Source organism: Pygocentrus nattereri, chromosome 18 (assembly GCF_015220715.1).
Source record: "Pygocentrus nattereri isolate fPygNat1 chromosome 18, fPygNat1.pri, whole genome shotgun sequence".
Classification (NCBI taxonomy): domain Eukaryota; kingdom Metazoa; phylum Chordata; class Actinopteri; order Characiformes; family Serrasalmidae; genus Pygocentrus; species Pygocentrus nattereri.
Window position 1 is genome coordinate 17,486,079 of NC_051228.1, and position 64,383 is coordinate 17,550,461.

At 38.5% G+C, this 64,383-nt stretch overlaps 2 protein-coding genes across 3 annotated transcripts; both read left to right on the forward strand.

Annotated features, from left to right (window-relative positions):
• Window positions 1–3,695: 3,695 nt before the first annotated feature.
• pcna (proliferating cell nuclear antigen) lies at window positions 3,696–7,861 on the forward strand. Its single transcript, XM_017718897.2, has 6 exons — window positions 3,696–4,125; window positions 5,817–5,914; window positions 6,060–6,127; window positions 6,225–6,419; window positions 7,003–7,126; window positions 7,372–7,861. The coding sequence occupies exons 1-6, from the start codon at window positions 3,905–3,907 to the stop codon at window positions 7,446–7,448; spliced, it is 783 nt and encodes a 260-aa protein (XP_017574386.1). The 5' UTR covers window positions 3,696–3,904; the 3' UTR covers window positions 7,449–7,861.
• A 15,308-nt stretch (window positions 7,862–23,169) lies between these two features.
• On the forward strand, window positions 23,170–59,988 carry kcnip3b (Kv channel interacting protein 3b, calsenilin). Of its 2 annotated transcripts, XM_017718876.2 has the most exons (10): window positions 23,170–23,266; window positions 34,287–34,455; window positions 46,647–46,649; window positions 54,193–54,317; window positions 56,114–56,183; window positions 57,025–57,095; window positions 57,175–57,282; window positions 57,552–57,656; window positions 58,625–58,687; window positions 59,609–59,988. In XM_017718876.2, exons 1-10 carry the CDS (start codon window positions 23,261–23,263, stop codon window positions 59,654–59,656), a joined length of 768 nt encoding a protein of 255 aa, XP_017574365.1. In that variant the 5' UTR covers window positions 23,170–23,260; the 3' UTR covers window positions 59,657–59,988. The 2 variants fall into 2 exon arrangements, with proteins under 2 accessions (XP_017574365.1, XP_017574366.1); XM_017718877.2 differs by lacking the exon at window positions 46,647–46,649 and having other exon boundaries at window positions 59,609–59,683.
• Window positions 59,989–64,383: the final 4,395 nt, after the last annotated feature.

Here is a 64,383-nt window from a genome sequence, read left to right on the forward strand (position 1 = left end):
CTCCTAGCAAACGTATTCATGTATGTGTACATTGTTATGGGTATATTTTTTATATGCATATGATGTTGTGTACTACCAAAGAAAATACATCTCATGCAGTCTCATGCAGCACCATCGCCCCCTTTTGTCATATCAGTTATACTGTGATAACAATAAAAAGAATTTGAATAAAACTGTTTTGAACATTAAGGTAATCATGAAACATGTTCTGGACTACAGTTCTGGAGCCGTATTACAGAAACCTCCTGTCTTTTTTTAAATCTTAAAATCTAACAAGTGAAGATAAGATTTTTCATAAATTCATATTACAGAAGCAAGTCTGATCTTTATTTAGGAATCTTATCTCACAGCATCTTATCTCCAGTAAGGAAATTAACCTACTTGATCAAAGTAGACAATCAGCTGTCGTGTCTGTTGCATAGCAACTGACCATACGCACACATCTGAAATGTAAATATGTCCAAATATATCAAAAATAATGTTATAAATGGAGCATTTCACACCAAATCATTCTGAATGACTCACATACAAACCATTTAACTATGTAAAACTTTTGAAATATTGGTGGAGTTCCCCTTTAACTCTTCATCATAGGGCACTGAACAGAGTTATTAAACAATTAAGGAGGCCAATAAAGGAGTAAAGCTTATTTGGATGATGGTCTGCCAGAAACAGCAGCTGGGTGTGTGCTGTAGTCTTTGAGGCAGAGCGTGAAGACAATAATACTCATTCTGATAGAAAGCGATGATTAAATGGGTTATTACAGGAGAAGCGCTTCCTCTGCACCAGACCAACACTGCGGATCAGCAGGCCATAAATACGGCTAAAACTATTTTATATTTTACACACAAGGGTCAGCAGAGGAAACATCATAAACTGGGGGAACATTGAAAAATGGATATGATAACAAACAAATATACAATTAAAAATATTAAGAATACTTTTAAAATGCTTAAATAGAACTACAATTAAAAATAAGTTACTTCAGTTAGGAAAGAAAGTTCATTTGAGGCATTGACATTGATACTGTGGTCCTCTATAATAGCTGATATAAATAATGTGAAAGGGCCCATGTCCAGTAAATTAAACTATAGGCTATATATGATATAGACCTGTCCAGGGTGTATCCTGCCTTCCACCCAATGACCGCTGCGACAGGCTCCCGCACCCTGTCCAACCCCGTGACTCTGAGGGAAAAGCAGCTTAGAAAGTGTGTGTGTGTGTGTGTGTGTGTGTGTGTGTGTGTGTGTGTGTGTGTGTGTGTGTGTGTGTGTGTGTGTGTGTATGATATATGTCCTGTTTGCTTGCAGGCTAAAACACTCCATATAACTTCAGTGTGAGTGGGTGGGGCTACACTGCTGCAGACTGAGGATTTGCATAAACATCACAGAAACAGTACGTTTTGAAACTTTAGTAGTATTTACACATTACATCAAACATTTTGCAACAGTAATGGGCCCTTTAATCTGAAATGTCTCCATTTATGTGTAAAATAATTTCATTTATGCACATAACATTTCTCTCTCATTCCTAGATCATAAAACAATAGATTAGAAATAAGCACATTTTTTTCTACTTCACAGTATTGCACCTTTAAAAAAAAAAAAAAAAAAAAAAGATTCTTTGAGGGTTCTTTAGTAAAGGGAATGGTTCTATTTAGAACCATGAGTTCTATAAAAGTTTTCAGATTGATGAAAATGTGTTGGATTTGGAATCTATGCAGCACTTAAAGGGATCTGCGAATATGGTGTTATGATGCCAAGCCTGTAACAGCAGAACCCATTTTAGTGCAATACAGAAACAGCTCATGCTTGAGTGGTTCTCTGCATGATAAAAAGGTTCTTTAGATTGATGGAGAATGTTCCAAAATGGTTCTAGTGTTTTTCTATACTGTGGGGCAAAAAAGTATTTAGTCAGCCACTGATTGTGCAAGTTCTCCTACTTAAAAAGATGAGAGAGATCTGTAATGTATCATAGATTATTGTAGAGGTCTGTAATTTATCATAATTTATCATCTGTAATTTAACATATGAGAGACAAAATGAGAAAAAAAAAAAAAAAAAAAAAAAAAAAAAAAAATCCAGGAAATCACATTGTAGGATTTTTAAAGAATTTTTGTAAATTATGGTGGAAAATAAGTATTTGGTTAATGACAAAAGTTCAACTCAATACTTTGTAACATAACCTTTGTTGGCAATGACAGTCAAACATTTCCTGTAAGTCTTCACCAGGTTTGCACACTGTAGCTGGTATTTTGGCCCATTCCTCCTGCAGATCTTCTCTAGAGCAGTGATGTTTTGGGGCTGTCGCTGGGCAACACGGACTTTCAACTCCCTCCACAAAACCATTTTGGAACGTCTACAGGGTTGAGGTCTGGAGACTTCAAGGTCCTGGAGTGGCCTAGCCAATGCTTTTTACGGAGCCACTCCTTCGTTGCCCGAGCGGTGTATTTGGGATCATTATCATGTTGGAAGACCCAGCCACGTTCCATCTTCAATGCTCTCACTGATGGAAGGTTTTGGCTTAAAATCTCACGATACTTGGCCCCGTTCATTCTTCCCTTAAAAGGGAAGAGTCGTCCTGTCCCCTTTGCAGAAAAACAGCCCCAAAGCAAGATGTTTCCACCTCCATGCTTCACAGTAGGTTTGGTGTTCTTGGGATGCAACTCAGCATTCTTCTTCAAACTTCAGACAGGCCTGGACACGCCTGGCACTGCAGTCCTTCTCGGCGTAGTGTATTACTGATGGTAGCCTTTGTTACTTTGGTCCCAGCTCTCTGCAGGTCATTCATCAGGTCCGTCCAAGTAGTTCCGGGATTTTTGCTCACCTCATGATCATTTTGACCCCACGGGATGAGATCTTGCGTGGACCCCAGATCGAGGGAGATTATCAATGGTCTTGTATGTCTTCCATTTTCTTACAATTCCTCCCACAGTTGATTTATTCATACCAACCTGCTTGCCTATTGTAGAGTCACTCTTCCCAGCCTGGTACAGGTCTACAATTTCCTTCCTGGTGTCCTTCGACAGCTCTTTGGTCTTGGACATAGTTGAGTTTGGAGTCTGACTGTTTGAGGCTGTGGGCAGGTGTCTTTTATACAGATAACGAGGTCAAACAGGTGCCATTAATACAGGTAACGAGTGAAGGACAGAAGAGCTTCTTAAAGAAGAAGTTACAGGTCTGTGAGAGCCAGAAATCTTGCTTGTGGGTGACCAAATAATTATTTCCCACCATAATTTACAAATAAATTCTTTAAAAATCCTGCAATGTGATTTCCTGGATTTTTTTTTCTCATATTGTCTCTCATAGTTGAAGTATAGCTATGATGAAAATTACAGACCTCTCTCATCTTTCTAAGTAGGAGAACTTGCACAATCAGTGGCTGACTAAATACTTTTTTGCCCCACTGTAGTTACAATATCAAGCTTTTACACAATAGTAGAACACTTTTTTGTGCTATGTAGAACCATAAAAAATAGATTCTCCATCAGACTGAAGAACCATTTCGCGACGCAAAGAACCATGTGAACGGTTCTATATAGAACCATCATTTTAAACGCATACATTTAAGCTCAGCTCTTATTTTCCATCTAATTCGCAGTACTGTAATATCGATGAGAAACAGCGAGATCGCGTGGTCGCGTGGCTGAACTGCAGGCCGCTGTGTCTTAGGCGGAGTTGGAGCGCTGGGGGAGGAAGTTGCGTAGGCCGGCCTGCATCAAAAGTGGACTGAAAGCGCGCGCAGAAAACACATTTGGAGCCTCGTGTACCGGGAGGGTCTGTTAGATCAGTCCTCTTGTAGATATATCAGAGTTGGTGCGCTTTCCCCGCTGTCTCTGAGCACAGAAGCTGCCAGGATCCCACTTGGTTTTCTTGTCTTCTTTCCCCCTTAAATAAACGACAGAATGTTCGAGGCACGGCTCGTCCAGGGATCCATCCTGAAGAAGGTGCTGGAGGCTCTGAAGGACCTGATCACCGAGGCCTGTTGGGACGTCAGCTCGTCCGGGATCTCCCTGCAGAGCATGGACTCCTCTCACGTCTCCCTGGTGCAGCTCACACTGCGCAGCGACGGCTTCGACTCCTACCGCTGCGACAGAAACCTCGCCATGGGGGTCAACCTGAGCAGGTACTCACCAAACACTTCAATAAACAGTGCTTAAACTTAAGCTTGGCTTCTATTTTGAACTGTCCGTTCCATCTTAAATGACGCAGCAGTTGCATTCTGGCATCAGGCGCCAGAATCCAACTGTTGCGCCATTTAAGGTGGCACGGAAAATGAGCCAGCTGCAGCATCGCCCCTTTGTTACTGTAGGTCAGTGATGCATGTCCATCATATGAGGTAAATATAGTTAGGTTGCTAGCTGCTGCTGTTTTCTAGACTTTTGGAAAAAGTAACGTGTATGTTTGTACATCCCCGCGGACACTGCACCTTTATATGAACATCGGCCACAAATGCAGCTTAACGTTACGCTTTCTGAGGCGCATTTTACCATTTAACTGTTTTTCATTACCAATCTTTTTATTTGATATGGTTAAGATGCTTTTATTTTGTAGTTTAGTGCCCGGGATGTGTTTGGACATGTCTTCATTTACGCGCGTTCTCGCGTCGTCATGTCGATCGATGAACGTCGACTAAAGACGAATTGTTTGACGGTTATGATAAACATCTACTAAAAAAATAAACTATATCTTAATATTTACCCGCGATGGCTTTAAGAAGCACATATATAAAAAATATAGGAGTATATTTTTTAAAAAGTTTTGTTTTTTTTATTACTTTGCGTGTGACGTAATGACGTCGCTTTGGCGCGCAGGTTGTCGTTTGGCGGGAAAAAAAGAACCGAGACCGGCTAGTTGAGTTAGCCAAGTTAAGCTAACCTTAGTCCTGATTTTTCTTCAGTGAAGAATTAAAACGTATTAAAGTGATTTAAAATCGCGTGGAAAAGTGTAGAACGTTTTTTTGGGGGTAAAAAATGTGATTGTGCTGAAGTGAAATTGCAAAGAAACAATAAAACTAAGGTGTAAGATGTTGAATAGTCTGAATAATAGCTCCAAGTAAGTCTGTAGCTAATAATTATTAATGCGTTAATGTTTAGCTTAACATGTATTATAGATTGTATTGTATGCATGTTGCTTTTAATTACATTTTTTAAAATTGAAAAGTAAAAAAAATAATAAATAAAGTGAAGCTACAAAAGCAGTCTATGAAGTTTTTTGTGTGGGCCATTTTGATGAGGGAGAGCTGTAACATACAGATCCTGTCACTTATTGTCTACAGACAAATATGCTGCCTTCAAAACCACGTACAAATAACCAACACGCCACCATTCAGAGTCTATTCATTAATTAGGTTCATTAGTACAGTAGTATGCGTATTTGTATGCAGCCATAGTTAAAACTGTAAGCTCATTTAAGGTTTTTTCCTTCTTTTGTTGAAAAAACCTGCCCAGTTTTGGCTTCATAGCAATGACTTAGTCTTTCAGCATAGCCACCACAGTGACTAATAAAGGAGGCCTAAGTGTTATCAAAACTGTGGTTTTGATATGGGTCACTTTTTGGTGGTGTCTAACCTGTAACTTCTAAAGTATGATGTTTCAGCCCACTTCTCAGGTGTCACAAACTACACCATCCATTACTGTAGCATCCGGCTAACTGACAACTAAATGAGGATGTTTGTGACTAAAGACAGAATAAAGCTCTTGCGTAAATTGTGCACTTCATTTAATTTATTTGCATTTATTTTATTTGAATGTACAGTGTTTTGTTACCTTTCATGGTAAATTAAATTCGTCTAATTGAGATGTTTTGTGTTTCTAGTATGTCGAAGATCCTGAAGTGTGCTGGGAATGAGGACATAATCACTTTGCGGGCGGAGGACAACGCAGACTCGCTGGCTCTGGTGTTCGAGACCCTCAGTGAGTTAATTTATATATTTCTTTAGGCTATTCAGTATTTTTGTTTAATGAAGGTGTTGGATGTTAATTCAAGTTATTGGAGATGTTAATTTGAAAGTCACTGTGAAAAGTATTGTTCCACTAACGTGGTCGCTAATCTGTACAGATCAGGAGAAGGTCTCTGACTACGAAATGAAGCTGATGGACCTGGATGTGGAGCAGCTTGGAATTCCAGTAAGTTATTAACATGCAGTTGTTGGGGTGCTTTGCAGATGCTGTGTTTTTTCAGTATGCAGAGTTGTTTACACTTCATTTCTCATCATGTCTCCAGGAGCAGGAGTACAGCTGTGTGGTGAAAATGCCTTCAGGCGAATTTGCCCGGATCTGCCGAGACCTGTCACAGATCGGAGATGCGGTCATGATTTCCTGCGCCAAAGATGGAGTAAAGTTCTCTGCCAGTGGCGAGCTGGGCACGGGCAACATCAAACTGTCCCAGACCAGCAATGTGGACAAGGAGGATGAGGCTGTAAGAGACTTGATGTTTGATCAAAAATGCTAGTTTTTTTTTTCTCCCGTAGTTTGACAGTTATTGACAGTGTTAATACCTGAAATCAGCAACATTCACACACCTAGAACACATACTTGTTAAGAAACATCATATAATCCATCAGTAGCCTTGATTTTTAGTAATTTATTAGATTTAATTGCTGTACGTGCATAAACAATTTTAAAGCCTTGTGTACAGTCAAGTGTTTTGTACTGTAGCACCCCAGTTTTCAGTGTACATGGTAAAGTTTAAATTAGAGAAGAAAATTAAACATTTTGAAGAATTCATATGGTCAAGAAAGTTAACTAATTGTTCATGTATTGTAATGCCTGATTTTGGTCGCCAGATGGCACCAAACAGCCAACTGTTGTACATGTGGACAAAGTGGATTTTAAAGATGTTAATATGAATACGCTAGTGTTATATTTGAACATGTGTTTTGCCAAAACTTATTAGGCAAGTGTTCATGCTTTCTCCTGCATATTAAGCTAATGTTTCACATTGAGTTTATTTATAATGGAGGTGGTGAAGAGTCCGTAACCAAATGTTTTGTTGTTCTCAGGTGACAATTGAGATGAATGAACCAGTGCAGCTGATTTTTGCTCTGAACTACCTGAACTTCTTCACCAAGGCCACACCCTTGTCTAAAACAGTCACACTCAGCATGTCCGCAGACATTCCTCTTGGTACGACACTCGCTCATGTCACAGATTCTCTCAAATCTGGAGCCTTTCCTTATTCACAAACATTATAAACTGATTAAGTAATAGCAGGGCTAGGCAATGACTATTGCTATTGTATTCATTTCAGTAAGTTTGGATTAGAGCTGAATGAAAAATAAGCACATGCTTTTATTATGGATGATAACTGCTATATGGAAGTGCAGAAATTGACAAGACTGTGTCTCATGCCATTTCTTCTCTTTTTGTAGTGGTGGAGTACAAGATTGCAGATATGGGTCACATCAAGTACTACCTAGCCCCTAAGATCGATGAGGAGTCGTCCTAAATCCATCCGAAGGGAAACTGAAGGCGCTCCAGCTCTGTGCGTGGAAACCCGCTTGCATGGCTGCTGGGCTACTTTTACAGAAGTTTTACTCTGCGCTGGTTCACACATCGACGGAGCCAACATGACTGACTGTTCAACCCATGAAGGGAGTCTTGGGAAAGATAACCGAGCCTGTCTGATTATTAGTTTCAGGTTCTGGTTACTTTACCAGATGCAGTAATGTGGTGACTGAGGTGTGCTCGGATGCAGTCTGTTCTCAGTCTTTCAGTTTCACCCTCATTCCCTTTTCATTTTTCCCTTTTGCCTCTAAGCACTCGGTTTATTCCACTCATTCCAATATGTAGATAAATGTTTCTGTAAATATGCTAATTGGACTCATTGTTGCCCTCTAATAAAATCTTTTTGTAATGGTGGCTGTTTTGTGGTGACATTTTTCAATGTGTGCACAGCAGTAGGTACTGGAAGTGGTAACTGGCTTTAAGTGGTCATTTTTCATCTAGGTTTCTTGGAGGACCTTTTTTAAACATTTTAAAACTATAGTCCATTTAATTAATGTAGCACCTTTTCAGAATCCTTTGCAGTGTTACCAAGACATTCTTTGTATGAGACCTGTTTGACATGTAATGACAAAACGGGCTGGGGAAAAAAGTAGTTGGCTAAGGGAAAATTAAAACAAAAATACAGTAAATGAAAGTCAGAGGAGCAAGAGGGCTGTGTGAATGTACATATAAAGGTCTGATGACAAAGCTATTATATACCAAATAGATTGAAAGAAATATTTCTAAAAATTGAACACAAAAGACTTGAACAAGTATGCTGGACTATAAAGCCATAAGCGGAAAACAAACAGCAAAGCTCCTTTATAGTAATGCCTCATAAAGGTCTTGCTGTAGTGTGGTACCTGATTTTGAATCAAAAAGCTGATCATATATGAGCTTTCAAAGTCCCAAAGGAAATCTATAGGCTTAATGTACCACATCTTAAATTACTGTATTCATACTCTGTTATTCTAAAATTGCTTGTGTAGCTTTAATTTATGTAAATATGCTTTTCAAGTGTCCATACACTTAATTTTTCTTATATTAGGCCCTTAAGTCTGCCTAAGACTTATGTGGGATTTTTTTTCCTGACCATTTTCAACCTCTATCATTTAGAATGAGATGTACTTGATTCAAAAAGCAGTCCAGGCTGAAACACTCCTCATAATCTTAGTGTGAACAGGAGGGGCTGAACTGCTGTAGGCTGAAAAGGTAATTATACACTATATGCACAAAACTGTTCACTCACCCATTCAAACCATTGAATTCAGGTGTGTTCTAATCACTTTCATGGCCACAGGTGTATAAAACCAAGTACCTAGGCCTGCAGACTGCTTCTACAAACATTTGTGAAAGAATGGCTCATTGTCAGGAGCTCAGAGAATTCCAGCATGAAATTTCCTTGCTACTAAAGTGTCATTACTGACTACTGTCAGTGGTATTATAACAAAGTAGAAGCAATTTGGAATGACAGCAACTCGGCCACAAAGTGGTAGGCCACGTAAAATGACAGCGCAGGGTCAGCGGATGCTGTGGCACATAGTGCGCAGAGGTCGCCAACTTTCTGCAGAGTCAATTACTACAGACTTCCAAACTTCACGTGGCCTTCACAAAGATTATAATATGTGGTTGTTTTTCAGGAATTTGGCTCGGCCCCTTAGTTCCAGCGAAAGGAATTCTTAATGCTTCAACAGACCAAGAGATTTTGGACAATTTCATGCTTCCAACTTTGTGGGAACAGTTGGGGGACAACCCCTTCCTGTTCCATCATGACTGCGCACAAAGCAAGGTCCATAAAGACGTGGATGAGCAAGTGTGGTGAGGAAGAACTTGACTGGCCTGCACAGAGTCCTGACCTCAACCCGATAGAACACCTTTGGGATGAATTAGAGTGGAAACTGCGAGCCAGGCTTTCGCGTCCAACATCAGCATCTGATCTCACAAATGCGCTTCTGGAAAAATGGTCCAAAATTCACATAAACAAAAAGCCTTCCCAGAAGAGTTGAAGCTGTTATAGCTGCAAAGGGTGGGCTGACATCATATTAAACCCTATGGATTAAGATTAAGTGACCCTTATTAGTCCCACAGTGGGGAAATTTCACCTCTGCATTTAACCCATCTGGGCAGTGAAACACCACATACACACTAGGGAACAGTGAGCACACTTGCCCAGAGCGGTGCCATCCGCATATACTCTCTCCAGCACTCATACTGGGTGTTTACAGTGATGATAAACAGTTAAATGGATAAATGTTGTATATGGAACGGTTGAGAGGAGGAAGTTCTGATATGGAAAATTAAAAATAGCCAATTAATCTTTTGGCTTTATTAGCTGATAATAGCCGACAATGTTGGCTTAGTCTGTAAACCTTACTGAGAGTTTTAATTGGCCTGCAGCTGATTAGTGGGATTAAGATGATGAGTCTAGAGGGAGATGGGTGCCCTGTACATCCTGTAGACTAAAAACAGGCGCACACAGACCAAACCAAGCATGCTTATGATATTTTTTTCAGCTATACTTTATTTATACTGCATTTTAGCTTAATTTTTAGATTTAAAGGTGTTCTCAAAGGTGACTGGGGCCAGCACACTCTCGTCATTGATCATATAAATGACTAAAAACAATCAACCCTCACATCACACAGCCAATTAACATTACAAGAGTATTTAAAGAGGCCCCAGTGTCTACATCAGGGGTCTTAGACCCAAATTACTAGGTAGTCTTCAAGGTGAGATGGATGAAAAATGCAGGGAAGAAATTTGCATCTTTATCTTTTCTTGCTGGACATTTTTCAGAAACACCTACCACATAGCTCCTCTACTCCTCTCGCTTGTGTCATTCAACCATTTTAAACGTTTTATTTTTATTGTCGATTGTTTCACCCATTTTTTCCCTTTGCTTTACTTTTACTATCACAAATGTATATTTACTCTTTTCAATCCCTTCTTTTCAAAATAATGCTATAAAGTTGTTATAAAGAGGGTCACTTTCAATGTAATTTAAATTAAGGTTCATTGATTGATTCATTGGTTAACTATGCAGGTCTACAGTTGTGTAGTCCACCACCCCAAAAATATCCAGCCAAGAGCAGCTCTGTGGTCAGAGAATGACCACTGAAGAAGGGTCAGAGGATGGCTAACACAAACTGTGCATCATCAGACAGGTTATAGTGTTTAATAGTGTTATTGTTATAGTGTCTAACAAGAGAGGGGATTCTGATGAAGTTGCTGACAGCTCATCCATCACACAGCTGGTCTGCATTCAGACTGCATCGGTTAGGCCTCACAAACATACTGGCTGCCTCAGCTAAGACAAGTATGCTTCTTTCACATCAGCACGTGTTGAGTATCAGGATTATATCTGGATGAGACGTATACGGAAGTGTAAACGCATACAAGACACATTTAAAACAGATACAAATCTAATCACTCAAACCACTTCAGGTTTATATATATATATACACACATTCATCTCTCCGAGACACATTCAACAACCAAAACTCCTCCCAATACAACCAAAACTCTTCCCAGTTCAACCAAAATTCCTCCCAGTAAAGCCAAAACTCTTCCCAGTTCAACCGAAACCTTTCCCTGCACAAACACAACTCCTTCTGACACATCCAAACCGCCTCACAGTACAACTGAAACTCCTCACAGTATAACCCAAACACCTCCCCATGCAGTATGTCACTGAGTATGTGATCCAGAAGAAAGATAATCATCGAGGGATTACATCGTTCGAGACCAGATGAAACTAAATGTGTAACTGGTTGCTGCACATTGAACGGATTTGCAAATTCCGTCTTACATGGCAATCGAATTTCAGGATAAAATCCAGATACTAGACCAGGTGCAAATGAGGTCACTGTTATCTATAAACATGAACTAAGTACATTAGCATAGCTAAAGACACCCATAAGGACAAGAAAAAATATATTAATCAATGCATGTAAGACATTTTTAAGCCATTGTCATACATTTTCAAATGCATGGATTTATGAATTTATACTACTCGTTAATCACTGGTCCTTCACTACAATACCCATCATGCATTTCACAAACGCGTCAAACAACTACGGAGAATCCCTGTGGTATCAACCTGTCCTGACTGGCCTAGGGACAACTCTATGAATGTCCTTGATGGGCCCAGCCAGAGCCTTGACTTGAACACAATCAAACATCTTTGGAGAGACCTGAAAATGGCTGTCCACTGATGGTCCCCATCCAACCTGACAGAGCTTGAGAAGATCTGCAGAGAAGAATAGCAGAAATTCCTAAAATCCAGGTGTGCAAACCTTGTGGCATCATAGCCAAGAAGATTGGAGGCTGTAATAGCTGCCTGAGGTGCTTCAACTAAGTACTGAGCAAAGGGTCAAAATACATAGGTCAATACAGAATTTTAGTTTTTCATTCTCAATAAATTCAAAAAATTGTGTTTTCACTATGTCATTATGGGGTATTGAGCGCAGAGTGATGGGGATTACTGTAAACAACATTATTGTATTCAGGAGCAGCAGGCGCACAGATAATTCTGACTGGACTAAGTTTGCTCCAGTACGTGATGACACAGAAAATGTACATTCTGAGTTAAAAAAAAGTTTTCAAGACAGCCAAAATGTTCAAGATGATATTGCTCATTTCGATCATCCAGACACACTTGTAGTTAATTTGTTAACTTGCTAACTTTCTAACTTTAGCTTTCAGCTTGTTCTCCTTCTCATCTGATCATCTGATCAATCATTTCTGTCCATTGCCTCCACTGTATTGATGATTAGAAGACAGTTATTCCAATTATACAGTTGAAATCTACAGATACTCTGCTTTCCAGCAGTTACATTAACTATCTATCAGAACAAACATTTCAAACAGGCTACCCCCTGTTTTTCAGAACCTTCAACATACATCATGAGAGGGGGCTGTCCTCTTTTTTTAGACCAGAGAATCTCACAGTAGAGGCCAGTAGGCATGTTTACCACTGATGTTGTGATGCTTAAATTTTTCCTTTTTGGCTGGAGTGTGCCTTTAGGACAATACACGGTTTAAATCAATGTCTTCTTGACATTTAACTGCAGTCTGAGGTCATTCATTCTTCACCTCATCTCTGTCACATCATTGATTCAACTCCTCTGGATCGTATTCTCTCTTTTTTCTCACTTGCTCTCTCGCTCGCACGGCTTAATCTCCTGCCTTTCTGTCATCCATCTTCATGTCTTCTTCTTCTGTTTGTCAGATTCCTTATCCCTCTCTCTCTGTGTTCTCCACAAGCACACTACTGAGGAAACAGACTTAGAATAATAAAGTCTTTTCCTGATATGTGTCAGCACTTTCTGCTTCAGATTTAATGAGTTTAAAACAAATCTCTACTGGAAAGCAGCAGAAAGCAGATATTTGAAGTTCAGCACAGCTTATATTGTAAAATATAATTTACACAGTTCACACATTCTTACATTTGTTACACTGTGTGACAGACTGGTAGCTATAAACACCGGCGCTACAAGGCTCATGTAAGGGAACTAGAGCTGCCAAGAGATTCAAAAGAATGAATTACATTTAATCACATGACTTTGTGTAGTAAATCAGGAATAATCACAGTTTTTTATTCTGTTGAAATCTGAAAAGAAAGATTTTTAAGTGCAGTGAGTTTCATTTATACAGATTTACTTAACAAGTTCATGTAACTGTTAGTAGAGAAGCGAGTAGACTGATAAATCAGTGTGATCAGTTATTAATCTCAGCGCTACTGAGCTCTGCTAAAGCCTGAGTAGACTGATAAATCAATGAGATCAGTTATTAATCTCAGCATTACTGAGCTCTGCTAAAGCCTGAGTAGACTGATAAATTAATGAGATCAGTCATTAATCTCAGTGTTACTGAGCTCTGCTAAATCCTGAGTAGACTGATAAATCACCAGCCATACCCACTACAAGAAAAGATATATTGGCAAGTAGAATTGCAATAATCCTCATTTTAAGATTGTTCTAAGCTTATAAAAAGATGGTTTAACTTATTTGTCAACAAAATTAAGGTGCTAGAATACATATTCATTTCAAATGGTTCATATTTATTTTAAAAAGTATCAAACATTGAAGTGCATTAGACAGGATAAACAAATTTACATACATTTATCTTTCTATGGTACATTTCTACATTTAATATTGCAAAATATTATGAAATTCATTTTAGTGTTTAAATGTATTTCAGCACCGACTGCAATGTGTTTGACATGTATTTCAAATATATAAATACATGTCCATTTTTTTTTCCATATTGGCCATCAGAAATGTAGGTTAGTAGTTATGTTTTCTGTGTTAATTGAGCTCCTCTAGAGCGAGTCAGGGCAAAACACAAGAGAGCACAGCTGACTAAGAGTCAAACCCAACTCCACATCACTACCACACAGCTCCAGCACTAAAACTAAAGAAGCAAATTTCAGACACCAAACATGTCTCTGCTGATCAATTGCATTTGGATTAAGGAGGAAAACTGGGGGGATTTGATTTTCTTGCTGAAATATCGCTTTAATCCAGCAGAGCTATAAGACACTGATGGGCGGCAGAGAGGCTAAAAATAATCGACTCAGGAATGAGCAGACCAGTGGGCAGATAAAGAGCCGCAGGCAGGGAGACAGACGGCTGGGAGACAAAATGTCTGTCATTCATCATGCACAGGAGAGAAACCTGGGAGCTCCACTGCAGTCCATCACATTTTACAGTCATTAATCACCAACACTATCAGAAATGACTGGAAATAGGTTTCAAAAAACAAGGAATATTTAAGGTTTAGGGTTTGAATCACTGGGCTCTGTATTATGATCAGTGTACACTGTGTGCATTATTGGCTTTAGGGTGAAATAATGCTGCAATTATTGGTTATTCTTTCTTTCTTTCTTTATTTATTTATTCATTATTGGTTTTGGCTATCGGGTATAGGGAGTTCCTCCATCTTTTTTAAAATTCCCGCATAATTGAGAGTTAGTGATGTGAACAGAGTAATGCAGAGTGGTTTGATGTGAAATGGTTCAGACTTCTTTACAGTGGTGGTGATAGGAACCAGGGGTCACCATGACTACAATACAAATACAGCCATTGTGATTACTATCCAAAACCACCAGTGGGAGTTATATGGAATGTTGATGATGATGATTATGACTCCAAGTGTCTTCAGAATGGAGCATGTCACATCAAGCCTCTCTGAATGACTTAAACTGAACCGTTTAATTATGCAGAAATTATGAAAAATGGGTGGAACTGCCCTCTAACATTATATAGTTTTACTGAGGCTCTCTTTTCCTCTGCCCTCTCCTCGTCCTTTCTCGTACTGTGAGAGTTTGAAGGCTAAATTTGGGCGGGTGAATCTCCTCTTTCTGCCGCTGAAAGAGTAGACGAGGGACAGTGGGGTCCTAATGAGGAAGCTATCGATCTGTCTGTAATCCAGAATTGATTTAATGGATAGAGATAGTGTGTTGCTGCTTCTGAACAAGGCGTAGCTATCAGTGCTGCCATTAAGGTTAAATAGAGGACAGTACAGCTGTACATATATATATATATATATATATATATATATATATATATATATATATATATATATATATATGTGTGTGTGTGTGTGTGTGTGTGTGTGTGTGTGTGTGTGTGTGTGTGTGTGTGTGTGTGTGTGATTTTATATACACATATGATTTATGACTAAGTTTAATATTCAAGTTTCCTTGGTAACATTCAGGCACTTGCATGCAAGGTAGACTTTAAAAAGATGGTTCTTCAAGACAGTGGTTTATATATAGAGCCAAGAACACTCAGAGAACCATTTGCATGATGGAGAATGTGTTGTATATGGTACAAGCTTGACATTATAACCATAGAAAAAACCCTTTTTGGTGCTATATAGAACCACACACAACACATTCTCCGTCAATCTGAAGAACCCCATCACCATGCAATGAAACATTTAAGAATGAAATGATTCTATATAGAACAATTGCCTTTACTAAAGACCCATTAAGGAAACATCTTTCTTAAAGAGTGTATTATATACAAGCTTGGCATCATAATGACAGGAGAACCCTTTCAAAAAGATTCTATATAGAACCATCTATAGCACATTATCCATCAATCTGAAGAACCATTGCAACATGCAAAAAATTATTTAAGCAGGCAAAGGGTTCTTTGATTGTTCATGGTTCTATACAGACTCATTGTCTTTACTAAAGACGAACCCTTGATGAACCATCTTTCAGATGGTTAGACCAGAGTCTACAAAAGAACATGCAGTATATTTCCAAATGTATTTAGTCACCCATCCAAATCCTTGAATTCAGGTGTTCCAATCACTTCCATGGCCACAGGTGTATAAAACCAAGCCCCTAGGCCTGCAGACTGCTTCTACAAACATTTGTGAAAGAATGGGTCGCTCTCAGGAGCTCAGTGAATTCCCGTATGGTAGCGTGATAGGATGCCACCTGTGCAACAAGTCCAGTCGTGAAATTTCCTTGCTACTAAATATTCCACAGTCAACTGTCAGTGGTATTATAACAAAACAACTGGGAACAACAGCAACTCAGCCACAAAGAGGTAGGCCACGTAAAATGACAGAATGGGGTCAGCGGATGCTGAGGCGCATAGTGAGCAGAGGTTGCCAACTTTCTGCAGAGTAAATCACTACAGACCTCCAAACTTCATGTAGCCTTCAGATTAGCTCAAGAACAGCATAGGGAGCTTTATGGAATGGCATTCCGTGGCTGAACAGCTGCATCCAAGCCTTACATCACCAAGCGTAATGCAAAGCGTTGAATGCAGTGGTGTAAAGCTCTGCCACTGAACTCTAAAGCAGTGGAGACGTGTTCTCTGGAATGACGAATCACACTTCTCCATCTGGCAATCCGATGGGTGAGTCTAGGTTTGGCGGTTGCCAGGAGAACGGTACTTGTCTGACTGCATTGTGCCAAGTGTAAAGTTCGGTGGAGGGAGGATTATGGTGTGGGGTTGTTTTTCAGGAGTTGGGCTCGGCCCCTTAGTTCCAGTGAAAGGAACTCTTAATGCTTCAGCAGACCAAGGAATATGTAACAATTTAATGCTCCCAACTTTGACTTTTTTTCTCTGTGTTCCTGTGATGAAACGTGACAAGAACCCAAATAGTGATCTCAGTTTCATAATATCATCCCCTTAATATTCTCTGTTTACACAAAGTCCACTCCTAACAGTGTGCATCAACATGAAAAAAATTATTAAAAATCAATAAAGTAGAATTGTCTATATGGACAAAAGTTTTGGGAGCGTTGGAGACTTCTATGCTCTATCCTCAGCACTGTGACCCACTCTGTAACTTTACGTGGTCTGCCACTTTGTGGCTGAGCTGTTATGGGTCCTAAACACTTCCCCTTTTCAATAATACCACTCACAGTTGATTGTGGAAAGTCTAGGAGGGAAGAAATTCTGTAAACTGACTTGTTGCAATGGTGGCATCCTATTACAGTACCACAGTTGAATTCAGTGAGCTCTTTCATATGTGTAAAGACAGGCCGTATGGCTAGGTGTATTGTATACACCTGTGACAATGGGACTGAATACACCTGAATTCAATGATTAAGAGGTGTGTTCCAATACTTTTGTTCATATAGTGTATTTATTTGACCAGTAAGTGTTTTTCATCAGTACAAACACTATATAGCATTAGAAAAAACACAACCAAACAAGCACAGTAGGTAGAATGTATTGTATTAAGTACAGTTATAAATGTGTAGTTTAGAAGAACACAGGATTGGTTCCTGAACACAAAAGAACATTAAAAGAACAGCCGATAAAATGCTAAACAAATGAAAAATGTAGCTGCTTTTACTGTCACTGTGAGGAAAAGTGCAAATGGAGATTTGAAGTTTTATATTGTCCATCCTCTTTCAGGCCTGCAGGGAGTGAAACCTACTCGGCCTCTCTGATCTGCCCACGAGGGACGTCTCACCTCCTGCTGATTAATTAAGTCTGTGGAAATCCTGAGAGATAAAAACTGTTTAGCTTAATCAAATTTAGAATTGGTTCAAGCTGGAGCTGTCAGTATCCTTGACCTTTGACCTTAATAAGTTTACTGCATGAGTAAAAGTGCCCAAATTAACATCAGGAGCTAAAACCAGCAAAATAAAACCCAACATTGCACTTTTAGAATGGAATATTTTGGTGGAAATACCATGTGAAATTCCAGCATTTAGGGAATCATACACCACATCAGCTTTAGGAGAGCATGTAGTTAAATAGAATACTAACTACACACATTTCCCAGTTATCATATTTTTGTTTGGCTAAAAAAAATATTTCAGAATTTGTAGATAATTAAGTGTGAGATGTACACAGTATTATGATCAGTGTACACTGTGTGTATTATTGGCTTTAGGGTGAAATAATTCTGCAATTATTGGTTATTCTTTCTTTCTTTCTTTCTTTATTAATTATTGGTTTTGGCAGGGGAGTTCCTCCATCTTTTTTAAAATTCCCGCATAATTGAGAGTTAGTGATGTGAACAGAGTAATGCAGAGTGGTTTGGTGTGAAATGGTTCAGATCCCTTTACAGTGGTGGTGATAGGAACCAGGGGTCACCATGACTACAATATAAATATAGACATTTTACTGTCCAAAAGCACCAGTGAACCTACACATGTCTTCTGAGTTTTATATAGAATGTTGATGATGGGAAAATAGTGGATTTATATTTGCCTCACAACACTGTATGTATCCCTCCACCATGAATGGAGTTTCTCAATACTATCATAAAACAGTGTCTCAGACATCAGGCAGTGAATTCATAACCACTTCATGTAATAACTTTCTGTGAGGGAACTTTTAGAGGTGGACGTCTGGTTCCTGTCACCACCACTGTGAACTGTTCTGACTCAGTGAGTTTCTCTATAACAGAGTTTCACTCCAAAACACTCTGAACTACTCTGTTTACATCTTAACCATTTAATTATGCAAATTTTTAAAAAGTGGTGTAATTTACCTTTAATAATTTGACAGCATTAAGGACATGTGTATGATGGTTTAGGAGGTTTGCACAGTCCTAAATGCCAACTTGTTGGCTACATTAGCCTTATAGCTTCACTGCTAAGACTAAAGAAGCAAACTGAGTGGTAGGGGGTGCAATCAATTCCTTTGATACTGCTCTGCTCCACTGAAAACCTGTGTAACAGTAATGCCGTGTAGCAGAAAGTAGGATAACTAATGTATGAGTGTGTTTTTTCATGCATGGATGCTCGTGTGGTTTCTAGAGAACCATGTTATGCACATGTTCAGCGTCTATGAGGCCCAACATCACTTCCTGAGAAAACAGAGCAGCCCATGTGTAATAGAGATGCACTGCAAAGAGCTTTACAATATGTATACATTTACTTTGACCTGTATTTGAATAAAAACAAGAAAAAAAATGCTCATTCAACATGCTCCAAAAGGAGCATTTTAGATATTTCACTATCTACAGTGCACAATATCATCAACAGATTCAGGGTATCTAGAGAAATCTCTGTGTATAAAGGAAAAGGATGAAAACCACAACTGAATGCTCATGACCCACAACCCTTCAAATGCATTGCATTAAAACACTGGCATGTTTCCGTGATGGATGTCACCACTTGAGCTCATGAATACTTTGATAAACTGTTGTCAATATACACCGTCAGTCACTGCATCCACAAATGCAAGTTAAGACTGTACTCTGCACAGTGAAAGTCACATCAACAACATGCAGAAAAACACTGCCAACTTCCCTGGGCTCTAGCTCATCTGAAATAAACTGATGCTCAGTGGAAATGTGTATTGTAGTCTGATGAGTCAACTTTTCAGATTGTTTATGAAGAAGAAAAAGAACATCCAGATTGTTACCAGCATGTGTCTGTCATGGTGTGGGAGGTGGTTTCGTGGATAACCTGCACATCTATGAAAGCAGCATTAACACTGAACACATTTTGTAGCTACATATGGTGACTTTTAGACACCATCTTTTTATTTCACCAACTGTTTATTTCAACATGACAACAATAAGAAACATTCTGCATGTGTTACAGCAGCTAGAGAGTGTGGGTGCTGCTGTAACACCTGCCTGCAACCCAGAACTGTCTTGCATTGAAAACAACACATTATAAAGCACAAAATACAAGAGCGAAGGCCCCGTATTGTTGCACAGCAGAAGAATGACAAAGAAATTATACTTCAGTCTTTAAACGATTATTAGATGCTGTTAAAGGAAAGGTGATGTAACATGGTGGTAGCATGCTTCTCTAACAACTTTTTTTGAATATGGTGCAGGCATCAAATTTGAAATGAGTGAATATTTATACAAAACTATCAAGTTTAAAGGTCAAACATCAAATATTGTGTTTTTGTTCTGTTTTCAATGTAATACAGGTCAAATAGAATTTACTAGTTACTGCTTTCTGTTTTATTTGCATTTCATATACTGTCCCGAACCGGGTTTGTGGAATAGAGCTATATAAGAAAACGATGAGATCTTAAAGTTTTCTTCCTCTGTTTTCCAAAAGAAGCTGAAAGTCATTTTGTTCAAGTTAGTCTGTAAAGCATTTCACAACTCGTCTTATTTGTTGAATTGTGTTCTGTTTGTTTCAGGCTGATTCCAACTGTTTGGTTGTTTGAAAAAGCTTGTTTGGGATCAACAACAGGCTCTGAATGTGATGTAGTCCTGTGGTCACTCTTCTTCAGAATCTGACCAAATGTGCTGCAGGCAAAAGGTCATCTTATAAGTTACCTCATGCAAACTTTTTTTTGTTTTTGTACATGCTACAGGAGATCTTAGTTGCAGTTAGCTGCAGCAAAAAGCACAACTAGTGCTCAAAGGGGCGAAACACCCACACCCACACACCCACACACACCCACCCACACACACCCACCCACACACACACACACCCACACACACACCCACACACACACCCACACACCCACACACACACACCCACACACCCACACACACACCCACACACACACACACCCATACACCCACACATACACACACACATTTTCTGAGCCACTTATCCTTATGGGTCGTGGGGGGAGCTGGAGCCTATCCCAGCAGTCACTGGATGGAAAGCAGGAGTGAAATAGTTATTGTGAAAAAGATTTTGCTGTCAGAACTGTTTATTTTCTGCAAGGGAGCTTTTAGAGATGGATGGGTTCATGCCTTTAGAGCTCAGAATTTTGAATCTGTATCAATATCTGAGCTGAAGCTGAACTTTAAGGTTTGTAAGAGAGCAATTTAAAATCTGAAACTGAATTTTATGGTTGAGGATTTACAACTGCAATTACAATCTGAATCTAAAATTCACTTTCAAAAAAACCATCAGCTTTACTATTGCTTTACATTTTCAGATTCACTGTATATAACATCCAGGTGTCTTTGTCAAAAGCAGGTGAACCACAAAATATTTCTTCTTTTTTTAGTAAAGAAAATGGTTCTATATAGAGCCATAAACACTCATAGAACCATCTGCATGCTTAAATGGTTCATTGCATACTAAAATTGTCCTTCAGATTGATGAAGAACATGTATGGTTCTGCAGAGAACTTTTTTGAAAATGGTTCTATATAGCACCAGAAAGGGTTTTTCTATTGTTGCAAGCTTGACATTGTAACAATAGCAGAACTTTTTCAGTGCAATTTCACTATGCAAGCACATTTAAGCATGCAAATGGTTGTTTTAGTGTTTATGGCTCTAAATAGAGCCATTTTCTTTAATATAGAGCTATTGAAAACCATTTTATTTTAAGAGTGCACAGTGGAACATTTCACACCTGTTTATGTGTTAATCTGAATTAGACACCTTGCACTAAGCTTTCTGCTCTGTTAGCTTTTCTTTATATGACCCCAGCATGGCAATCACATTAGTAACGGTGCTCAGATACTGAAAAGTATCGTCTGGGATCTGAACCAGCACGGTTTCGGTCACCACAGAGTAACCACTGCACACATCATATCAATTATTTAAGCATCCACACACACTGCTGTTGATGCTGCGCTTTGTTTACTGTCTGCAGCCTCCAGCATCACCTGTACATCAACAGCATTTTCACTGGCTTTCAGTAAAACTGGAAGGACTTCCTCCAGCTGCTCTTCAAGCACACCTTCACAGGCATCAAACATCACTGCAGGAGACTATTTTTAGAGCCTGTGATATAATGTTTCTGCACTAAGAGATGAGTGAAGGTTTTAATCTCTTGAATTAAAGACTGTATTTTGGCTGAACTGCACATAAAATCCACATGATTTAGATATAAGCCAACATTACTTTCATTCCTCTGGCATGTTTAAAAAAACAGTAAATGTCCACAGATACTTCTCTGTCACTCACAGAAAGGGTTTAAATGGTCTAAACCAGGCTCTAACTCCTCACTGATTGATATTTTGACTCACTGATGCAACTCATTCTGATTCAAACTACCTGCTTCAGTGAATCAAGCTGTACAAGTTCTGATTCATTTTGTTCCCCACATTCAGAAATGTTATTAAAGCTGCTAGTTCTATGTCAATGTGCTCTTATGTCTTTAAAAGTTGAGGTTGTTGTCTTCTGCATCTGAAATCTCATATTCCTATACGTTAATGAGTCAATTTAACCATATATATATATATGTGTGTGTGTGTGTGTGTGTGTGTGTGTGTGTGTGTCTGTGCGTGCGTGTGTGTATGTATGTATTTATGTGTGTGTGTGTGTGTGTGTGTGTGTGTGTGTGTGTGTGTGTGTATGCTGACAGAAGAAAATCTTGTATTTCCATTTTTGCTGTTCTTCAGTTTTTGGCATAATTTGAAAATACCTGTTGCCCTTTACATTGTATGCATATTTCATGATGGACCAAAAGAAATGAAAAGTCTAGTTCCATTGATTATGTTTTCCTTTCTCCTGTAAAGTTATAATATTGGTGTATATATATGTATATATATATATATATATATATATATAGTGTGACGCTGAATACAGTTTTTTTATTAAAAATTTAAACTCATTATAAATTTGAATCATTTAACCAATTTCAATTGGAAGTTGGACTGTATATTAATATAAAAGCATTTTTTTCTTAAGTAATTTTGCAGCATTTCTACTGGTTCATTCTTCATGATGTAAAGGACAATAACTGTCTTCAAATTATGTACAAAAAAAAATCACAAGAGCTCCAGATCAGACAAAATAAAGAAAAGCAGAACGCTGCATTCAGCGACTTGCCCTGCTGCAAATAATCATACACTCTTTAAAAGATGGTTCTTCAATGGTTTTTGGTAAAGACAACCCAGACAGCAGACAGTTTTGGGCCAGTCTGGCTTTCCAATGTGAGTGTTGGTTGTCTACCAGGTAGATGTTAGGCATGTGGGCCAGAATAGGGCTGTTTTGCCTTGAGTATACATTTGTGGGACAACTCTGGGGTGAATATTGTGGAATAAAGTTTGACACTGAAACAGAAGAACCTTTTTGGGTGCTATATAGGAGCCTTTTTAAAAAGGTTCTATATAGAACCATCTACAACACGTTCTGAAGCCGCCTTTAATGAAGAAAGAACCCTATGATAATTGTTCATTCATAATAGCTGCCTTTGATTGGCTCCTGTCAGTAGGAGAGCTCGCTTTGCTTGTAAATGTATAAAACGTCCGTATGCTAGTCGCGAATCGAATCACTCGACTCAGGTAAAAAGACTCGTTTAAAAGATTCGACTTTTCGTGACTTATCCTCCTCCTCCAGCGCGTGCAGCGATCAGAGCGAGCCGAGTGAGTGGAGGAGAGGAGCCCGAGACAGTTGGACACCATGCAGGTAAGACTGACCTGTATTAATCGACGATTAGAGAAATGTTAGATTCACTGTCACTGACTGTAGCTGCTGTAATACACAAACATTATAGATCATATGTGATGTGTGCGCGCGCGTGCAGCGTTGACCACTCCGAGAGTTGCAAACCATTGCAAATGCAATGGTTCTAAGTTCTGTATAGAACCGTTTCATGCTTAAATAGCTATTTGCTTTTTCAGACTGATGGAGAATGTGTTGTATATGGTTCTACATATTGAACCTTTTTGAAAATCGTATGTCAAGCTTGTCAAGCATGTATACAACAGCAGAACCCTTTTTGGTGCTATATAGAACCATATACAGCACATTCTCCATCAATCTGAAGAACTATTTCACCATGCAAAGAACCATTTAAGCCTGAAAGGTTCTATATAGAACTCATGGTTCACCAAAAGTAGCTTTTAATGACAGCAGAACCCTTTTTGGTGCTGTATAGAACCATATAACCATTCCACCATGCAAGGAGCCATTTAAGCATGAAATGGCTGTATATGGAACTCAAGGTTCTAAATAGAACTATTGTCTTTACTGAAGAACCCTTGAAGAAACACCTTTTTAAGACTTTCTAGTAACCATCATTCATGGTGTTATACTGTTTATAGAACAGGGGTGCACAGCTCCGGTCCTGGAGGGCCGACGTCCAGCACAGTTTTGAGGTTTCCCTGCTCAAACACACCCATTTAACCTGCCAATTAACAGATGAGTGTAATCAGGTGTGGTTGAGCAGGTAAATCACTAATCTGTGCTGGACACTGGCCTACCAGGACCGGAGTTGTGCACCCCTGTTATAGAACACATGTTTTTCTGGCTATGAAGTTTAGTCTAGTCAATGTCTTACTTTATCTAAAGCTACCTGCATTTAGTTTGTATTTAATGATCATTTTAAAATGACTATTAAACAGGCTGTTTTTGTTACTGTCTTTAAAAAGGAAACCCACCAAATTTTCAAAATGTCTGTGTATTTAAAAGGTTAAGATGTAAACAGAGTCACTCTGAGCGGTTTGATGTGAATTGCTCTGTCCTAGAGAAGCTTACTGAGTCAAAATTGTTCACAGTGGTGGTGACAGGAACCAGACATCCACTTCTAAAAGCTCACTCACAGAAAGTTATCACATGAAATGGTTATGAATTCACTGCCTGATGTCTGAGACACTGTTTTATGATAGTTGAGAACTTAAAATCCATTCATGGTGGAGGAATAGTCCCAAGAGAAAACTCATTTCAGAATTTCCACTGTTTTCCTATCATCAACATTCCATATAAAACTCAGAAGACACTTGTAGGTTCACTGGTGGTTTTGAATAGTAAATAAAATGTCTATATTTGTTTTGTAACACGACTCCTATCACCACCACTGTAAAGAAATCCGAACCATTTCACACTCGTTATTCTGTTTACGTCTCACACACTGAAAAATAGATAAAATTAGAAAATTTGGATGAAGTTTCCCTTAAAGACTGGCATATGAAAATGCGCTATGTTCTGACTGGATGCCCTGTATTGTGCTTCATTCTAAAAGGACGCCTTAAACACTCCTTATAACTTCAACATGAATGGGCAGATGAATGTAAATGCCAAGGCTTTATGACATTACAAAAGCAACAATAAGGAACATGGGGTTTTCCATGATACGGCCCCTTTAAATGAAACAATGTGAGCAGTGTTGCTCAGTGAGAGAGTGAGGAAAGTTTTGTGCTTCTGCTGTGAGTTGTTTGATGGATGGTTTAGTATTTGTAAGCTGCGGTCAGGGCTTCATTATTATGTAACAGCAATTCATCTGCATTTTAAAGTTAAAACAACTCCAGCACGCCTCCAGGCTAACGCATCTCACCAGCTTCGCTCTTAGTCTGTCTGTTTGCCCGAGTTAAAAGCCGAGCGGCTTTGTGTTTCTGCTAAACATTCGCTCTTCTTTTCTTTCCTTCCTATTCCCAGTGTGCAGATTTCCGTCATAGTGTCATTATTATCTAGGAAATCCATTCTTTCGTAGCTTAAAGCGCTGATTCAGGATCTCTGTAGAACAGTTTATTGCAGTAAAGCCAAAGTGAATGCCAGTATCCTGCATTTTGGGTTTATATGCTAAAAATCGTTCTAATTAATTTCTACATGATCATTTTCCACCTTCTCTTTATCCCTTAGAATTAACCAGGCTGTTGTCCTTTTAGGACTGATGTATGTGAAAGAGCTCTGCTCTGATAGGCCGCCCTGTATTGTGCCTCATGCAAAAAGCTGAAACACTCCTTATAACTTGAGCATGAATTAATAATAGATTAATATACATATCACTTCTTGTGATCTGCTCATCTTAAATTAGAAGTGAGAAGCTGGAGCTGTTTTACTGTGTTAAAAAGTTTTTGGCCGCATAAAAGTAGAGAAGCGCTACTATATCATATAAACTGAGCCTGTTCTACAGTTTCTCATTAGGCTGAATGAATAACTGGCTCTAAAACTGTAGAGCAGACTCAGTTTATATCACAATACCTACATTTAGAGTCAGTTATTCATTCAACCCAATGAGAAACTGTAGAACAGACTCAGTTTATATCACAATACCTACATTTAGAGTCAGTTATTCATTCAACCCAATGAGAAACTGTAGAACAGACTCAGTTTATGTCACAATACCTACATTTAGAGTCAGTTATTCATTCAACCTAATGAGAAACTGTAGAACAGACTCAGTTTATATCACAATACCTACATTTAGAGTCAGTTATTCATTCAACCTAATGAGAAACTGTAGAACAGACTCAGTTTATGTCACAATACCTACATTTAGAGTCAGTTATTCATTCAACCTAATGAGAAACTGTAGAACAGACTCAGTTTATATCACAATACCTACATTTAGAGGCAGTTATTCATTCAACCTAATGAGAAACTGTAGAACAGACTCAGTTTATATCACAACACCTACATTTAGAGTCAGTTATTCATTCAGCCTAATGAGAAACTGTAGAGCACAGATTCAATTTTTTGTTTTTTGGGATAAACATTTGATTAAGCAGCTTCAGTATGTCCTCGTTATTGATCACTTCTTGTATTAATGATTTTTGAGAGCGTGAGAAAGATTTGCTAAGACTCGCCCATCCTCCTCCGGACAGCAGGATTACAGTGAACAAATAAATGAAGTAATGAAAGTAAACAGATTCAGCAGAGTCAGCGTGATGGATGTGAGAAGTGAGAGTGATTTGCAGAAACACGCCCACAGCTCTATTTACAGAAGAGACAGTAAGAGCAATGACTTACCACATTATGTAATCACAGTGTCAGATAAGAGATTGAGAGAGAGAGAGAGAGAGAGAGAGAGAGAGAGAGAGATGAGAGAGAGAGTAGAATACTGTTGACTTCTGGAGTCGTTGTAGAAGTTATTGAGAATAAACTAGACAGACTTGTGCACTTTTAAGGAGAAGGTTAAGTTTATTTCAAGGCGCTTCACACAGAGATGTTCACAGATGATTGTTTTTTGTTCTCCCACAGAGAACAGGCGCAAACAACAATTACAGAGGGTGTTATCACCATCGACTGGCCCAAACAATCCCCCGACAAGTATTAATGTTATGTACCCGTGATAGAGCGACATAGGAAAAGTACAGAACATTCTGAGATGACCTAAGAGGATCAGGCCCTTAGAGACAGTATGTCTTTTATGACAGAGTAAACATATGAAAGTTATAGAATTAACCACCAACAACCCACCTGTGATCTTCTAATGAAAGATAATCATAATGAAAAAGTGCTGAGTGTAGATTAGTCATTAAGAGTAGATTAGGTAGCTGTGAGAGAGAGAGAGAGAGAGAGAGAGAGAGTAGATTAGTTAGCTAAGAGAAAATGAGTGAGAGAGAGAGAGATAGAGAGAGAGAGAGAGTGAAGCATAAGGATGGCTCAGTGTTAGGTGGTCTGTGATGATGTTATTCTTACCTGACACTCAGTTTAAAGCAGTAAAAGCAGTTCTTCTCCTTCCTGAGTGTCTGTAATGAGGGGCTTACAGCAGGTTATAGCTGCCTAACTATGTCTGACCATGTCTTACTGTGTCTTATTGAGTTGTATTATGTGAGAAAATGATGACACAGTCAGAAACTTCAGTGACAACACATACGCACACACACACACACACACACACACACACACACATCTTCTATGCCGCTTCTCCTTCTGGGTCGTGGGGGGTGCTGGAGCCTATCCCAGCTGTCAATGGGCAAAAGGCAGGATACACCCTGAACAGGTTGCTAGTCCATCACAGCGTAAACAGACAGACATACACATTAGTGACAACAATGTGATAAAAAATAAATACCATTCCTTTGTTCCTTATCAAGGGTCCATATCATGGAAAACTGAATTTATCTCACTTATTTTTAATGAAACATTTTAATGTAGCATGTATACACTGTTATAGTTTAAAAATGTACTGTCTACATATATGGTTCATTGACATGATGTGCACATTTTGTCTCCAAAATGTAATTTTGCCAAAAAATCAGTCAACAAATACACGACATATATCAAAATGTTCAACAATTTTTAAACCATTTTCAGTGCATTTATATAAAATTCATTTAATTGTCCAACCATGTTGTTAGTTGCTGCCCAACCATGTATGTTGATTAATTAAACTTTTAAAAAAGGTCATTTTTGGCATGACTTTACATTTGAAAACTCTAGGATAAAAATCATTTTGCAATAGAGGCAACTTTTATTGTGCTCAACTCACTGTTCTTATTTTATCAAGTCAGGAACACAACTAAAAACATGGGACTTTTATTTTGACATGCTTGTACAAAAAGGTGCCAAGTTATTGGATCATGGTGCCAAGGTCAGTAGCACTGTCACAAATGTAGTAAAAGTGTGATATTTCAGTCATTGTTAGAACGGTTCTGTTTACAGTGTTATTAATATAACAATTTATATTTATTCCAAAAAATGTAAGTACAAACAGAGAACTTGTAGAAATGTAATGTCTTCTGGGTTTCTTAAAGGCTAGAGGGCGCTCCCGAGCGAGTTCAGATTAAAAGGTTAAGATGGGGCATTTGAGCAAAATAATAGTTTATAGCTGACAAAGTAATTTAACAAGTCTCAGGCTAAAATTATTCTCAATAGTCGCCATTCAGAATGTAAACGTTACCCTAAAGAAAGGATTTTTTTCTGGTTTCATGTCAACTAACTATCCTTCCACTGGATAGCTTCCTTTCTAACCTAAGCATGGTTAGCCACAGCGCTACACAAGCGAGCGTCGATTTTTATTTGAGTTTAGCCATGTCACTGTGCGCATGTCACAAACTTAAACAGTTATGCTAACTTAATGTACTTTAGTCCATGTTTACAGATAATGGTGTCATGAACACACATTGTTGTATTTTTGAAATCCATGTCAAACACATTGCAGTCTGTCCTGAAATTCAGAATATTTTACCCGTCAAAATATTCTGATCAAAATCAAAAATATTTTAAAATACATTTATTTTAAAATGTATGTGGAAACATTACACATAGAAATGTGCCAAAAAATAAATATATGTAAATGTGTTAATCAAATCTATTTGTAAACGTATGAAAACAGCCAGAATCCTGTCTGGTGCACTTCACAGTGTCATACCTTTAGAAATTAATTTGTTTTGCAGTATTTTAATTTTAAATATTACCAAATGAACCTTTAACATGACAAAAATGAGTGTTGTAGGTATTGATACCATGTTATGATTTGATATCTTGTTTATTTAAATACATTGTGTGTGAGAATCTTACTGCATACGGTTAATGTAAAGTACAATGCAGGTCACAGAAGTCAGTATCATTTAGTCATATCTGTAACCTTTAGTACATATAGCTGAATGAATATAATAACAAATGTATATAAATGCATTTTTAAAATATATTTAACACATAGATTTTGGCCATTTTCATACGTTACAATTTTTTTTTTTTCTATATCGGAAAACCACATAATTGAGTCTGTTTACTCAAATAGCTGCTGATTGGTCGGTATAAGCTTCAATTACAATCATTAGCCTCATAGCTCTAGTTCTAAAACTAAAGGTGTGAACTTTAGACACCCAACATGGCTTGACTGATTGACTACATTTAGATTAAGAGAGAGTGCAAATTGGATTTATCGCCAAACTATTGCTTTATATCTCCCAAAATAGGATTTCTGGGAGCACAGGGAGCCAGTGTTGGCAGGAAGAAAAAGCCAAGTATATTCTTTAAGCAGAAGAGAGGCGGCACTTTTATTCAATAATGTATTAAATAATCTGGAGGAGTGTAAATGAGGTTCCCCTTTAGGGATGTTATCAAATGAACCGGGGGAGCGAGGCCTGTATCAGAGCAGAGCAGCGTGGGAAATTAGAGGCAGTGAGTGTGGGGGGTTTGATAGTAAGGGTAGTGTGGGAATTTATTCCTGTGGCAGCTGATTATTTTAGCTGCTGGGCTTCAGCACTCAATGCCTCAGCCTAAATCTAATCCCGATTCTAATGTGGATGCATGTTGGGGGATATTTGTGGTTTTTGCTTCAAATAATATTGGTTTGTTGGTGTGTTTAGTATTCAGCAGTATTCTTTGGACCTTTTATTGTTTATAAACAAGTAAGGGATCCATAGTATAGTAAGGGATCCATTTTCTTGCTTCATCAATAACCTTTGTGTGTTATATGAATGACAAAACAGTCAGAAATCATTTGTATATGAACATTTTCCAGCCTCTCTTTATTACATAGAATTAAACAGGTTTTTGTTACCATGTCTACTAGTACTGTGAGCTCTATATAATACCATTTCATGCTTAAATACTTCTTTGCATGGTGAAACAGTTTTTCAGACTGAGTATGTGGTTCTGCATAGAACCTTTCTGAAAATGGTTCAGTATAGCACCAAAAAGGATTTTACTATTGTTATGTTACATTTATGTCATTTGGCTGACACTCTTATCCAGAGCGACTTACAGTTTGATCATTTTACACAGGTAGGCGAAGGTGGTGTTAGGTGTCTTGCCCAAGGACTCTTATTGGTTTAATGTAGGGTGTTTTACCCAGGTGGGGATTGAACCCCAGTCTACAGCATAGAAGGCAGAGGTGTTACCCACTACACTAACCAACCACACATGTTATTAACCTTGTAACAATAGCAGAAACTTTTTGGTGCGATATTGATCCATATATGGCACATTCTCTATCTAAAGAACCATTTCACCGTTTAAGCACGAAATGGTCCTTTATAGAACTCATTGTTCTTAATAGAACCCTTGCTTTACTAAAGAATGCTGGCTGATTTCTTTTGAGCCATATTCAGAAAATAGTCTGGGTTGAAATGTGGAACTGAGGGCTTGTTCACACCTAGTATAAACATCTCAGTGGTCTGATCATAAGTGGACATTGAGGTGTGTAGCTGTTCACACCTGGTATTTCCATGGGTCTCGATTGCATCACCAGTAATGACGTGATGGAGGCGATTGGAGAAAGGGAATTGGCCGTGTTTACTGTTTTCAGACAGTCTTGAGAGACCTGGTTCAGGAAAATGAAAGGGCTGTTATACATGTTAAGATTACATGGATTGTTAGCAGGTTGTAAACAAATAAGAGGAAAAAATAAACTACACAGCTGCTTTCATCTCTGCTGTGATGATGCAAATGATTAGAGGTTCCTTTGATGCTGCTGTAGACGTATTGTACTCTGTTCACACCTGCACAGAGCACTGTCCACTTATGATCAGACCCAGGACAGTGGTAGGCTGACTAAACTTCTGTAGACTTAATGGGCGGGGCTAAACTGCTGTAGGCTGAATGGGTGAAGCTAAACTACTGAAGCCTGAGTGGGGTGGGCTAAACTGCTGAGTGAGTCTTGCTAAACTGCTGTAGGCTGACCAGGTGGGGCTAAACTGCTGTTTGCTGAATGGGTGGAGCTAAACTGCTGTAGGCTGAATGGGTTGGGCTAAATTGCTGTAGGCTAAATGGGTGGAGCTAAACTGCTGTAGGCTGAATGGGTTGGGCTAAATTGCTGTAGGCTAAATGGGTGGAGCTAAACTGCTGTAGGCTAAATGGCCAGGGCTAAACTATTATAGTATGAATGGGTGGGCTAAACTGCTATAGGCTGGGTGGGTGGTCATATGGAGATGTGTTCATGATTGTGACATCACAACACAAACTGCTTTTTCAGTTTAGTTCATATATATGGTCTGTATGAACTGGAGAGGGAATGGTACATTTTGAAACATTAATATATATGTTAAAGTCCTTATTTTAAAAAGAAAGGATAATTTGTTTTTTTAGGGATAGAGGGCCTTTAATGTCTGACGTCTACTTAAGTGGTCTCTGATTTTAAAGATTTCATTCTGGGATTCAAGCCAGGAAGACAGACAGATGGAGAGATAGAGACAAAAAGATGTGATTAGGAGAGAAAGTCAAGGACAGATAATGAGCAGTCTTTCAAGCATGGTGAGTGAAAAAAACAACAAAAAACAAGGTTATCATCAGCAAATCGTTTTACTCATTGTTTGGATGTATCTTAAAGGTCAAAATCCCAGTGTATGGCTCTCCTGCCGACCATGTGCGTGTATGTAGCAGTTGGGCACTCTGCAGGTCTGAGAGGGATTAATTGTATCTGCTGTGTTTGCTGTGTTGACAGTGCTCACAGTGAACACAGACGAGCGCCTCAGTGCTGCTGTATTAATAATGCAGCAGGTGCGACAGCCCACAGGACACATGCATACACCTCCCACCACATACAATGACACAGCACACACACATCCATGTGCATGTGGCCTAGAGGTCTGCGTGGCCCAAACCTGACGAGGCCAGACAGGTAGTACTAAATTTCATATACAGAAAATGTGATGCTGTGATAAACTGGAATTTATGCAACTGTAATATATATATATATTATAATATATGTCCCCAAGGTCCTATCTTCCCAGGGTGCTGTGTTCCAAGGATTCTATGTTACCAGGTTCCTAACTTCCCAGGGTGCCATGTTTCAAGAACCCTATGTTCCCAGGACACTGTTTTCTCAGGGCCCTATGTTCCCAGGACACTATGTTCCCAGGGTTCTATATTCATAGGGTCCTATGTTCCCAGGGCCCTAATTTTCCAGGATAAAATGTTCCCAGGACGCTATGTTCTCAGGGCTCTTTGTTTCCAGGACATTATGTGCCCAGAGCACTAATTCCCAGGGTGCTATTTTTTCAATCCCCTATGTTCCTAGGGCCCTATGTTCCCAGGACAATATGTTCCCAGGGTGCTATATTCCTAGGGTCCTATGTTCCCTGAGCCCTAATTTCCAAGGATAATATGTTCCTAAGACACTATGTTCTCTGGGCTCTATGTTTCCAGGACACTATGTTTCCAGGACATCGTTACAAGGGCGCTATTTTCTCAATTCCCTGTAAGCAAACGTTACTCACTGCTTCCCTCTCCTTGCAGTTAGAAGTTCTTTTATTTGCATGTATTTGTGTCAAAATAGCAGATGAAAAAGCACCCATTTCAAATTCTTGCGATGTAAACATAGTGAAAGCTAATATCTGTGGAAAATAGTTGCCATCAGCTTAAATAACTGCAGTCAGACAATTATGTCACTGTGAAAGGCCTAGTAAGTAACCACATGTGTGATTTCAGCCAAGCTATGATGCCAGGCAGACCACCAGGGTCACCACACCAGCACTTTCTGTATGTTTGTGTATGTAGTGTTACGCAAAGTTCTTTTATCGAGGCTGTGCTTAAAGAAACTGAATTATTGATGCTGTTCTCAATGCACAGCTTTATCTGCTATTCATATTCAGATCAGGAGACTGAAAGGTTCCCATCATACTTCATTATAAACACATACGATATGGCTGTCCCCCCAGAGATGCATCTAGAACTCTCTGTTTTTCCTGCCACAGTAGCCTAAGTGCTCACTTACACACAGTACACATTAGTGTATACTGGATTGCTTTCATCATCTATCCTGTTTAATGTAATGTAAATGTGGATGCACCTGACTGAATGTGCGAAGGCACCTACTATGCTTTTTCAGTTTATTATACCTTTTTGTGCATATAAAAATTCTGCAAAGTCACAAAGCTCAAAGTTCCCTCCAGAGGGAGAAACTCTCTCCCACAGAAACCGCCTTTCTCACCTGCCTGAAATGCCTCATGTAATTCCATCCATTTAATTGTTAGATGAAGAAATCTCGTAACAGTCTTTACCCTCCGCCTACCAGTGAGCTCGGTATGCCCTCACACAGTGCACAGCAGATACTGTATGAGGAAGACTGTGTTCGGTGTTGTAGTGTGTGGAGAAGACGCTGACCGGATTTTCAGGATCCACTCTAAATCAAACTGACACAGCAGAACCGACTCCACTGGAGAAACAGCCATAGCAGTGTTTACAGCTGCTCAGGAGAGAAGGGTCTGTCTGCAAACTGCAGGACAGTGCTAGAACATGGAGGGGCAGAACCGCTCTAGAGGCTGACCAATCAGAACAGAGTGTGCAAGCTGACCAATCAGAGCACACTGAGCTCATTGGGACACAGGAGTTCTAACAGAGCGTTTCAGACAGAGGGTGATTAGAGATGAACAGTATGAGAAAAATGATGTGTTTTTGGAACATTGAATCTGTAAATCTATCATAGTAGACCCAAAATAAAATTATTAACATTGAAAATTAGTATGTCCCATTTAAAGACAGTCTTATATAAAGACTTATGCTTATAAATCTCCAGCATGTAGTTTTCATGTAGCGTTTAGAGATGTTAAAAACCAATCATTCTATCATTTTGATTACTGTGTGTAGCACAATAAAAGTTATTTAGTGGAACATGTGTCCTTGTTAATGTGTTTGAGGTAGTGTTTTTGGCCGGGGTCTAAATAACTTTTTGTCAAAAGGTTAGTATTTCTGATGTGTTATTACAGAGCTTAGTATTCTTTAATGAGGAAAGCAGTAATATCTCTCTCTCTCGCGCGCGCTCTTTCTCGCTCTCTCTCTCTCGCTCTCTCTCTCTCTCTCTCTCTTTCTCTCGCAGACTGATGGTCAGAGAGTGGATGGTTTGCTGTCTGACTCCAGCATGGCAGACAGCGCCCCCAACAGGACGCAGGAGGGGAAATGGCAGAAACCGCGATTCTCCCGCAAGAGCTTAATGAAATGCTGCCTGGTGAAGTGGATCATCAGCAATACAGCACCACAGGGACCAGGTACCATCATTATTGATAGAACCAAGTAAAAGTCCAGCAGGGTCCAGGGGAATGAGTGTATTAGTGTTTATGTTCATTATCAGAGCAGGTTGTTTCCCCGAACAGTGGAGCCACAAGGTAAATGCACGGACTGGGATATCTTTTTGGAGGGGGCAGATATAGACAAGGCTGCAGAATCAATCACAGATTACATTATTTTCTGTGTTGATTCAATCATCCCTCAAAAAACTGTTAAACGATATCCAAACAATAAACCATACATTGATGAGGGTATCAGGGAATGCATCAGGAGGAAAAAAGTTGCTTTTTCCTCTGGTGATGTAGCAGGTGGTCATGCTGCTCAAAAGGACTTGAATGACCAACTAAGGGTGGCTCGGCGTCAGTTCAAGGAGAAGTTAGAACATGACCTGGCCACATCCAATACAAAGAATCTGTGGGATTTAATCAGACAGATGACAAACATGGATGCAAAAAGGAAACCCCTGTCTGCCCTTGATGAAACAACTAGGGCGAATGAACTAAATAACTTCTACATGCGGTTTAACACAGAAAATGTTAAGGAATGTACTGCAGTACTGGAGAATATAACCTGTAGAAAATCTTGTGGACTGGTGCGAGGTACATAAACTCAAGATTAACACAAATAAGACTGTGGAAATGCTGGTGGACCCTCGAATAGTTGGAAACTCTGACCCTGTGTCCATTCATGGTCAAACCATTGAGCAAGTGAGCTCATTTAAATATCTTGGAGTTTATATAGACTGTGATCTGAGCTGGAAAACACAGGTGACCAAGGTGTGCTCTAGGACCCATCAGCGCCTTCATTTTCTGCGCAGACTCAAATTATTTGGTGTCTGTAAAAACATCATGTTAATATTCTACAGAGCTGCTATTGAATCAATTTTAAGATATGGTATTACAAGTTGGTTTGGCAGTTTAACAGTTAAATCAAAGACACAATTAAATAGCCTAGTTAAGATAGCAGGGAAAATAATGGGCATTCCTGCCCCTCTTGGTCCTCAGGAGCTGTGGCAGCAGTCTATAATTAGGCAGGTTAGGAATATTGTATCTGAGAGTACACATGCGCTCTATCAGGAGTACCAGCTCATGAATTCAGGCAGGAGATATAGGGTTCCCTTGTGCAGGCATAATAGGTTTAAACATTCTTTTGTACCAATGTCAATTAAAATCCTAAATAATAATGACATCTGACTGTTTTACGGTCGTATAGGGTTGTGGGGTTGTGTAGAAGGATAAAATGTAATGTACTTTAAATCTGTAATGGGCTGTGGGGTTGTGTAGAAGTATAAAATGTAATGCACTGTAAATCTTTAATGTATTGTAATGACATGGGTTTTGGTCACATGAAATTTTGTATGTCTGTCTGTTCTTTTGTTGTAGTGCAGTATGCCCTCATTCCAAGAAAAATTTCTCCTTTGGGAGACAAATAAAGAAACTAACTAACTAACTAACTAAATGTAGCCACCCAGGTAGAAAACTGAAAGCCAAAGATGGCTATTATTGTTTTTAGCTATTCTAATATATTTTAGTCCATGTTTATACACAACATCGGGGGTGGAAACGGGCTGGAACATGCTGGAAGCCTGTTCCGTAAGTAAAGGTCGGAACAGAATGGAGTTCCAGTGTGGAGTCTAATCATACATATCCAAGCTGTCACTTGACAAGTCTGGGAGGTGCTGCAGCAGGCTCCGCCCACCCAGTATCCATGGTAACCTCTGTCAGTGCACTATGTGTTTGGGATGTAAATGCAAGAAATTACAGAAATAAACGTGGCACTGCATTTTCTAATTTTGATCATCTTATAGGGGGGCAGTCATGGGCTAGAGGTTAGTGAACCAGCCTCGTGACCGGAAGGTCGCTGGTTCAATCCCCAGAGCCGACAGCACATGACTGAGGTGTCCTTGAGCAAGACACCTAACCCCCAGCTCCTCCCCGGGTGCTGCAGATTGGGCTGCCCACCGCTCTGGGCAAGTGTGCTCACTGCCCCCTTGTGTGTGTGTGTGGTGTTTCACTTCGCGGATGGGTTAAATGCAGAGGTGAAATTTCCCTGTTGTAGGATTAATAAGGGTCACTTAATCTTATTCCTTGGTATATGTAGTCTACGCAATGTAAGTAATAGGATTTAATGATTTGTTTATTTAGTGCTGAAAATTTCAGCCGGTGAGCTTGTAACACTCAACATGCATCTGTTTATGGGAATAGTCCTCAGTGCCTTCAGTACAATCAGCTAAAAAAGGAGCTTGATTTTTAAACTGGAACCAGGAAAAGTGCCCTTCTTGTGGAGATGTGCACTACAAGCTGAAAAATTGTTTTTGTGTGTTATTTGAGCCAAATGCTATAAACTATTTATGCTGTTTTTTCCAGATTGTCTAAGTGATTTAAACTATGTTTTTGAAACATTAATATGGCAGTTTTGGTTTTATAGGTTTCTGTATATTATTTTACTGTTTTTTAATTCTATTATTTTTTCTGTATATTATTTTATACTGCATGTGTACACTGTCTGATACATGTGTACACGTGTGTATAATGTTTTAAGGATACTTGAGTCTCTTTTAGCTGCTAATATTGCACAGACTTGCACAGTATTTTCATTTGCACAGCTACAAATGCTCAGTTGGAACATATCTTTATATATATATATATATATATATTTATATAGTATATTTTCTTAATTTTGATATTTCACTTAGTATTTAATATTTATGCAGTGTTTATTTAGTAACCTGTATTCTGAGATGCAGAGTAAGAGTTTCATTATACAGTGTAGGTGTCGGTTTCTCTGTGCATATGACAATAAACCTTTGAATTTTCAATTATGGATCTTTCCCCAATCAAAGAGAGAGGAGCCTGCTCTTCATATCACTGGAAATAACTGGCCGGCAGTCCATTGAGTGGACAGGCTATAATGCTGATAAAATTATGCTAATTGTTAGCCGTTCATTCATTCATCATAGCTGGGTATTTAAATATAAACTTATCTAATGTAAGAGCAGCTGGACACAGAAGCCTAGATCACATAATGGAAGAGGTTGTCCAGTTTTTCTGAAATAAACTTCTTTTGAGAAGCGTTTGATGTTTTGCTGGCTCTTTTTAGCCTCTGCCCAAAAAGCTTCCCTGCTAGAAAAAACAGCATAGACCATACTCTTGATCTTATTATATCTCATCGTTTTAATGTAGACAATGTGACTTTTGAAACGGCATTTTCTGACCACATACCTGTTATGTGCTCACCAACAAAAGCAGCAAATGTTGTGTTTTGATGCTGATGACCATAACTGTAACCATGCTGGGGTGACAAGCTTATTCAGAACCAAACCAGGACTAGACCAACTTAAACCAGCATGAAACTCTTACTGGTCTGTGTTGTTTTTTCAGCAGGGTTGTTTGGAGCCCTGCCTGTCACTAATTAACAGTAGTTTCACTGAAACATTTAGGATCATTGAAATTTTTCAGTTCCATCTTAGGGTGTGTGTTTTTATAGTGCTCTTAGTTGAATTTTTAAGAAAATGTCTAAGCTTCTTAGCTTACGTACCAATTCTGGGATTTTTTTTTCCAAAAATACAAATTTAGTTTTGTTTCCTTGTTCTTAAGAAAAATCATGTTAAACAGGTTTAAGGAGTCACATTTGTAGACAACAGAATTTTTGTATGGGTTTCTTAGTGGTTAATCAAAACACTGATGATTATAAGGACTGTAATCTAAATGCTGAGGAAGGACAGATTTCCAAGGTTCATTGCTGCAATCAGTCAAAAGTACTGCTGTTTTTTCACTGAAGGTCAGAGACTCCTTATATAAATAAAAGATCACCATCTCAGAAAAAACAGTCAAACATTCAGCTCTTGAAATGTCCTATATATATGTCTAGTAGGGACAAGGTGGTGGCAGTGTGTTTTCCGGCGTGCTGTCTGTTCCTACCTGCCCTACTGCTACCCAATTCATGTGTGTTCGTGCTTGTGTGCCTCCTCCAGCAGCTCCCTACAGTATGATCATTTCAACTTGTATATGCGGACAATATGTATAATGCAGACAATGTGACAACTTTTGAAACTGCATTTTCTGACCACATGCCTGTTATGTGCAGTTCTCTGATAGCTTCACATCCAATGGCTATTAAAACTTCAGAACAACCTTCTAGAAAGTTAGGCCCCACTACAGCTACTCAGTTTGCACTTGTTTATACAAATTATTTATTATCTAGTGATCTTCACTTGAGTATTGAAGACCTAACTGCTTCTTTTCAATCCCACTGTAGAACTGTGCTGGATTCAGTTGCCCCTCTGAGAATTAGACATTCTAGGATTAAATCTCAACCTTGGCTGAATGACTCCATTGGTATGGTTAGGAAAGAGTGTGGGATGGCTGAGCGCAAATGGAAGAAAGATAGGCTGCAAGCATCATTTGAGATTCTCAAATCATGTTTGATTAAATTTCAAGAAATGGTCAGATCTGCAAAAGCAGAATACTATTGAGAAATGATCTCTAAAAACCAGCATAATCCAAAATATATGTTTAATACAATAAATGCATACTAAATCATTTTACATGCTGCAGTCCAGAAGGATCTCTAAATAACTGTGAAGCTTTTCTGGATTTCTTTGTGGCCAAGGTTGAAAACGGTCTGATATCTCAATTTCTGTGATTAAGCCCTTTGCCTTCCAGCCAGGTATTCCAACATTTGAGAAATTTTAACCAGTTTCCTTATCTGACATTATTTCTCATATGAAATGCTCTACATCTGCTATGGATATTCTTCCATCTTGTTTTTTAAGGACATTTTTGACACAATTGGACCTGATGTTTTATCAATTATAAATGCAAGTTTAGCATCTGGTGCAGTTCCTGCGTATTTTAAGGATGCAGTAGTTCAGCCCCTCCTAAAAAAGCAAAGTCTGGATGTAGTGGTTCTGAGTAACTACCGGCATATATCAAAAGTATCATTTTTGGCTAAAGTTGTAGAAAAAGTTGTTTTTACTCAACTTTAATCTTTTTTTAGACAATAGTATAGACAGTACTGAGTCTGCTCTTTTAAAAGTGACTAACAGTCTTTTACTTAATGCTGATTCTGGCGATTGTTCTGTCTTGGAGTGCATTTGACACTGTTGATCATAATATACTCATTGAGCGTTTGGAACATTGTGTTGGGGTCAAGTGTTTGGCTCTAAATATCTCTTATATTAAACATAGAACCTTTTCTGTTAACATTGGGAAATACTTCTCTCCATCAAGGCCATGGCATCTGGGGTTCCACAAGGGTCCATTTTAGGCCCAATGCTTTTTTCGTTATACATGCTCCCCCTAGAGCAAATTATTTGCAAACATAACATCTCATTTCACTGTTACGTAGATGATCTAATGTAATAATATGAATGAAATGAGATGAGTGAATTAATTGAACAGTGCACAGTGTTATAAAACAGACCACATCACACGTTAGACTGATGCATCTGGCAGACTGAATGGAGGACATTCATCATGTGCTCATGTTCAGGTTCACTGCACACACACACAGGCCCAAACAAAGACATGGCTGAGCCCTTAAATTGTTAACACCCCCCCCCCCCCCCCCCCCCCCCAACACAGTGATATGTGTATATTTTGAGGACAGTAGAATTTTTACACTAAGCTTTTTATGACTGTTGTACACTACCGTTCAAAAGTTTGGGGTCACCCAGACAATTTTGTGTTTTCCATGAAAACTCATACTTTTATTTTTCAAATGAGTTGCAAAATGAATAGAAAATATAGTCCAGACATTGACAAGGTTTGAAATATTTTTTTTTTCATTTAAAATAATAATTTTCTCCTTCAAACTTTGCTTTCATCAAAGAATGCTCCATTTGCAGCAATTACAGCATTGCAGACCTTTGGCATTCTAGCTGTTAATTTACTGAGGTAATCAGGAGAAATGTCTCCCCATGCTTCCAGAAGCCCCTCGCACAAGTTGGATTGGCTTGATGGGCACTTTTTGCGTACCATACGGTCAAGCTGCTCCCATAACAGCTCAATGGGGATGACTGGGCTGGCCACTCCATTACAGATAGAATACCAGCTGCCTGCTTCTTCCCTAAATAGTTCATGCATAATTTGGAGGTGTGCTTTGGGTCATTGTCCTGTTGTAGGATGAAATTGGCTCCAATCAAGCGCTGTCCACATGGTATGGCATGGCATTGCAAAATGGAGTGAAAGCCTTCCTTATTCAAAATCCCTTTGACCTTGTACAAATCTCCCACTTTACCAGCACCAAAGCAAACCAGACCATCACATTACCTCCACCATGCTTAACAGATGGCGTCAGGCACTCTTCCAGCATCTTTTCAGTTGTTCTGCATCTCACAAATGTTCTTCTGTGTGATCCAAACACCTCAAACTTAGATTTGTCTGTCCATAACACTTTTTTCCAATCTTCCTCTGTCCAATGTTTGTTCTTTTGCCCATATTAATCTTTTCCTTTTATTAGCCAGTCTCAGATATGGCTTTTTCTTTGCCACTTTGCCCTGAAGGCCAGCATCCTGGAGTCGCCTCTTCACTGTAGAGGTTGACACTGGCGTTTGGCAGGTACTATTTAATGAAGCTGCCAGTTGAGGACCTGTGAGACGACTCTAATGTACTTGTCTTGTTGCTTAGTTGTGCAGTGGGGCCTCCCACTTCTCTTTCTACTCTGGTTAGAGCCTGTTTGTGCTCTCCTCTGAAGGGAGTAGTACACACCGTTGTAGGCAATCTTCAGTTTCTTGGCAGTTTCTCGCATGGAATGGCCTTCATTTCTAAGAACAAGAATAGACTGTCGAGTTTCACAGGAAAGTTCTTTTTTCTGGCCATTGTGAGAGTTTCATAGACAAATGTGATGCTCCAGATTCTCAACCAGCTCAAAGGAAGGTCAGTTTTACAGCTTCTCTAATCAGCCAAACTGTTTTGCTAACATACTTGAACAAGGGTTTTCTAAACATCCATTAGCCTTCTTGCACAGTTAGCAAACACAATGTACCATTAAACCACTGGAGTGGTGGTTGTTGGAAATGGGCCTATATACACCTATGTAGATATTGCATTAAAAACCAGACGTTTGCAGCTAGAATAGTCATTTACCACATTAACAATGTATAGAGTGTGTTTATGATTCATTTAATGTTAGCTTCATTGAAAGAAAATGTGCTTTTCTTTCAAAAATAAGGACATTTGTAAGTGACCCCAAACTTTTGATCGGTAGTGTATATATTTCTGGCGGAGCTTTCTGCTCACCACTGTGGTCTGCAGACGGTTGCTGTTTGGGGTGACAGAATTTTCCATTGCAGCTTTGTGAAACATAGTTTGCTGTCTGTCAACCGTAAACATGTAGCATTTGCTGCAGTTAGCGATGCTATTTTGTGGGCGGTAGGCTTCCATTTTGTCTATTTGGCCCTTGGCCTACCACATACACCCTAGGACAACTTGCGCACCACTGCTTTAGAACGTTATATCTGTATTACTGTGTAATTTTCATTTCATAATGCAGAGCGCCCCCTGCTGAGCACTCCTATTAATGCTTAAGCAGAAAACCAGGAGTTGTCTGTTGTGGTCACCAGGTGGTGCTCTCATTTTTAAACTTAAGACTAAATTATATTTTTTCTGTGTACAAAAAATTCTTAATCATTTCACTTTAACTTAAAATGTTCTTATTATAGTTTACTTCTTATATTTTACTTGTAGTAGGTAATATTAAAAATTAAATATTACTTTTATCATCATTTATCCAAGTTATCAATATTATTATTACATTTTTTAAATTTACTTTGTGAGCTGCACTTCTCTACAGTAACACTCAGTAAGACTGTAGCTCAGTCAGTTTGGTCCAATCTGTGTTCTGCTGGACTTTAACAGGTCCATCAGGTCATTCGGCCTCCTGTTGGACTGCTTAATTCACAGTGGAGATGAGCTGAAGTTGCCCAGGCTTTGTTTCCATCTCCTTAAGAGCCTTCACCTCCTCGCTGCAGCTTTTTGTGCTGAGCTGCACAGCCTGCTTATGATGCATACATTTAAAACTAAATTATTAACTACATTTAACATTAATGTTTCCTGATTGATGAGCAAATCTCGTGCACTTAGGTACCTCACTATCATCTCAATTTCTGACTTATCACTTCCACTTTCTGAAGGTCCTCTCAGGTCAAGGGAGAAACAAAACAGTTTTCTGTCAGAAATGGGTTACTGACCGCAGCTCAGGTCAGCCTTAGGTTTGTTATTGATCTTCCAGCACTGCTGGCTCCTGGTCAGAGTCATATATTAATTAATGTTAAGTCAGGTCATAAATGCACACAATCAGAAAGCAGTCTAGAGTTACTGTATACAGTCAGTTTAGTAGTACAAATGCTTATATTTTACATAATTTTTGTTCTAATTTTATACATTTTTACACCACTAATTTCATAATCAGGACAGTGAGGTAAAATTTCAACTATTTACACTATTTACTATTCACCTCTTTTACTTGAAAGGCCAATGATATGGAAATCCAACTTTTTTGTAATATAGCAGTTCAATGTAGTATGTAAACGTTTTACATAATCATTTCCCAGTTAATACAGTCCATTAATGGAAAACATTAAAATTTTTAATTTACTGGGCCTCATTCTCCAATATCTTCCTGAGTTTGTTGTTAAATGTGTTCTTCACAAAGGTTCTAAGAAAAAGTCTGTCAAATTCCTGATGTGTTCCTAAAGCACAGAACTGTTCCCAACTTTGTGCACTTGAGTATGTTTAGATTCTGTTCTTACCAAAGAACCAATCCCAAATAACAAAACGCTGGTGAATGTCAGAGTCTTCATGAAAACTGCATGAGTAAGCTTTAAGAAAAAGTTCATTCTTAAGAATGGTTGGTGAATGAGGTCAGTTGTTTTGGTAGTATCCAGCTGCAGACCCACATCACGGCACTTTCCGACCAGCACTATCAGCTCTTTACAAGTACACCTCAAGTGGTTCATAGAGTCTTAAAAAGGATGAATGAACATTCTTCAAGGGTTCTTTAGTAAATGGTGCTAACGGTATGTACAAATCATCACAAACTTGGCTTAAACTGAGTGAGTAAGTTGCTGTGTAGGAAAAGTACAGACATAATTGAGACTTTAATATGGTTATTTTTAGTGATGCTAATGTACTTTAGTAAATGTTTACAGTCATACAGTGTGAAAAGCTACATAATCAAGTCTGTTAGAGATACTGAACAACTTTACACAGTATGAGATGAATACGTGATGTAGGCCTGCAGTTAGCGCCATGCTAACTATTAGCCATTTATCCATTACTTGTTAGCTGTGGTAGGTCTAGTAACTACATTCAGGTTAAGAGGAAATGGTGTAAATCTGATTTTCTTTTTTTTGGCCAGATCGTTTCTTTAAGTGTTCAAAAGTAGTAATGTTTGCAAACCTGCGGACGTAAACATTTCTGCAGTAAGCTGAGTGATTAATGTGTCGGTGTTGTTATGTGAACAGGGCTGAACTGTAGAGGTTTAGCTAATGCCTGAGTCAGCCTGGTTTACAGGAGCGTTAAAGCTGCATAATGGCCTTCTGCTGATGCAGGAGAATCTGATCAGAGTAAAAACATTCAGCTGCTTTATTAGCCACTTTAATACTGAGGATGAGTAGAGTGGAAACAGAGGGAGGGAGTTTGTTCATAAGTGTGTTTTCAAACTTAAGCAGTGCAACTTGGAACATGTTCATAGCGGGTTATACTGGGATTCCAGTCATGTGCTAAAGTTATAGTATTGCGCAAAAGTCAGAAACTATCCTTTATTTATTTAATTTCCAGTCAAAATGGCTACATGTATGAGTTATTGAAATAGGGAGATATTTCCAAGAGATTCATCAAAAGATAATCCACTTTCATAAGGAAGAAAATGTCAAAGGGAAATAAGTGAGTTTCTAAAACTGGAGTTAAAAAGATGATTAAAAGCTACAGAGAAAATTCCTAACAACCACTTGGAAGACCTGCTAGAGCCAAGACCAAAAACTGCCCCCATGAGATACTTACAGCTCTCATCTTCGAGAGATGAAATGTGAGTGTGTTTGATTACTTCAAAAAGTGATCAACTAACTTCTAAGACTGAACTGTGGAGGTGTGTCTGCAGTCTCCTGAATAGAATGGAAGCTGTAATAAAGGTACCGAGTGACAAACTGAACATTCAACATTCGAGTCTTGATGCCTCTAAGTGGTTCTTACCCATGTTCTAAATGTTCTTACTCATGTTCTAAATAAGCTTTTCTTTCTAAATGTAGTCAAATATTTGGTGTCCAAAGTTTACACAGTGGTAGTTGGTCATGCTTCCAATACGTCTTAGAAAGAGGAAGAGAGAGAGAGAGAGAGAGAGAGAGAGTGAGGGACAGAGCGAGGGTGCAGTATGTGGAGCTGATGGTTGTGTGTAATTGCTGGACTGGGAGTGGTCTCTAAGGAAGATGCAGTGAAACTGGCACATGGCAGAGAGCTCTGACGAATTTCAGGACAGCGATGAATTGAGACTTTGCAGAGAAAGTTGAGTGAGTGAGCAGCCGGATGACCGGGTTTCTTCTGGAATGATGAAAAACAGATTATCTGCATGAAGGAAATAAGATAAGTTTATGCAATTTTGTGTTTTTTCCTTCTTTTTATTCTTTGAAAACTTCTTTAAGCCTTTGGGTAAGCCTTCTTCTGGAAAACTTGGGAATGATGATTTATTGGACAAATATGATTGGCTGCATGAGGGAAACATGGTTTGAGTTTGTGAAGTTTTGAGGGGTGTTTTCACTTTTATTCTATAAAAAGCATCTTCAGACTTGTGCCTCGTGAGTTTGTTTGGAGGAATGGGGCGTTGTCTGTGATGTGAGTTTTTTTCTGGAAAACTTGAGAATGATTGGAAAATCTGATCGACTCCACAAGCAACAGCTTAGACAGCTTAGACAGTTTCATACAGAAACTGAATGAAAGACCATCTAAAAGAAGAGAGGCAGTGAACAATTTAAAGACCACTTTGAACTGCTAGTAATGAAGCTGCTCTGAGATCCAGTTTGGATTCCCTTTCCTTTTCTGAGCCATCATTAGTTGCCGTATAGTGGTCATTAGTGGCCTTGTGCAGATGCAGCGATGGCAATGCAGGGGATGGAGCTGCTGGCCATGGCCGTGGTCATCATCCTGTTCTTCATGATCCTGAAGCAGTTTGGCTTGTGGGAGCCGCTGTCTCTGGATGGTAAGGAGACCACAGCTTCTTCAATGGGTTTCTCTCAAGTTCTTGTATTGCAGAACCTCTTTACAAGATCGAGTGCATTAACTCTATGTTTAGCCTCAGGAGAACCCCTGCCTCCAGTTCTCAAATAGATTGAGGAAATTTTCTAAAAGCAGATTTGACTCAAGTAAGAAAGACTAAATGACTGCAGATCTAAAGTATATACACTATGTTTAAACTGATGTACAGTTCATTTAAAATGATATATATTATTTTCATTATTTTCAAGAACCCTATGACAAAGAACAACCACACAGGTTCAACTAACATTTGCTAGCCAAATGTGATAATTTTATAGCTATCTGAGTATGTTGTTGGCAAATGATTTCTTTTGATAGCCTTACTTTACCTTCAAAGCAGAACGTTTAGCTAGCAAAAGACATCTTGGCTTTTGTTAGTTAACCCCTTAAATGTTCAGGGCCCACCAACAGGCCTAAAGTTTTATTACACACTTTATTTAACCTATGAAGCCTGTTTGCACTGAAGTCCCTGTAGTTACTGAATAATAAGACCTAGTATTTAATAACCCTGAGATTTTAAGAGGTAAAGTTAATTTCCTAGTGCACAAAACAGAGCAAAAATCTGTTCCAACATAACAAGTGTGTTTATATGCACTGAGTGTGTTCAGAAAATCAAATTGTGTCAGTAACTGGTTCAGTGTGTTTGCACTTAATAATCTAAAATTACAGAAATTCAGATTGTGACAGTAACTTGTTCAGTGTGTTTACATTTAATAATCTGATAACTGCAGAAAAAAAAGTTTGTGTCAGTAACTGGTTTTGTATGTTTACATTTAATAATTTGGTAATTGGTGGTTGTCAGTAATTGCTTCAGTGTGTTTTAATGCTCTTAATATCTGATAACTGCAGGTAATCAGATTGTGTCAGTCACTGGTTCTGTGTCGAGCTGACAGAAAACCAGACGAGTGCGGATGAATGAGAAGATGGTTTAATGAAAACCAAGCAACCAAAGCAAAAAAGGGCAAAACACAAATCGTAGTCAGAATCCAGGCAAAAAGATCAAACACCATTCAAAACACAGGGCAGCAGTACCAAAAAGGAGAAGGCAAAAGACGAAGTCAAAAACAATGAAGCAACAAGGTCAAAACACAGTATAACAATCAGGATTGGCAAAAGAGAATGCTCAATAGTTTTGGGGAAACAATAGCTCGCACCGACACTCCCTGAAGCCCAGGCTTATATACTCAAAGCTAATTGTTCTCTGATAGGATACAGATGTGTAAACAGTCAGAACTCGCAAGACTGAGAGCGCGGATAGGAGCACATGCTGGAGTCCAAAGTCACGTGATCACCCAGTGTACTCTGGTAGCTGGAGTCCATGTCATTCTCAGAAAGAATTGAATGTGTGACAGTCTGATGAGACCAGGGTTTAAGATGTCCTTGGCCAGCACCCAACATTGTTCCTCTGGGCCATACTCCTCTCTGTCCACCAAATATTGAAGTTGCCCACATCATCTCCAGGAATCTAGCAGCCTGCGGACAGCATAAAGCGGAGCCCCTTCTATCATCTCCAGTGGCTGGGGCGTGGCCTCCGGTGCCGCCTCATCCATATGTCCTGTAATCAAAGGTTTGAATACATGAAACGAATTAGAAACTCTGTATTGTGGGGGCAAATCTATCCTGTAAGCCACGTCATTGATTCTCTTGATTATCTTGAATGGCCCCTTATATTTAGGTAATAGCTTACGGCAAATCCCCTCTGGGCGTCGAAAGTCCTTGGCGCTAACCACACTCGATCCCCAGGCTGAAAGATGGGAGTTGGATCACAGTGTTTGTCGGCTTGTTCTTTCTGATGCTGGATAACATTCTCGATGCATTCCTGGATCTGTTCCCACTCCTGCTCACTTCACTTCATCCAGTCGTCCACTGGCAGGACGTCCATGTGAACTCCCATCCAAGGTGCCAGAGGGGGTTGATACCCTAGAATGTACTGAAATGGAGTCAGTCCTGTGGTACAGCTAATCAATGAGTTTTGGGCGATTTCGGCCTAAGCCAAAAATCTGGACCAGTCAGTAGGGTTGTAATAGCAGAATATCCTTAGATATTTCCCCAGTTCTAAATTCGCCCTCTGGCATTATCCATTGGACTGGGGATGATATCCAGAGGATAAACTCAGCGACACCCCAAGGTGTTCAAAAAAGTTAGTCCATTCCTGAGTGGTGAACTGAGGAGCTCTATCTGAAACAATGTCCTCCAGGATACCAAACAGCCAGAATACAAACTGGAAAAGAGCTTCTGCAGTCTGGAAAGCACTGGGTAGACCCTCAAAAGGAACAAAACGAACTACTTCAGAGAATCTGTCTATTACTGTCATAATCGTATTGAACCCTTGCGATTCCAGTAAGTCGGTAACAAAATCAACTGCGATAGGGGACCATGGTTGACTGGGTATGGGTAAAGGTAGTAATTTACCAGTGAGTAATAGTTTAGGGGTCTTGCATTGAGCACAGATGGAGCATGAAGAAATAAAGGAATGTATATCCAGTGTCATAGTTTCCCACCAATACTGAGTGGACAGCAGTTTGTAGGTACAGGTCTCTCCGGGATGGCCTGATGTCAAAGATGAATGAGCCCACGTGATCAGTGAGGTTCTGAAGGGTTGAGGGACATAGTTTCTCTGGGTGGCATTGGTCAGGAACTTGTGTGTGTGGCAAGGACATGAACATGGAGAACATGGCCTATACGTAATACTAAACTTAAAATGGGAGAAGGAAAGCGACCATCTAGCTTGTCGAGCATGAAGTCTTTTGGCAGTGCGAAGATATTCCAAGTTCTTGTGATCAGTTAAAATGAAGAAAGGGTGGTTAGCGCCCTCCAACCAATGTCGCCATTCTTCGAGTGCCAGTTTGACCGCTAAAAATTCACTGTCCCCAATCCCATAGTTTCTTTCAGAAGGTGACAGTTTATATAAAAAAATAAAAAGCTACTGGGTGCAGTTTGGCCAGGGATCCTTTCGTTTAGGACAGTACTGCCCCTACTCCTGTCTAAGACGCATCGACCTCCACAATGAAGGGTTGTGTGGGATTCGGGTGAACAAGAAAGGGGGCAGTAGTGAAAGCGCTCTTGAGTTCCCGAAACGCCCTCTCAGCCTGGTCATTCTAAGTGATCTTTCTTGGGTTTCTTTTTAAGAGGGAGGTTAACAGGGATGCTATCGAACTAAAGTTATGTATGAATCTACAGTAAAAGTTTGCGAAACCTAAAAACCACTATAGCTCCTTTACAAAAGTGGGCTGTGACCATTCGAGAACCGCCTCAACCTTGTGGTCATCCATGATTATTCCTTGTTAGCTAATAACATACCCCAAAAAGGAGACTGACTGGAGGTGGAACTGACACTTTTAGAAACAGGTTGTTCTCCAAGAGTCATTGTAGCACTGCCCTGACATTTTGCACATGAGTCTCAAATGAAGGTGAGTAGACCAGAATGTCATCTAAATAAGAGATAACAAATCTTCCTAGCATGTCCCCGAGAGTGTTGTTAATGAATATCTGGAATGGGGCAATATAGAGCCCAAATGGCATCACCAGGTACTCATAATGCCCCCTAGTGGTCAGAAATGTTGTCTTCCATTCATTCCCTTCTTTCACTCTAATTAAATTGTATGCACTATGTAGGTCCAAATTGGAGAAATATTGGGCACCTTGGAGCTGTTCCAGCACTACTGGGACTAACGGTAGGGAGTAAGGATGAGCCTTGGAGACTAGATTAAGGGATATATAGTCTATGCAGGGTCTTAGCCCACCATCCTTCTTCTTAACGAAGAAAAAAACTAGATGCGATAGGTGAAGTGGATGGTCTGATAAATCCCTGTTCTAGAGCTTCATCTATGTACACACATCTATGTACTAGTGCTCTTTGTTCCTCCTGTGTTAAAGGATAAATTATTGCTTTGGGTCGGACTGGGTCTTCTCAAGCTCTATGGCGCAATCATATGGCCTATGAGGGGGCAACTTGGTCACATTCCGTTTGTTGAAGACCTCTTTCAAATCCATGTACTCTGGGGGTATTTCAAAAGATGAATCAATGTTGGGGCTCTCAATAGTGGTCGAACCAAGGGAACTGGTAGGGATAGAGATGCAGTTCTGAAGACAATAGTCTGACCAGTGTGTAACTGTGTGCTGAGTCCAAGAAATGGTAGGATTATGTTTCTCTAACCATGGGAGCCCTAAGATCATTTCGAAGTCTGATTGTACAAGCACTAGAAATGACAACTTTTCAGAAAGTAAGGTGCTGGTTTGCATCTCTAAAGGTATGGTGGCCTGAGAGATGGGTTTCTGTCCCATGGAATCACCATCCAAAGCAGTAACCTTCAGGGCTGTTTGGAGTTTCCGGACTGGAATCTGTAGTTGCTCCACGATCCTGTTATGAATAAAAATTCCTTTTTCTCCCAAATGGATCAGGGCTGAAACAACAAGAGACTTTGGATGAAAGTATATCTGCACCAATAATATCATAGAGAGAACGCTGAGAGAACTTCATGTGCTGTCCAGGGGTCAGCGCCTTGTTTTGTTGTGGTTATGAGTAGCAGTCCCAGAGCAGATGACCCACCTGGCCACAGTACAGACACAGACGATGAGTGATTTGGCACTGTCTCTCTTCACGTGACAATCATGCAGAGTAACACTCCATGGGTTCAGGGCTCTCCAGGTTTTCTCTTGGAACTTTTATGTGGGGTAAAGTGCTTCATTGGGCTTGTGTTTTATGCTTACAGGAGTTCAAAAGGTGATCTAGTTTAATGGCCAAGGAAATAAAATGGTCCAGAGTTAGATCATTGTCCTTGCTAGCTAATTAATTCAAAATGTCAATGCTTTGTCTCTGCCGAAACATAACTAAAAGTGCTGCCTCATTCCAGCCACTTCTAGCAGCAGGCGTTCTGAATTCCAACAGAGCGATTCCCCTCACGTAACTGAGAAAGGAGCTCTCCACTAACTTTCCCTTTGTGGATGATCAAAAACAATCTTAAACTCCCTTACAAATTTGGCATAAGACAAACAATACAAAGTAGACCAACTAGCAGTGGCCGATTCTAATGCTTTATCCACTAATCTACAAAATACAAGGGATATCCTAGCTTGGTCAGAACTAGGAGGTGAATTATCAAAAAACACTGAACACTGGAGCAAATAACCTCAACTTTTATCGGGGTCCCCTTCAAATTTGTCAGGCTTACTGACCGGAAAGAAGGCGGTGGAAGCCTCTGCTGTGTTGGGATGAAGATCAGATGTAGTAGTCAGATCGGACAAGTTCATACCCCAGAATTGGCTGGTCATATCTGTCACACTCTTAACCACCTGCACCAGCCTGTTGTTCTGCCTGTTGATGTGCCAGGGCTTCCAGGGAATGAGTTACTCTGGATGACACAGAGTTGTCCCTGTCCCGTGAGAGCCTTTTGTAAGGCTTCCTAATCTGGCGTCAGAATCAAGGCAAAAAGATCAAACACAGTTCAAAACACAGGGCAGCAATACCAAAAAGGAGAAGGCAAAAGACAAAGTCAAAAACAACAAAGTAACAAGGCCAAAACACAGTATTGTGTATTACAGAATTGGCAAAAGAGAACCCCTTAGTAGTTTCAGGGAAACAATACCTTGCACTGACACTCCCTAAAGCCCAGGCTTATACACTCTAATCTAATTGTTCTCTGAGACTGAGATCACTGATAGGAGCGCACGCTTGAGTCCAAAGTCATATGATAACCCAGTGTCCTCTGGGAGCTGGAGTCCGTGTCCTTCTCAGAAGGAACAGTATGCGTGACAGGTTCAGTGTGTTTACACTTAATAATCTAATAACTGCAGAAAATCAGACTGTTATAGTAACTGTTTAAGTGTGTATTAAATCAGATGATTAATTAATTAAATTTATAGGCCTTAATCTGACCTAAGAAATCAGAATGTGCTGTTTACACAACCTCTTAATAATCTGATAACTGCAGAAATCCCATTATGATCAGATTATTAAGTGCATGTGAACACTCACTGTTTGTCAGTGTTTTAACAGAGTTAGTTTTAAAACTCACCCTAAACTTTCTTTAGCAAGTTGGCACTTATGTTAACTGTGTATGACTCAGATACAAAACTATAGTAAAGTAGAGAGAATGAAAACTGCATTAGTAAAAAATATGGTTTTTCAAGGGTTGTTTAGTAAAGACAATTAGTTTCTATATAGAACCATGAACACTCAAAGAACTCTTTGCATGATTAACCCTTTAACATTCCAGGCTTATTACATATCAAGGTTTATTACTCATTAACTACAGTGACTTTAGTGTAAACTAGTGGAGCTTTTCCTAGTTTATTGAAGTGAGTAATAAAACATTTTGAAATGCTTCTATATATCAAACAAATGGGTTCTTCTGTTGTTACAACCTTGACATTGTAACTATAGCAGATGCCTTTATGATGCTATATGATGAATATGATGCTATACACATTCTACAACAGTCTGAAGAACCATTTCATCATACTTCTATAAGCATGCAAATGGTACTTTGAGTGTTCATTGGTTCTATATAGAGCCATTGTCTTTACTAAAGAATGTTTCAGAGTACAGAAAAAGGCCACAGTACTGCTACAGTAGGTTTTTTTACATTGATGATATTGATAATGATATTGTTTGTTCCCTTAAGAAAAATGAGCAATTTACAACTAAGAACTACAGTTTTAAAAAGACAGTTCTTCAAGGGTTTTTTAGTAAAAATGGCTCTATATAGAACACTTTATGCTTTGAACGTATTAATCATAATGATTGTCAGGTTCTGAGTTTATCATTGTTATTATGTATTGCCCTTTTTATCTTATGTTGTTGATTTAAAATACTTTAAAGCAACCTGATAAATGAGTGCGCTTTTCTTCATTTTTTTCTGATTTCTGCTTTGTTTTAGAATTTTTTTTGTTTTATTAGTGCTATATATTTTATATTGAACTTTTAAACTTCTTCATAGTGTTAATTAATGTACAATATTGCCTCAGTCTAATGTTTTTATGTCTCAAAATCCAGAAAGTTTTGGCGCATTGGACTTATGTGTGACTTATGTCTTATGTCTTTTTTTTTTACCTCTTCTTTACCTTCTCTCGCTGTCCTCCCCTTTACTCTCTGTCTGTTCTTTTCTTTTCATGACTGTAGATGGTGAGTGCATGTCTGATAAAACCTTCAACTTCTGTAGAACCCTCAAAATTCAGCCTTATATTATCTAGAACCCCAGCCACCTCTACATCTTACATAGAACATCCAAGACTCCTCCGCACCTTATACAGTATAATCCAGACCCCTCCCCATCTTATTTAGAGCCTTTCAGACTTTCCACATTGTAGACAGAGCCCTCCAGATTTTTTTGTATTTGAACCCTCCAGACTCCACATCTTATCAAGAACACTCCATACTACTCCACATCTCAAAGTAAGACCCTCCAGACCCCTTCACACCTAACATAGAACTCTCCAGACTCTTTCACATCTTATACAGAACTCCCTACTCCTCCTTATCTGCTACAGAACCCTCTAGACTTCCCACATCTTTTACAGAACCCTTCAGACTCCTCCACATCTAATCTAGAAGCACCGGACCCCTTCAAATCTTACATAGAACTATCCTGACTTCTCTTCATCTTATCTAGAAACTTCCAGACTCTTCCACATCTTATACATACCTCTACAGACTTATCCACATTTTATACAGAACCCTTTAGCCTTCCCACATCTTTTCCAGAACCCTTCACACTCCTCATCTTGTCTGATCCATCTAGATGCAGTCTTTCCATGTCTTATCCAGAACCCTCCAGACTTCCCTGACATTAACTGTTTGTAAATCTTTGGTTCTGGTTCTGGGTCTTGGTTTTCTCGCTGATTTCTCTGTTGCTCCTGTTATATGAGAATTTCTAGTCCTGGTCTGAAATTCACCCTGGTCTAAATCAGATTTACAAATTTACCCCTTTACCCAAACCAAGACATGTTTGGTGGTAGTTTCAGCACCTGAGCTACGGGGAAAACATAGATAACAAATACAGGAACTGTATATTAGCACCAATTAGCACAGTGCTAAGTCATCTCCCCTCAAACAGTGTAGAGTTGTTGAGTATCTCTAATGCTCAGTATGTGGTTTCTGACTCTGTACAACTTGCTGTTCTAAAGCATTAGTACAGCTAAAACACTAGCAGCCATGTTGAAAGTAGTTTTTTCTGTACTTTTGTCCATTTTTGTGGATACTTCTGGCCATTTCTATAACTCCAGTGCTAAACTTCAAACACCGAACATGTCTTCTCTGATTGGCTGTGTTTGGAGTAAGGTGACAAACAAATCTAAGAAATTTGATTTGTTTGCTGAGCTGGTCCTTTATTCCTGTTCTGACACTCCCTCTATCCTCCATCGGTGCTCAACCTCACCTACTTATTCCTCTTGCATTTAGCCTCTTTCAAGTCTTGCATCTCCCGCCTGTCTGTCTTTCCACCCCCCCCCCCCCTCCTCTCTGTCTAACAGACAGCAGTGATAGTGAGCTGGAACTGGCCACAGTCAGACACCAGCCGGAAGGCCTGGAGGAGCTGCAGGCTCAGACCAAGTTCACTAGGAAGGAGCTCCAGTCGCTCTACAGGGGCTTCAAAAATGTGAGAGTGCCTTTATTAAAGCATTTATAGTTTGCCATATAATCTATTTTACACAGTTTTTCCAACCTCACCCCAAATGCCATTTATCATCCAGGATGTTGTTTGGTGTCTGAAGTTTGCTTCTTTTGTTTTAGCACTGGAGCTATGAGGCTAATACAAGTAATGGAAGCATATTTGTGCACCAGTTAGCTGCCACAGAGAATCACATTTCCATTATAAAAAAGAAGCTCACTTAAGTACCTTAATAGTATATAGATAATATTATGTCATTTTTAATGTCATGTATTTTAAAGAAAATTAAAACAAAATTCTTTTTTTGTGAATGTCACTTTATACTTTTAAAGTGACATTATGAATGATAGTCTATTGTGCTTTACACATTGAATTTATTAACAAACTGATTGATACTTAAATAAAAGTATTTTTAATTCACATCAACGTAAGTGTATTTTAAAGCAATGACTTTCATACATTTTAATTGAACTAGCCATTATATAAATATCAGTACATCCAAGAGTTTACATTTAAAATGTGTTCATTGCAAACTACAGTGTTCCAGTTTAGAACAGAAAGGTGTAGGAGATGTAAATCATGTTAAAAATATAATTTAAGTACATTTAAGTTGTGTGTAGTTATTCTTAATAATACAGTCTCTTTTGAAAGCATAGGAACGGCAAAGCCAGAAATCAGAATTTCAGCTTGTATTACTTGATAAAACTTTGTTTAATAAGCCAATACCTGACCATTATTAACTGTGAACAAATCATTTGAAAATGTACAAAGAATAAATATTTTACCCACACCTGTTAGCAGCAGTTATAACCTCACACAGAGGTCATCTAACTACTTATCCATAAGATATTTTATTATCATACACACACACACACACACACACACACACACACACACACACACACACACACATATATATATATATATATATATATATATATATATATATATAAACATACACATACTGGACAAACATTAAAACCTTTGTCTATTTTAGAAAGTTGTACATTTCAGTATTGTGCTGCAGTGACTCATTAATTGTTAGGGAAATGTTTTGTTGTAAATGTGCAGAAAAAATATATATACAGCATTTATAAATATAAATAAGCATATAAGCATATTAACAGTCATTTATAAACATTTGTGCACTTTCAGTCTTCACAGGTGAAACTCAGGACTCAAAGCAAAAGTAAACATTCATGTTAATTGTTTGAACAGTTAATCTAACAGGACACAACTGGGCAACAAGAAACACCTGTCAGTTACATATTGCAGTATTTTTACCCACTTGAAAACGAGGTGGGTACAAATAAAAAATGCCATGCTCTAAGTTAACACATCTGAAAGTGAACGTCAGGGAATAAAAACGAACATTCTGATCTATTTACTCATTCGTTATCAATCTCAAACCTAAATGATTTCAGGGTAAAACACAAAAAAAAGATTTGGCCTAGCCGTCCATTACTTTCAAAGGAGACAAATATGATTTTAATAATTTTATAAGACATATAAAATATTAAATATAATGTTATAATTTAATCAGACATTTAGTTGCCTTTTAGTTGTAGTATAACTCAATAACTAGCATCAATAAGTGTTTCAGTATATCAGTATATCTAGTACTATATATAACTGTTGTTATACTTGGAATATATTTATAATATATTCCAAGTGTAATAAGAGTTATATTTACTTGTATTTAATTTATTTAGGTGTAACTCAAATTGTTAATCACAACGACAACAACAACAGCAACAATAATAATAGTTTCTCTCTCTTATCAGGAGTGTCCTAGTGGATTAGTTGATGAGGAAACCTTTAAGACAATCTATTCCCAGTTCTTCCCTCAAGGAGGTAAGCTGTTTTTCCTTTTAGCTCACATTTTTTGAAGTCATTATAAATTATTAATATATTTAAATCTAAATTATATTACAAATCCATTAAATCCAGACATAGATTAAATTTTAGTGGCTTAAGTGAAGTAATTCATAAGAATTACCTAAGTACTAGTCAGAGAGCACTCTTTGTTTATTTAATTTACAATTAAAATGGCCATTAAGAACAAGTTATTCATTTTCCAGCATCAGGAAAAAAGCAGAAAACATATTTAATAGAAAAGAACAAAGAAGCCTGAATACTGAAAACTAATCTCAGCTGTGTGAATGTTTAGTGTGTCACTGTTTCCCTTTATAACGACTTGTTCTTCACTGCACTTTCACTTTCTCAAAGAATCTGCAGACACACCTCCAGAGTTCAGTCTTAAAAGTTGGTTGATCTTTTTCTGAAGTAATCCAACACATTCAGTAATGTTGGGGTCTTTTTTTACATTTGAAGCAGCTTGATGTTCTCTCTCTCAAAGATGAAAGCTTTAAGTGCTGTTAATCTGATGGAGACAGTTTTGGTGTCTACTAGGTGTTCCAGATGGTTGTTAGAAGCATCATTTTCTCTGTAGATTCTAATCAGTATTAGAACTTCAGTTTTAGAAACTCCTGTTTTCTCACTTTGACTTTCTCCTTCATTATTTACACTTATTTGTTATCTCACAAATATCTCCTGAAAATGGATAACTTGTACTTAATGGCTGTTTGAATTGGAAATTAAATGAAGGGTGCTGACTTTTATACAGGACTCTGTATGTAATGATGGTTGGTTTATGGTTATGTCTGGGTTTTTCTCTGAAACTGTGCCTGTTTAGATGCAACCACATACGCACATTTCCTCTTCAATGCCTTTGATATGGATCGGAACGGCTCCATACGCTTTGAGGTATGAATAAGAATATCTTCAGTAGAAATACACAATTGTGCTGAGGACAGTGAGTCAGTAGTTTGTTTGTGTTTTACAGGACTTTGTGATTGGTTTGTCTGTGTTGCTGCGTGGTTCAGTAACAGAGAAGCTGCGCTGGGCCTTTAACCTGTATGACATCAATAAGGACGGATGCATCACTAAAGAGGTACAGAGACTTCTACTCCTGCGAGATTTCTCCATTTTCAGTGCCACACCAGCACGTCATTGCCAAGCGTCACCATAGTTTTAACCAGTTGTTCTCAGCCGTCAGTTTCAGAATAGAGGTTTACACTGGTCAAATCAGAGCATAACATTAGCTTAATCCTCTGGGATCCATAAAATTGTCTGTAAATCAAATTTTCTGTTTCTGTATCTGTCTGTATTGTGAAAGGCACAAAATAACACTCCTCTGGTTTTATCTGCTGTGTTCTGCAGGAAATGTTAGCCATCATGAAGTCCATCTATGACATGATGGGCCGCTACACGTCCCCCAGCGTAAAAGAAGATGCTCCGTTTGAACATGTGGAGAAGTTTTTCCAGGTAATTTACGGCGCTGTAATTGAGCTGCAACTGTTTATAGCCACTTTTGTGTGTAACACATTCTGAAAAGGCATGTGTTACATCACCTTTCCTTTTCATAGCACTTCATAGCCATTCTGGGACTGAAGGATTTTTGACATTCCTTTTTTTTTTCCATTTCCAAATTTTTCCAAAATTTTTCAGCTGCCCAACCACACAGGCTCTTCAGTGATATATTATGTGCTTTTTAATGCAACACACATTTTCAGTGGGATTCTCTGGTTACTCATTCCTGCTGTTGTAACACAAGCAGAATATTTACGTGTGTCGTGTTGAAATAATCCTGGACGTCCTTGAAAAAAAACAACGTCTAGAAGGCAGCATATGTTCCTCCAAAATGTGTTCACAATTAACACAGATTAACACAGATGTGCCAGTTACCCACTAATACCCCCCAACACTGTGACAGACTGAGACTGAAACTGGGGAGCTCTGATAAACAGCAGGTGGCGCTCTCAGCGTATTCACAACTTACAGTTTATCATGCTTTAGTTTTGTTTTGACCTTTTTACATCAGTAACGGCAACTCTCTGGCTAACTAACTTCACTATTTTGCTGACATATTGACTGCAAATATGGTCGGTTGCTAAGAAACAGATGACAGCGGATTGTCAAATTCAGTTGAGCAAGTTAAGATTTCTTAAATTAAGATCAGATTTGCTTCTGTAATATGAATTTGTGAAAATGTCTTATCCTGACCTGTCAGATCTCAAATGAGAGGAAGTTTCTGTAATATGGCCCCTGAAAGGTTGATCCAGCTAACAACAATACATGTTTCCACTGAGCATCAAACTGTTTCAGATGAGCTGGACATTGCTGATATAAGGTCTCATCTGTGCATAGCACAACCTTAACCTGCAATTGTGGATGTTAAGACAGTGTCCACTGTTTCTCTCAGCATTCTAAAGTGTAATAACATGTTTTTGCAGAAAATGGACAGAAATAGAGATGGAGTGGTGACCATTGAGGAGTTCATTGAAACGTGTCAAAAGGTAATACTGAGAAGAATTGTACATTAATGTGTATGCATTTGGCAAAGGCCCTTATCCAGATGGCTTACAGTTTAATCATGGATTCTTTCTGGTGTAGCTTAATGTGCTTGCCTGGGTGAGGAACCAACTGCAAAAAATTATAAGAAGTATTTTCTTTATAATTTCAGTATTTTGGTATGTATGTTCAAGTAATTCATAGTAAATACTGAACAGACACTAGTAGACACTAAATAATTCATAGTAGATCCTGGATAATTCCTAGTAGATACTGAATAATTAAGAGTGGATATTGAATAATTCATTGTAGATTCTAAAAAATGTATGATGCCTACTGAATAATAATCCCAGATTGGGGGTTCAGGACTATGAACAACCATACACAGTAAGGTGTGTCTAATGAAAATTGTACTGATATTAGTTCAAAATTGAAAAACAATAATACTGATCATGCATAAATAGTGAATGTATATTCATCAGTCATTCTCTACAGAGCATCTCTCAATCTTTCACCAAATCCACTGTTAATGATTACAACTAGGCAGCCTATCAGAGTGAGGTGGGTGGAGAGAGGGTGGGGCTTCTGCTATGGACACAGCCTTGTTCAAGTGAATGGGCTTTTATTCTGAAGAGTTTATAAACTGTATGATTTGTGATGTTTTGGGTTTGTTTTGTTAGAGGGTGTCGCAGCAGGAGCTGAAACAGTAAACCAACCTATAGAATGGAATCAGAGCTCTGTAGAAATGAGAACATTTTAACACACAAAATACTGAAAAAGGAATCAAATCTAGAATTGAAAATTGTATCAAAGCTGAATACAGTATCGTTACACCTGCTTCTGTATGTATATACAATGCCATTTATGAGAATCTCTCTCTCTGCTCTTTTTCTATATATTTCTTTCTGTCTCTCTGTCTCCATCAGGATGAGAATATAATGAGCTCCATGCAGCTGTTTGAAAATGTTATCTGACCACAGCAGAAGCAGCGCTGTTAGAGACCAAAACCCAGCAACCAACCCCCCTACCCTACCCCAGCATGAGAAAGCAGATGTAAATATTAAAGTGATACTTCAGCCAGAAATTATAATTTCCTCCCAAATGAGCCAAGATATGTTTGATTGGTGACATTGGGTAAATTAGACTTTCTGCCAAACTATCACTTTAATATGGTAAAGAACTTTAATTCCACAGACATATTGGCTGTTATTATTCTGTACCTTGCCAGATGTTTGCTTGTATATATGTAAATACTGACTTGAACTGGACGTATGAAATAAACAAGCGTTTGCATGCTTGACTCAAATGCTTCTCAGTTGTGTTCAGTTTTGACTCTTATCACACAGATCAGAATCACAGTATTAGCTACATACACTTATAAGGACCATTATACTGACTTTTACACAGTAAACACTTTTAAAAAACTTTTCAAAAAAAAGTTCAGATCTTAGATATTATAAAGATTATGTTCTGATCTATTTAAACACAAGGCATTAAAAGAGAGAGTAGTAAGATAAATATGTACATAATTTATAGGGTACTTTTTATTGGGAGGAGTCTATCCCAAACCCCTTCCTCCAAATGTACACCTCTGAAAATAATAATTACATTTTTAAACATCTTTTTAATTACTTTTAAAGTAAAATAAAACAAAAGAATTAGATTAATTATTAGTTTAATTTTTAAATTAAAAAACTTTATTTAGAAAAATGCAATTACCAAAACACAAAAAGTTTTAGTATGTAGGTGGAACCTTATTTTAGACATGTCCCTGTATTTTACAGCAGGAATTGAACCTGCATCCCTGTCCCTCAAGGCCACATGGTGAGCAGTTAGATCCCATTGTTTTGAAATAAATGTGTCCCAAAAGTCTGAAAGTCAGTGTGGAATATTTTGTCATATTTTCTGCAGTACTTTTTAGTGTTTTAATGAAAAATGTGATGATTTAACGTGTGTACAGCTGTTCAAAGTTGCCAGTCATTTCCTGGCTGCGTTTTTGAGCTCAAAAGAACTGAAATTATCACTACTGTAACAGTCACTAATGAAACATTTGGTAAATTTGGGCTAGTGTTATAATTTAACAAAATAAGTAATTAGATTAATCATAACTACAACACTGATCCAAAGGAAATGTAAAGGAAGAGTGATAGGTTTCTAAGGGGGAAGCTTTTTGCCTATTTTATAAATTGTGTCTTTATTACATGTGCAAGTAATTTGTGTTGATGAAAATGGTGCTTATGTAAATGGTAAATACAAAATGCAAATAGTGTTCTCTGATTCTCTACTTCAACTGTGTGTTTCATTAAAATGATAACTGACCACTCAGAAGTGCATATTTGTAGCTTATAGCCAGATTAATAATAATAACAATAATAATAATAATTCTGATGTATAACAATTATAATAGTACTTTTAGTTTAAAAATCTCAGGCCTACACAAAATGACAAGCAAAACTAAAATAATTACAAAATATTTATTTAGTTATTTACTTATTGCTGTATGTATTCACAGTGGCACTGCATTAAAATGTATCACGGTGCATTACAGTGTATTATTATGTCCTTTGTGGGTGGGCGCAGTTGTAACCACTAGGTGGCAATATTGTGCAGCTCCTGTTCAGTTGCACTCTCACTGGCCACTTTATCAGAAACCCCTGTGCAGTAACAGATAGATTACAGTCTATTGCTGTACTCCTACATGGTGAAGCTGTACGGTTAGTGCTTCTAATAAAGTGACCAGTTAGTGGAAGCACAAGTCAGGTGTTTCTAATAAAGTGGCCAATGAGTGGAAGTACAAGCTAGGTGTTTCTTATAATGATAATGATAATAATAATAATAATAATAATAATAATAATTTTATTTATATAGCACTTTCATGCCATTGGCAGCTCAAAGTGCTTTACTGACTTTTCTGCTTTAATGTGTTAAAACATAGTTATAGAAGAGATCATTAGCATTTAATTAGAATCAGTAGAAAATTAAGAAAATTAAATTACAATATAAACACCGCGAGACATTCAGGTTTAGTTAAGGTTTAGATGCAGGTTTAGATGCTTCTTAAAAGTGAGCACTGACCTTCACTGTCAAATAAAAGGTAGAATTGAGTTCCACAGTATAGAAGCATAATAAGTTAATATTAGAAAAGTTAATAAAAGAAGCATAAGTTGTAGAAGACCTCTATCTGCAGACTCTTAGATTACGTGCCAGAACATAAACAGACAGACACTCTGTGATGTAAGCAGGTGCTAGGTTGTTTTGAGCTTCAAAGACTAGTAGCAGAACCTTGAAATCTATCCTGAATGATACAAGTAGCCAGTGCAGTTCTTTCAAAGCAGGAGTGAAGTGATCTCTCTGTTTTGTTTTTGATAGGATGCTGCTGCATTTTTGTATGAGTTATAAGAGATGTACTGTTTTCTTAGGAAGTCCAATAAGAAGAGCATTACAGTAATCAAGCCTGCTTGTAACAAATGCATGAACAAGTTTCTCTGCATCACTGCGATAGAAAAGGCCGAACTTTAGCGATACTTCTCAAATGATAAAAAGCTTCTTTAGTTACTGCGTTTACATGCAGATCTGTGCAGAGCTCAGAGTCTAAAATCACACCCAGGTTTTGTAATTCAGGCTTTGTATATGAAGCTAAAGAACAAAATTTCTCAAAAATCATTTTTCTGAGTTTCTGCACCAACGATTAATATTTCAGTTTTTTCATGATTTAATTGTAGAAAACTTTGCGACATCCACTGAGAAATATCTGACACACAGCTGATTAGTCTGTCTACAGAGTCTTGATCTTCAGAAGGAATAAAAACATATAGCTGGGTGTCATCAGCATAGCCATGTAAATTTATACTATGCTTCCTAATGACATCACCTAGAGGTAGCATGTACAAAGAGAAATGCAAAGGCCCTAAGACTGAACCTTGGGCGACTCCAACGGCAAATCATTTTGATGATTTCAAAGTGAAACCACGAACTGCCTATTACTTAAATATGATTTAAACCATTCTAAAAATGTACCTGAGAAGCCGAACCAGCATTCAAGATGCTGGAGTAAAATCTTGTGATCAATGGTATCAAAGGCTTTACTAAGATATAATAAAAACCAAAACAGAAGGATAATGAGCATCAGCGCTGAGCCTGAGGTCATTCATAATGTGAATCAATGCTGTCTCTGTACTATGGTTGGAACGGAAACCTGACTGAAACTTCTTAAATAGTTTAATATTAGACACAAATTTAGTCGTTTTAAACAACTATTTCTAAGACTTTACTTAGAAAAGTTGGGTTTGAAATTGGTCTAAAATTATTTAGTATGGAAGAAAATATGCTACTCTTTTGTAGCAGAGGCTTCACCAGGGCAGTTTAAAAAACATCTGGAAAAACACATGTTGACAGAGAACAGTTTACCATAGTTAAAGCATCACTGTGAACACAATCAAAGCTAGCTTACCAGGAACATTATAGGAGCGTGTTTTAGTCTGCTGAGCTACAGCCTGTCACATCAGGTCTGTTTTATTTTGGAAATTAATTGCAAACTCTTCACAGACTTTAGAAGATAAATCATCATTAAACGCACTAGCAGACAAGTTAGGGTTAATTAGTTGGTCTATGGTGGAAAACAAGGATTTTGTTATCATCTTTGTGTCTATTAATTACACTAGAGAGGTATTACTGTCTGGATATTTTCACAGCATTATTATAGAGTGAGATATGATCTTTGAGAATATCAAAATCATTCATTTTTCTTCCATAAGCGCTCTGATTTTGTCACCCATGGCTCGTCCCACTGCCCTTTGCATGTGCTTCTTTTTTACCTTTTGATAGTCCACGTGCTTCTTTGTTTTGTGACTCCACCCCTGATTGTTTTCACCTGTCCCTCGTCTTCCCGGTGTCATATTTAAGCCCTGTGTTTGCCCTTTGTTTGAATTGTTTGTATGTCCTGTTGGAAGTGTTTGGGTTTGTGTTTTCATGAGTGTATTTCGTCATGTCTGCCTATCGATCTCTCCGTGTTGGTTATATGAACCTGGACTGTCATGACCACGACTCTGGATTTGCCCTCAATAAAAGTCACTTATCTCAGCATGTGCGTCCAACTTCCTTGCTCCGCGTTACAGATTTACGATAATTTCTCTTAAGCTGGCGTATTTCTGTATTCATCCATGGATTTTTTTTATGTGCGCAAACTCATCTTCCGGGGAAGGTCAAGACTTTCGCATAATCTAGCACTTAGATCAGAGACTAGATAATTACAGGATGGAGTCAGATCTGTATTCGCTGAACTATTATAAACAGTTATAAACTTCTCAACTGTTTCTGTAATGTTTTGTAACATTCTGTAATGTTTTTAAAAGTAACTTTCGTTTACTTTCTTTTTAGTTCTAAATTGATTTTTTAAAAAAAGAAATGATTTGTCTTACTGTCCTGTCTTACTATATGCATAAATCTGTACTTTCCAGGAACAGATGAAATAGAGTTGCTGTGCCTAGCTTATGCTCCTTAATAAGATCTCGAATCAGCAGGGTTTTGTTATTTAGTGACCTTACATAGTACAGCAGGTTTCATTTTCTGCTAGTTACACAGTGTTTGGGGGGGACTGGTCTTTTTAAGGTCTACACAGTTCTAAGTTTTTTTCTAAGTCACAGTTTTAAGGTTCATTACACAGGGTTTGATGACTCTAATGACGTTTTTGAAGCTAAATCTC

What these genes read in the sequence shown, in the direction of transcription:
- pcna (XM_017718897.2), top strand. Translation starts at nt 3,905, where the DNA reads ATGTTCGAGGCACGGCTCGTCCAGGGATCCATCCTGAAGAAGGTGCTG. An exon ending in TGGAGCAGCTTGGAATTCCA is followed by an intron (nt 6,128 to 6,224) that starts GTAAGTTATTAA and finishes TCATGTCTCCAG; the next exon opens with GAGCAGGAGTACAGCTGTGT. An exon ending in TGGACAAGGAGGATGAGGCT is followed by an intron (nt 6,420 to 7,002) that starts GTAAGAGACTTG and finishes TGTTGTTCTCAG; the next exon opens with GTGACAATTGAGATGAATGA.
- kcnip3b (XM_017718876.2), top strand. An exon ending in ATGTGGAGAAGTTTTTCCAG is followed by an intron (nt 57,657 to 58,624) that starts GTAATTTACGGC and finishes ATGTTTTTGCAG; the next exon opens with AAAATGGACAGAAATAGAGA. An exon ending in TCATTGAAACGTGTCAAAAG is followed by an intron (nt 58,688 to 59,608) that starts GTAATACTGAGA and finishes TGTCTCCATCAG; the next exon opens with GATGAGAATATAATGAGCTC.